This window comes from Rhinatrema bivittatum, chromosome 6 (assembly GCF_901001135.1).
Source record: "Rhinatrema bivittatum chromosome 6, aRhiBiv1.1, whole genome shotgun sequence".
Lineage (NCBI taxonomy): Eukaryota > Metazoa > Chordata > Amphibia > Gymnophiona > Rhinatrematidae > Rhinatrema > Rhinatrema bivittatum.
This window is the reverse complement of record NC_042620.1, coordinates 200,971,555-201,043,643: the sequence shown is the minus strand read 5'-3', so window position 1 is coordinate 201,043,643 and position 72,089 is coordinate 200,971,555. Positions and strand designations below refer to the sequence as shown.

At 42.2% G+C, this 72,089-nt stretch overlaps 1 protein-coding gene across 1 annotated transcript; it reads left to right on the top strand.

The window, feature by feature from the left end:
• Positions 1-45,856: 45,856 nt before the first annotated feature.
• GBX2 (gastrulation brain homeobox 2) lies at positions 45,857-49,067 on the top strand. The gene is made up of 2 exons (XM_029604927.1): positions 45,857-46,771; positions 47,983-49,067. Exons 1-2 carry the CDS (start codon positions 46,267-46,269, stop codon positions 48,501-48,503), a joined length of 1,026 nt encoding a protein of 341 aa, XP_029460787.1. The 5' UTR covers positions 45,857-46,266; the 3' UTR covers positions 48,504-49,067.
• The last annotated feature ends 23,022 nt before the right edge of the window (positions 49,068-72,089 follow it).

Sequence of the window (72,089 nt, the reverse complement as noted above, 5' to 3'; positions counted from 1 at the left end):
AGAGTGGATTTTTGGGGACTAGAAGATTGAGGATGGGTGTACAGGAACAGCAACAATTTGGAAGTCATTTCTGCCTGGGGTATTGAGTTAATGTGGATTGGGGTCAGCTGAGTTGTGGAACTGGGTGTGACTGGAGGGCATAAGTCTAAGAACTGTGATTATGAGTGAGAATATATGGGACAGAAAGCAGGTAGTGTGAGTAGGGGATATTATATACAGATAGTAGTATTAACAGTGGGGTGTGAGGTGGGTGTCTAAAGGTGAGAAATAGGCAAGAGATGGTGTGAAGTATATGGATTACTGAGGGGAGAGTGGCAGTGAAAAGTGACGTGATGAGGGAGAGTGAAAATGGGAGTTTGACGAGAGGTGAAAGAGAGGAGGAATGTGAAGCTGGGTAGGATGTAAAAGACAAAAGAATGGGACTAGATCCATGGAAAGGAGTTTGAGCCTGTGAGGGAATGAGGCACAGAAAAGTAGATGAGGACTAAGGAAGAGGTAGTACAGAGAGTGGAAATAAAGGATGAGGGTGAAAGACAGAGGGAGAAACATGAATCTGAGGAAAGAGCGAGAGCAAAAGTGGAATGGAAAAGGCTTAGAGATAGAGAAGATGGGCTGAATGTGGGAGATGGAGAACTGGTAGGTAGACAAGAAATGAAAACAGGGAGATTGTTGCTCCCAATCCACAATGGGGGTACGAGAGATAGAGATGCCCCTAAAATAAGATGGGGAGAAGTGAGGAAAGGTGGAAAACAAAAGATGTGGAAAGATAGCAAGGAGGGAGAGGTAAAGAGATGGGAAATAGGAGAGTTTGAAGGTGAATGGTTGGGACAAGTGAGAGCAAATGATTGGAGAAAGTGATTGAGCTTTGGGATGGTGGGAAATGAGAGAAACAGAAAGAAGGTAGCAGCATGGTAAGGAAAAGGGAGTCAGACAGTTGGAGATCAGTGAGGGGGAGATGGAACATGAACTTTAGAGTTTAGAAAGTGAATAGCAGGGACAGGGAGAACTGGAGAGAGCGAAGGAGGGGTGAAATCTAGATAAGAGCGAATAGAAGGCAGAGAAATTAAATGAAAGGAAAGACCAATGTCAGAGATAGATGTAAGAAATGAAGAGAAGCAAACAGGAGAACAGAAGAAACTGAAAATGAAAGGAAACCCTGGAAAAGGAGTTTAGAGAATATGGATAAGAGCAATCTGGCTTGTTCTGTTTTCCCAAAAGGAAGTGTATTGGTGTTTAGAGCCTGGTGTAATATTTGTAAATGCTGTCTTGTCATAAATTGGGTTGTTGATGTTTGAGCCCTGGGAGTCAGTGCTGTTTTGAATGGCAGGTTTGCTATTCATAGGTTTAGAATATGTTTCTTGCAGGGATTTGTGTTGTTGTTACTGAGGTGGCACCAAAATTTGTATATTATGTACATTGTACTTCACATGTGAAGGGATAATTGTGTATTTCTTCTGTGGTATAATTTTATAAATCAATAAAAAAAAGTTGGTGTCGGTATTAGGGATGTGAATCGTTTTTGAACGATTAAAATTATCGTCAGATAATTTTAAAATCGTCCTAAATCGTTAGAGTGCACGATACAATACATATGCCCCCGATTTATCGTCAGGGGCATTTGTATTGTATCGTTAAATAGGGCACGGGAATTATTTGGGGGAGGGCGGGAAAACCGGCACACCAAAACAACCCCTAAACCCACCCCGACCCTTTAAAACCAATTCCTTACCCTCCCCCACCCTACCAAACCCCCCCAAAATGTTAAATTACCTGGTGGTCCAGTGGGGGGGGGTCCCGGCGTGATCTCCCGCTCTCGGGCCATCGGCGCCATTTTGGCTGCCACTAATTAAAATGGCGCCGATGGCCCGATAAAATAAAAAACCCACCCGACCCTTTAAATCAACTTAGCCTCCCCCACCCTACTATAGGGCTAATGAGTAAAGATGGCCGGTGCCATCTTTAAAGATGGCGCCGGCCATCCAGTGCTCCTACCATGTGACAGGGGCCGGCCAATGGCACGGATACCCTGTCACATGGTAAGGGCAAAGGGGCATCGGCGCCATTTTTTTTTTAGAACAGGTGATGCCTGGGAATGGGAAATCTGTCCCCGAGGCCCCCCTGGATCTCTCCTCTCCCCGAGGCCCCCCGAGGTCCCCCTGGACCACCAGGTAAATTTTAAAAGGTTTTGGTGGGGTCGATTTAAAGGATCGGGTGGGTTTTTTTTTTAGCGATGTGAAATTGGCGATGTGAATTGGAATCGGAAACTATTCCAATTCACATATCTTAACGATCAGATCCCCCCCCCCCCCCCCCCAGCCGAATCTGATGGTTAAGACGATCTGGCACACGATTCACATCTCTAGTCGGTATATAAAAAAAATATAATAATATTTTAATATAATAAATTAATAAATAAATACGTTAAAAACTTCATAGGTGGGTGGTGTTAATGTATTTCCGGTAGGTAAGTTTGTGAAATAATAAAGTTATAGATCAGACAGTGGTATCTTTCTTTTTAACTTAGGGTGGGGATAAGTGAACAGTTGTCTATGCCCTTGAGTAATTTGTCTGCCCCTCTCCAGGGTGAAGACTGTGTGTGTGGAGGACACCTGTGCAGAGTGGCCTGTGGATTCACCTTCTCCCACACTTGCTCAGATGCCACCATCATGCATATGATAAATAAAACTGATAAACTAGAGGCTTGCATGGTAGTGGCACAGAACAAGTGTAGGAGAAGGTATATATATATATAGAGAGAGAGAGAGAGAGAGAGAGAGAGCGAGCCTACAAGGTAAGGGTGCACTTTTCCACTTGGCTATAGGTACCAAATTGCCTGGCTATGGCTCTGCTTTGCAGAGCTATAGCTAGCTTATGGTCAATGTGGCCTGAGCCATAGATGCCACTCCCAGAAGAGCACCCTGCTTCTGCAACCCAGAGAGGAAAAACAGAAGGTAGAGGTTGGATTAGGGAGCAGAGTCGCTCTTCTTTGGTCTGTTCTGCTCTGTCCACTCCAAAGTCTCCTTCTATTCCCTTGGAGCGAACTAGATTAGGGAGTAAAGTAGCTCTTTTCTCCTCTGCTCTGTTTGCTGTAGCTTCTGCTTCCTGCTCCAGACCCTTCCTTACCTAGTCTGCCTGGCAATGTAGCAGCTGGATCAGGAAACAGAGGGGCCAGTGCTAGAGCCAGCCCTGGATCCAGGGAATAGGGAAAATGTTGTGGTAGGGCTTGGGGATAGCTGGGGTCATCCCTGAATATATATGGAGGGAATGGGGAATGGAAGAGAAAAAGCTGATGTATGCATCCTCCCTAGTCCACTCTGAAACCACAAAGATGTTCCCAGGTTATGGATTTTGCAGAGAGGTAACTAAATGGGGAAATGGATTGAAGGGAAGATTTTCTGTTTCAGATCACATACAAACACTGGAACTGGAAATATAAGCAGGCCTGGCAGTGTCCTCCAAAGGGGGTAAGTGCTGATCCCATACATTGAAAGGAAAAACAAAAGAGATAAGGTTAGAAAACAAACCTGATGTGAAGGAGAAACCTACCTCTGACAAGATATGATGGATTTGTGACAGAGAAATCTAGTGAGAAACTAAGCAGTAAAAAGTGTTTAGAAAGAGGGTCAGCCAGGTATGTGGGGAGAGGAGCCTGTTGTGCAAAGTAGGGATGTGAATCATTTTTTGACAATTTAAAAAAATCGTCAGATATATTTTAAATCGTCAAAAATCGTTAGAGTCGCAATACAATAGAAATTCCCCCGATTTATCGTGAAAAATCGTAAATTGGGGGAGGGGGAGGGCGGGAAAACTGGCACACCAAAACAACCCCTAAACCCACCCCGACCCTTTAAAACGAATTCCTTACCCTCCCCCACCCTCCCGAACCTCCCCAAAATGTTTTAAATTACCTGATGGTCCAGTGGGGGGGGTCCCGTCGCGATCTCCCACTCTCGGGCCATCGGCACCATTTTGGCTGCCACTAATTAAAATGGCGCCAATGGCCCGATAAAAAAAAAAAACACCCGACCCTTTAAACTGACCCCTTTAGCCTCCCCCACCCTCCTGACCCCCCCGCCCCCAAAACCTTTTAAAATTACCTGGTCGTCCAGTGGGGGCGCGGGGAGCGATCTCCCACTCTCGGGCCATCGGCTGCCACTAATAAAAATGGCGCCGATGGCCCTTTGCCCTTACCATGTGACAGGGTATCCGTGCCATTGGCCGGCTCCTGTCACATGGTAGGAGCACTGGATGGCCGGCGCCATGTTTAAAGATGGCGCCAGCCATCCAGAGCTCCTACCATGTGACAGAGGCCGGCCAATGGCACGGATACCCTGTCACATGGTAAGGGCAAAGGGCCATCGGCGCCAGCCAATGGCCCGAGAGCGGGAGATCACTCTCCGCGCCCCCACTGGACCACCAGGTAATTTAAAAACCTTTTTTGGGGGTTCGGGAGGGTGGGGGAGAGATTTTTGATTATCGGATCGGGCGCAGCTGATAATCAAAAATTCAATCGGGCCTGGCGATAAAAATTTTAAGATTTGGATCGGAACCAGAACCGATCTGATTCCGGTTCCGATTCACATCTCTAGTGCAAAGAGCTTTAGCTAACAGGAGCTACAGGCTCACCAGTAAGGTTGGTGCTCTGTGAGACCTGGGTGTTACTGCTGTTATGGTATAGCAGATTTTCTATAAAGGTTCTGAGTTTTTTTAGCAGGGTTTTGTGGTGCATCACATTGTGCCTGGTAGTAGAGGGAGTGTAATTTGCTGTTAATGAGATCTAGAACCTCATTAGTTTAATGTAATCAAAAATTATATAATTCTTTTATAATGCAGCTGGAGAACGATACAGGTTTGGGAGGCCTGGCAGATGCCACTATAACATTGATTTATAAAGAGGTTAGGTATCAGGAGGACTAACCTAGTGGTTAGAGTAGTGGGCTATGAACCAGGAGACCAGCATTCAAGTCCCACTGTTGCTGCTTGTGACTTTGAGCAAGTCACCTTACCTTACTCTCCATTGCCTCAGGTACAAACTTAGGGGGTTATTTTCCAAGTCATGCTATGGGCTTTTCGCTAGGTTGAGAGAACATTGTACAAATCTCATCTTTGTGTGAGTTTTCTTACTCCGAAGGTCATCAAATCTTCACAAGAGTGTACTGTTCTGTTTGTACGTCTCACTCTGAATGTCAAAGTCGCCCCTAACCCCTACACTAATACCTTAATCTCACCTCGAGTTACTAGGGGGGCCTCATACAGAGGTATAAATACCTAACTACTATAAAGGCCTTATAGCTAGGCGCTCTCTCTCTCATTGTGGTAAGAATTGTGCTACTTACCACAAAGTTATTGTACTCTGTGGTAATATCTATGCGAAGCGCTACAATAGCACACTTTGATGAATCCTGGCCTTAAAATGTAAGCCCTCTAAGGATAGGGAAATGCCTATAGTATGTCAATGTGATCCACTTTAAAGTGCAAAAAGCAGCATCTAAATAAATGACTCCAATTTAAAATTCTTAGCTAAAGTCTTACAGCTATGACTGGAAACGATTATCCCTTCCTTGTTCATAGAGATCAAAGAAGATTATTTAATATTTTGCATATGGCCAAAAGACAGAGTACTACAGGCTTGGTTGTCTTTTTGGACACAGAAAAGGCCTTTGATAGGCTATCATGGCCTTTTTTGTTCGTAGTTCTACAGCATGCTGGTTTGCTGGCCCGATTTGAGGCATGGTTTCAAGCTATGTATGTAAAGCCCGCATATTAGTTAATGGTTCGCTTTCTTCTTTCATTAACATAGCACTGGTACCCAGCAGGGCTGCCTGCAGTCCCCGCTTCTATTTGATTTGGCCATTGAACTACTGGCTGTGTCTATTAGGTCAAATCTGCGGATTGTGGGAAAGAAAGTGAGGAAAGTTGAACACTAAATTTCTCTTTTACGCAGATGATGTTCTTATATACTTAACCTCTCTGGCCCAGTCCTGATAGACCTCTTGCAGAAGTATGGCACCTTAGGGTGATACAAAATTAACTGGGACAAGTCAGAGATATTTCCTTTAGGGCTTTAGGTAATAAACCCTGACTGCTTGAGTAACTTTAGGTTAGCATTATCTGGTTTAAATATTTGGGGATATATATTATTAAAGACTTTAGTAATCTAATAGCAAGAGTTTTATGGGACTTATAAGCACTATTAAACAAAATTTGCAGGACTAGGCAAACTTGCCCATATCTTGGGCTGACCGGATAAACTTGCTGAAAATGAATGTGCTCCCTAAACCATTATATCTGTTTCAGCATGTGCTTTGTTCTGTACCATTAAGGGTGTTTGATGAGTTACATAGCCATATGTCTAAATTTATTTGGAGGTACAAAAAGACACAAAAAGGTCTCCAGCAGTTATGAATGCCCAAAAAGCAAGGGGAAATGGTGATACCCAATCTTAAAATCCATTATTGGGCAGCAAGATTGGTGTGCTTAAAGACATGGGCTGTTCATGTGATACACTTTGGGTGTCTTTGGAGAGATTACAGACAGAGGTGGCAAACTTGGATGATATGTTGCCATTTCTCCTGGTTGGATCTCTGATAAGAAGTAGTGTCTACAGAGGAAGCCATATTTTAGCACACACCCTGATATTTAAAAAGGGCTCCGGGGTGATCCAGGAAACTATAGACCAGTAAGGCTGATGTCAGTGCTGGCAAAAAATCATGGAAACTGTTATATCCAACAATGATTTATCCAAGGGAAGTCTTCCCTCACACATCTCCATATCTGCTGTTATCTAGAATGACAGGAATTGAGTTGTGAAAAACATTCTGAGAAACAAGTGGTAAAGATTTAGAGTCCTGGGCCTTACTCGCACTCATCGCACACGAAGAAGTGCACAAAGGAGCTCCTTTGTTCTGCTCCTTCATCCGTACGATGAGGCGCACAGCGTCTCCGGCATCCTGCGCAGGATCTTCACCCCCGCTGTTCAGGTGATGTCACCAGGGGGGTGTGGCTTACAGCCCGACATGATGGCAAAGGGGCTGTTGAAGGGGGGAACATGAAGGCGCCGTCCAGCACTCCTCTCTCAAAGGAGCCAAAGAGTGGCGAAAGGCCAGTTAGTCGGGAGAGAGGAGGCAAGGCTGAGATGGTGGTAGCAACAGAACTCCCTCCAGCATCCCTGCTGCTACCACCATCTCAGCCTTGCCTTCTCTCCCCGGACTAACGGGCCTTTCTCCACTCTTTGGCACCTTTGGGAGAGGAGTGCTGGACGGCGCCTTCATGTTCCCCCCTTCAACAGCCCCTTTGCCATCATGCCCCATGGGCATGGTCAGCTGCCACAGTGTCCAAGGGTCCACCCAGACCTCACTAATTATAACACTAGATGTCATAATGGATAATACATTGAAATCGTCAGCACAGTGTGCTGTGGCAATCAAACAAGCAAACAGAATGTTAGGAATTAAGAAAGGAATGGCAATTGAAATGATCTGTGTCATAATGCTCTGTATCCATGGTGAGACCACATCTTGAATACTGTGTGCAATTCTGGTCACTGTATCTCAAAAGAGATAATGTTGCATTGGAGAAAGTGCAGAGAAAGGCAACCAAAATGATTAGGGGTATGGAACGCCTGCCCTATGAGGAAAGGCTAAAGACGTTAGGGCTGTTCAGTTTGGAGAAGAGATGACTGAGGGATGATATAGGTCTAAAAAATCATGAAAGGACTTGAACCAGTTAAATGTTAAATTGGTAATTTATTTTCTCAGATAATAGAAAGTTAGCAAGTTAGCAAGTAGCTCATTTAAAACAAACTGAAGAAAATTATTTTTTACTTAATGCATTGTTAAGCTCTGGAATTCATTGCCAGAGGATGAGGTTACAGCAGTTAGTGTATCTGGGTTTAAAAAAGGTTTGGATAACTTCTTAGAGAGAAAAATCCATAAACTGCTATTAATAAGCAATAGTAGCTTGAGATTTATTTAATGTTTGGGTATTTGCCAGGTACTTGTAACTTGGATTGGCCACTGTTAGAAACAGGATACTGGGCTTGATGGACCCTTGGTTTGACTCAGTATGGCATGTCTTATGTTCTTATGTGTGTATTCAACTGCAATGATATATGGGTACACAGGAGGAGGTTGTGTCACCTATTTCTCTAAATACGGGAATGCCCAAATCTCAGGGTCCACCTTCTCAAGAGAATTTAAGCAATGGAGGCAATGAGGCCTTTTTAACATTGCCCAACTTTGGGATGATACTGGCTTCCAATCTTTTAGTGATCTTAAAGAGGAGTTTGATTTTCTGGCCCAAATGAATACAAAATATTTGCAGTTGTGAGAGGAGCTGGCAGGCCACTTCAATATTTCGATGCCCCTATGGCCCCTAAATAGAATGGAAGCTTATCTGAGGGATCTGGATGCTTCCATTAAGAGTATTACAGCAATATATTGGGGCATCTAATTTGTAAATTTTGGGCAGTAACTCCACCAACCCTGATTGAGCAGTGGAATGTAGATCTGGATGCTACTTATGACCATAAGGTGTGGAAATCTATCTGGGAGGGAGCTCATCATAGTTCTATGTGCATTAAGATGTACTGAGTTAATGGTTCGATTGTTACACAGGACCTATTGCACACCTGTATTTTAATATAATATTCACTTAACCCCAGATACAATGTGTTGGGGGGGGGGGGGGGGTTGGAGAAATAGGCATGCATTTCCATATGTGATGGCAATGTCAGGGTGTTAGACATTTCTGGACAATGGTCACACAAAAAATTGCTGGCATTTTAGGCTTTTTGGTGTATATTAAGCCATTTACAAGCCTGTTGGGGAGATGGGCTGGGTCATCAGTCCCAGAAAATATAGATCACTAGTTGGTCAGTTCTTGTTGGTGGCCAGATTTACGATTGCCACCTTTTGGAAGTACAGTCCCTGGATAGACCATTGGCGTGCTCAGATGAGGGAGGTGACAATATGCATTGAAAAATAAGTTTTGAATATGAGAAGATATTGGGTATTTATCATCAATATTATAACACTAGATGTGATATGTAGATGTAGAATGATGCTTGTTTTTCGGGGGTTAGGGATTATGTCTTATGGTTGGGATTGCTACACATTTGTTTTTGTTTAGTTTGTTTTGAAATATTATGTGACTGTATCCAGAAGGCATTGCTATTGTAAGTATTATCTTTTTGTATGCCATAAAAAGTTATAAATAAAGAGTTTAAAAAAATGTATCTAATTCATTAGAAGCAAAAATAGCATGACATCTTCATGTCTTAAAGATACACACACTTCTACCCAATCAATTGGGTAGAAGTTGACAGTCACATCCATAGAGACTTAAGAATCACACTAGTGTCTTCCTATACATGTGACTCAATAAAATGTGGAACTATCCCTTAATGGGTAGTGTAGATAGTTGGGAGCTTAGATTATGATGTATGGTGGGTGCCCGCCCCCAAAAGGGATGGGATTAAGATAACATATAACAGTACTTCCCATGAGGCACAAGGAGGAGTTATGGGTGCTGTATGAAGGAGCCAAGGAGTCCAAGCTGGAATTCTTGAAGAGAGAGTTGAAAGGATCTGGAGAGGACTTAGAGAAGTTACTTCAATATCAACTGTGGCCAACTGGGGGGATAAGGATCCCTTGGGAACACCTATATGGCTGGGAAAGCCCCAATTTATGACTAAGCTGAAAGGAAGAAGACTGCTCTCCATTAGCAATTTTCAACTTGGGGAGCCTAAGGGAAGAGAAAGGCCATAGTGAGAGATTGTAGACAGGACAGAAGACTTGAATTTAGAGTAATGGATGGAAAATGCAGGCTATGGTAATATGCCATAGTCGGCACTAACTTAACGTGGATTGCATGAATATGATTTCCCTCTCTACCGTGAAATCATGAATAGGCATTATTTATGCACAGTAATAATGCCATTTGTCATGCATGGTAAATTGAGTTATTACCATGCTTTAGTGAATAGATCCCTTCATGCAAGTATGAGGTCTTACAGGTTCAATCAATCTGATTGGTCAGTAAGCTCAGTTTCTGTCTGTTTATATAAAACCAAAGAGATTTGTTTAAGCTTTTATCTACTGTAGTTGGATCATTGTGCCTTTGAATGTAGCATTCTGTAACATCTCTGTATTGAGTAACCAGACACCCCATCAGTTGCTGCTGCTTCAAGCTATCAAATTATATCTTCCTTTATATTAATCTATGTATTTTTCTCAAGGGTTGTACAGTACATATTTTTTACAAATGTGTATAGAATTTTTGTGGCAGTCTGGTCATATTTCACACACATGTCACATCAACTGGTTACACACATTTCCTCATTCATCATAAACAGCTAAATGTTTTTGATTTATAATCATACAGAACTTCTGAAGTAAAACTGTGTGAAAATATATCTATGGCATACTCTGATTAAATATTTTGCCTCTGCTATATGAGTGGGGCTTATGCGCAGTGCTTAATGTCATAGAAAACAGGTTCTGATTTTACAGAAGAATAGGTGACTATGTCCTGTTAGCACAGAAGAGATTAGATGTTCATATTTTGAGGACATGAAAAGAATAGGTGCATACATCCAGGTATCATAGAAAGATAAGTTCATATGTTCGGAAGAACAAAGCATGCATGTACATGCCCTGATGACATGGAAAGGTAGGTTTGTGTCTTGCTAACATCTAAGAGACTAGTATAAGTGAAAAAGATAGACATTTTTAAATAAATGCAGTACATTTGATTACAAACATTACAAAATTAATGTATTTTTAAGACTACATATTGAACATATTCAGGGTAATTTTCAAAGAAAAATGTAAATGTAACATACTATTGTAGAAATTTTCAAAAACCCATTTAGCTGTGTTAATTGCACGTAACCTGGGTTAAACATATTGACAATTCAATTTCAAATACCTGCTCATAGTGGCATATATGCCGGTATGTGGCCGCATGCAATTTTACCATAATATTTTATAGCCTGTGCATATCACATACACACATATTATTCAATTATTCATCTTTACCCCACAACATGTGTACACGTATGTTGGCCAATTCATGAATACATGCAATGAATTAAAACCACATATTTCAATTCATTGAACATGCATACTTTACCCATCTATTAGAAAATATATGTGCGCATATTTTTCCTGTGAAAATATAGTAGGATTTATTTGTATAAGTTGGGAATTATACAAGTAAATCAGTGTATTTTAAAGCATACATGCATGAATGAAATTACCAGTTTAACCAATTAGTCCATCAATTTGACCAGTCCTTCTTCAGGTCATTTAGGCCTTCCTGGTTCTTCAGCCTGAATTTCCCCCAGTTCACCCAGACTTCTTATCCAGTCACTACTATACAATAAGGGGCGGATTTTAAGAGCCCTGCTCGCCTAAATCCGCCCAAATCCGGGCGGATTTAGGCGAGCAGGGCCCTGCGCGCCGGTGAGCCTATTTTACATAGGCCTACCGGCGCGCGCAGAGCCCCAGGACTAGCGCAAGTCCCGGGGTTTTCGGAGGGGGGCATGTCGGGGGCGGGACCGAGCGCAGCGGCGTTTTCGGGGTGTGTCGGGAGCGTTCCGGGGGCGGGCCCGGGGGCGTGGCTACGGCCGGGGTGGTCCGGGGGCATGGCCGCGCCCTCCGGACCCGCCCCCAGGTCGCGTCCCGGCGCACTAGCGGCCCGCTGGCGCGCGGGGATTTACTTCTCCCTCCTGGAGGCGTAAATCCCCCGACAAAGGTAAGTGAGGGGTTTAAACAGGGCCGGGCGGGTGGGTTAGGTAGGGGAAGGGAGGGGAAGGTGAGGGGAGGGCAAAGGAAAGTTCCCTTCGAGGCCGCTCCAATTTCGGAGCGGCCTCAGAGGGAACGGAGGTAGGCTGCGCGGCTCGGCGCGCACCGGCTATACGGAATCGATAGCCTTGCGCGCGCCGATCCCGGATTTTAGCGGATACGCGCGGCTACGCGCGTATCTACTAAAATCCAGCATACTTTTGTTTGCACCTGGAGCGCCAACAAAAGTACGCCTATTCGCGGTATTTGAAAATCTACCCCTAAACATGTATTAATATCACTTACCCAGATAATGAGCAGGAGTAAAAATACATAAGTAAATTGGCAAATGTGTGGAAAACTTGGTCCCACCCAGAAATGCCCCTAGACACCTTTTCCTTGTGCATGCATATGTGAAAATACACATATATTTTGGACTTTTATAAAATACAGAATACATATGTAGAGGCTACTTATGCGCATATATGCTAATTTTTACATGCATAATATTTTGAATATCCACCTTATATAATGAAGCAATTTTCAAAAGCCCTTGTAAATTGCTACAATATATGCCATTGAATTGTCAATAGGTTTTATTTGCTGGGACTGCACCGTGCAGTTACATGCACTAGTGCATGCTGGGATCCCACAACCATGTAACTTGCTTCTGCTATGGGCTGCATGTAAGTGGATACATTTAAAAAAAAATGGTAGTTAGTGAGGTTTTAAGGGTCAGAGTTGGTAGGGTAAGAGGGAGGCTAGTTAGGTAGGGAGTTTAGGAGGTCCTCTCTTTTACTGGAGTGAACTGGGAGGGAACTGAGAAATAAGCTTAATGCATCGCCGTACGCATCTACTAAAATCCCTCCCACTTATGTACTTGAGACGGTATTCGCGAGTTCAAGCACATGTTGATATAAAATCGTGTGTGCATGTACACACATAAACGCACGCATGTTATAAAATCGGTGCGTCCATGTATGTGCGCTGGCAAACGCACACATGTGCATCACTTTGAAAGTTACCACTTGAGGGTAAAATAGAGACAAGCTTGTTAGGCATTTTTTGTCTTGGAATATGGTCATGGAGCACAAACATGAGGTGTTAATTTAACACATTCCTCCAGAAGTAATTGTCTCCATTTTACAGGCTGCCAACTGCAGTTTATGGAATTTTTATTTTATAGTAAAATTCTTGACATGCTCTGTAAAGATGATTTCAGATTGTGTTCAGAAGGAATGTATTTTATTTAGATGATATTATTTATGTGATATGCAAGGCACCATAGAATAAATTACACCCAGGATTAGTGAATCCCTTATTCTAAAGATCTCAAAATCACTGGCCTTAAAGTACTCAAATTCTTTTGGCTTCTGGAGGGCAAATAGTGGAAAAACTCAAGTAGAAACCATCATAAAAGGAGATAGTTGCGAGATAACTGGCAAAAAAAAAATATTTCTCATGACCTGAGAAAAAGATATTTGGAGGGTATGAAAGCTCTGTTAATGACCTCCATGCTGCCCACAGACCTGCCTACCTATATACCAATTCACTCAAATGCATACAGGCCTTTTATTTGCTTCTGAAAGCCCTTAGACTTGAATATATTTACTCTTGCTCCAAGCTGGTGTAAGACCAAGTCAGAGTGCAATCATAGTTGCACAGCTCCCATTACTTCCTAAGGGGCCGATGCAATACGGTGCACTGAGCTGAGAGCACTGTTAACCTGCAGTCGGACGCGGGTAGAATAGGCACTAAATCCCCTAATGCAATAAGGGGATTAGCGCATATTCAACGTGCGTCCAACGTGGAGTGAATGTAATAGCGCTCTTCACACGCAAATGCATGTGAATGAGGCTATTAGGCATTCATTCCTGATGCAAAAAAAAAAATGTGCATCTCAGACGCAGATTTAACTGTCATCTATTATCGCCTGCCAGGAGCGCATTAAGAGACAGGCGCTGACTGTTCAGTGCCCGCTTTCTATGCGACTTTATTGCATCAGCCCCTATGGGAGCAATTTTGATACCTTTAAAATATTTTTACAGTTTGGAAAATATAGGCTAGCTAGTTACAAGTGTTCTTCTTTTACTCTGTCATATAACAGCTCAAAAATAATTTAGCTAATTTCCCCTTTTTTTTTAAATGCTGGCTAATGTTTCCAATAAAAAAAAAATGCTGCTTCTAAAGGTCCAGTGACATTGTTCACACAGGAATTGCAATCCTTGCCTTTATGCACCATCCGAATGCCTATAGAACATTTGCAAAGAACATGATTTCACCCTAATATACATTACGAATGAATATAGAAATACTTTGCTTAACTGGACCACATAGAGCAAGACACTGAGACTGCACCATATGAGCGGTGTCCTGTGTCTTATATGCTGAACAGGTGCCTACATTGTTTATAATCATGGGCCCAAAGCAGAGTCCAATCTGATATGAGTCGCAAATATATTTTTTTGAAATATTTTATATTGCAATTAAAATACTTATAAATGCAAAGTAGTAAAAGAACTTATCTTGAGGCTCCAAAAAGGAAATGAGCTTGATGATTATCCTCTAAAGTGCACCAGTAACTTAGTCGAGCGCTGCCTCTTGGATTATATTCTTAACCTAACATAAACCAGACGCTGTGGCGTTTCAAATTTAAATCTTCTTCAGGGGTCAAGGATAGCACCCAGTGAATAGGCAAAAAGCCAAAATGTTCAAAAAAATACTTCTTAAGAAATCAGAACATAATTTAAATCAGAAGCTGGTCAACACTCACTCCCACAGCGTTCTGTTCTAATTTATTTAAACATTTTATATATGGCCGTTCCAATTCAAGATCACAATGGTTTACAAAATAACATTCATAATATTAGAAAACAAATTTGACAAATGTAGGTGGAGTATTCTATTACAATCAAGACCACTTATTAAAATATGATGTACATGTTACAGAGACTATATCTAACAGCTAATTCTCACAGCTAATACATCTTTATTGGTACATTAAACTAATCCATTAAAATCAATACATTATAAATCGCCATGTTCCATTCTATTTTAACCTCCATGCTTCCAGTCCAAGGAACTCTTAGTCTTGTAATTCCCTCACACTCTCATTACAGTTAATTCCTCATGGTTCAAATTATAGTTTCTTATCATTCTTAATACTGGGGTTCTCTTACTCTCTTGTTTTTAAGTGAAATTATAAGCATTTTTAAACAGCCATGTTTTTAGTTCACTTTTGAATCTCTTTCTATCTGGTATTGGACGTAGCATCTCAGGTAGTGAATTCCAGAACTTAGGACCAGCTGAGGAAAACACAAGATCTCTTATTTGGGTTAAGTGTGCACTTCTTATTGTAGGAACAGTCAGCAGCCCTTTATTTTGTGATCATAATGTACACAGAGGTGTATGTAAATGTAAAGTCACACCAATCAGCCCAGTGTCACGTGAATGAATAATTTTGAATATTAATGACAGAACTTTGTAATAAATTCTAGGTTGGACTGGTAACCAGTGCAGTGACATCAGTGCAGTGAAATCAGTGCAATCATAGCCCATGTGCCTATAAGTAAAGAAAATATTCCAAATCATCTCTGTATATAAAATAAAAAACATACCTTATGAAGTAAGATGAGAGAGTTAGATTGTATAGCACTGAATGAAACAGTAGATATAATTGACATCTTAGAGCCCTGATGGAAGGAGGATAACCAATGGGACAGTGTTTTACCAGAGTACAAATGATATTGTGGCCAAATCACTAAAGATTGTCACATCTTAAAGAGCTTATCTAGTTTTGGAAGCCATGCAGCAACCTTGCTCAATATATGCAGAGAAAAAGGACAGCAGCAGCTGCAGGGTTGAATTTGCAAAGAGACTTGTTTCTGTTTCCTGGGTTCCTCAGTTGGGCTGTCATGAGACTGGCTAGCAGGGCGCCTGACATGTACAGCTAATAAGGAGCCAGAATACATGAGAGAGAAACAACGGGAGCCCCAAACAATGAGAGGAGAAATAGTATCGCACAAACTGATCCAGTTTGTTTTTTCTAGGGCAAAAGATTACAGCCCTTGTAAAGAGATCAGCTGGAGAGGAAGATGCAAGGCTGCTTACAAGGGAGCCAAGGCTGATATCCCAACCTTGAAAAAAACGGAGAGAAACAAAAGCGGGACCTCCAGAAGACAGCAGCAGACTGTGTGATATGTTGCCAGTAACCCTAAAGCTCAGATTTCAAGTTGTTCTTTCTGCAAAAGGATTTAAGATAAGTGCTCCATTATCTCCCTAAGAAGACACAACTAGGGGGAACGCCATGGGAAGGCTTTGTGTACCATTATAAAGTGAAGATAACTCCTTGCCAGGGGTCTACAAGGGGAACTGTGATTGCTGCTGGCCTCTATTAGAAAGCCTCCAGAGGACTGGTGTTTCTCCCAGAAACTTTGCCTCCCTGCCCCCTCTATTAACTTCATATAGCCTTCATCCTCAGGTGTCCACAAAAAGAGAAGGGGCCCCGACATGAGAATCCTTCTCCCCATATTTTCTGGGCATGCACCCCATAACATAACTATATAAGATTTGGGATTCTAGAACCCACTTTTTTTCCATTTCAGTGCACTATTCAGTGGGGATTTAGTTATTTAATTGGTTCGAGTTAAGCTGTTCTCTAATCTCTATACAACTATATTGTTTGAGAAAATAACCTGTAATATTTTACTGCAATTATTATCATCTGATAGTTTAAATCCCTGCTTCATTACTGGGTATATGGAATATACACTACAGCACTGAGACTCTGCTCCTCTCTCTAACAGATAACATTCTAAGAGGCTTTGATAGTGGTAAACACTACATTCTACTAATGCTTGACCTATCTGCAGCCTTTGACACAGTAAACCATAAAATACTACTAAATAGACTGGAAGAAATTGGATTACATGGCCTAACTTTAAAATGGTTCAGATCATATCTAACAAACAGGTTTTTCCAAGTTCAGATCAACAACACATTATCAGAAAAAAATTAATCTCAAAACAGGAGTTCCACAGGGATCAGCCCTATCTGCAACCTTTTTTAACATATACATGCTGCCATTATGCCACTTACTTGCAGGACTAGGAATTATCCACTACATTTACGCCGACGACATTCAACTAATTCTACCCATAGAGGACACTCTAGAGAAAACATTAAACCTAGCCAACATGTACCTAAGCATTATAAAACAACTACTGACACAAATGGAACTTGTAATTAATATTGATAAAACAGAATTTCTTCACTTAGAATGAAAAAATTCTGAAATCAGTCAAACATCAATAATACTCAAAGACAACCAGAAAATTGAACTAGCAGAAAAAGTACATAACCTGGGAATAATAATAGACCCTGAAATCAATCTGAAACAACACATATCACTAAAAGTAAGGGAAGGTTATGCAAAACTCATAGTACTCAGAAAACTTAAACCACTGCTAACTCAAAATGACTTCCGAACAATACTGCAGGCACTAATCTTCTCCAGCACAGATTACTGCAATGCCCTTATGCTAGGACTACCTAATACAATATTAAGACCACTGCAAATACTTCAGAACACAGCAGCTAGAATACTAACTGGAAAAAGAAGGAGGGACCATATAACTGAAACCCAGCAGAGTTACATTGGCTACCAATTGAACACAGAATTAAATACAAAACCCTATGTATCATTCACAAACTAATTTATGATGAGAAATCAGACTGGTTGAACACAGCATTACGGGTACACACTCCACACAGGAACCTCCGCTCAGCAAATAAAGCACTCCTAACCATTCCATCAGTTAAAACAGCAAGACTGACACAAATGAGAGAAAGAGCCCTATCACTAGCAGGACCCATAATCTGGAACACAATGCCTCCAGAGATCAGGCTACAAAATGATCTCAAGACATTCAAGAAAAACCTAAAAACATGGCTTTTTAAACAAGCATTTTACAAAGAGACAGGAGAATAGAGAGAAATATTTCAGGAAAAGACAGAAAGGCACCGACATACAGTCCTTAGGACTATACAGTAGATTAGTCTATGAACTCCACACCACAATAAACCATAACTATAATACTATGTGTAATAAAACTACCGGTGTAAGTACCTTGGTACAATTGGTCATGAACGCTAAATGACTATGTCTAATGATATATTGTAACCGAACCTTTGACGGCACCTGTTAGAATGTACTATTGTACACTTTTACCTACATTAAATATGTGCCTACATGTAAACCGTTGCGACGTTATTTAACTTAGCAACGGTATAGAAAAGTTTTTAAATAAATAAATAAGTAAATAAATAAATAAATAAATTCTGTGGGTTATCTACCTTGCTTCCTCCATTGGCTCAATGTTCTTATTTTATCACCAGTATTTAGTAAATAGAGAAGTCCAAATTCAAGACACAGGCTGACTTGCAAAGTTAGCTGGATAAAAACTTATCCTTCCAACTTTGGAGATATATTCTGTAATGAAACTGCACCATTGAATATAGCTGGCTAACTTTAGGACAGCTCTTTGACCCGACCAGACTTAGCTGACTAAGGGCCTCATTTTCGAAAGTATCGCAGGCCTGCAATACTTTAGAAGATGAGGGGCAGGGGGCCGAAACGGGGGGCAGGCCTGAGCTAGCCGGCAGCGATCGCACCGTCGCAGTGCGATCACTGCCGGTTTCGCACCCAATAGCGCCACCATAGGAGGTATAGCTATTGGGAGTGAAATAGGCAGCGAAAAGGCACTTACCTTTTTGCTGTCCGTGGCATCAGTGCAGAGTCAGCCCCGGTGATGCCCTGACTCCTCCTCTTCCGGGGCCGACTCCGCCCCGACTCCACCCCCATCCTGGTATCGCACGCGATAAGGGACTTTTCGTGTGCGAAAGGTCCCTTATCGCGTGCGAGCGGCTTGGAAAGTGAGGCCCTAAGTTATCCAACTAACTCTGAATACTGGAGTTAGCCGGTTAACTTAGTCAGCTAACTCTACTCATCCCAGTTATGCCCCCAGAATGCCCCTAACTTAGCCTCTTAAATTCTAGCCACCTAACTTAGGCACCTAGAATTTAGCCAGATATATGCCCAAAAATTCATTTACCTGGCTAACTTCTGAGTTAGCTGGCTAAATACTTTTGAATATGGACCTCAGAGTTACCCTGTTCCTTTTCAGTGTAGTGATTCTCTATGGTATATGGTGTTGCAAATAAAGCATTATTAAAACAAAGACATCAGGGGTGCCCCCACTGTCTAAGAAACACAGACACCTCAGTGAGGGGTACCTCAATATTGCAATGTTTTTGTGAATCAACTTTGTGAGGGGGTTGCACTTTATGTTAGAAATGGCATAGAGACAATAAGATAAAGATCCTGCAGGAGACTAAATGCACAATAGAATCTTTATGGCTGGAAATTCCATGTGTGATGGGGAAAGAGTATAGCAGTGGGGATATAATACCATCCTCCTGGCCAAAATGAACAGACAGATGATGAAATGCTAACATAAATTAAGGAAGCTAACAAATTTGGCAGCACAGTAATAATGGGAGATTTCAAATACCCCACTATTTACTGGGTAAAGGTTACATCAGGACATGCTGAGGAAGTAAAGTTTCTACATGAAATAAATGATTGCTTCATTAAGCAGCTAGCCTGGGAACCAATGAGAGGGGGGAGGGGGGGAAATCCATTTTAGACCTTATTCTTAGTGGAACACAGGACTTAGTGCAAGAGGTAATGGTAGTTAGGGCCACTTGGCAACAATGATCATAGTGCAATCAAATTTGACTTAATGACTAGAGGGAAGACAAGTAAATCTACTGCTCTAGCATTTCATTTTCAAAAGGGAGACTTTGATTAAATGAGGAAAATAGTTAAAAGAAAACTTTGCAGCTGCAACTTTTAGTTTAAGAGTTTACATCATACATAGACATTGTTTAAAAATACCATCTTGGAGGCCTAGATCAGATATATTACATGCTTTAGAAAAGATGGAAGGCCAAACGACTGCTAGCAGGGTTAAAAAAAAAAAAGAGGTGAAAGAGGCTATTTTAGCCAAAAGAACTTCTCTCAAAAATTGAAAAAAGGATCCATCAGACGAAAATAGGAAAAATCATAAGCATTGAGACAGGTAAAAAGAGAATTTGAAATGAAGCTGGCTGTAGAGGCAAAAACTCATAATAACATTTTTTTTTAAATATATTCAAAGCAAGAAGCCTGTGAGTGAGTCAGTTGGACCATCAGACAATCAAGGGGCTAAGGGGACATTTAGGAAAGACAAGGTCATAGCAGAAAGATTAAATGATTTCTTTGCTATGGTGTTTACTGAAGAGAATGTTGAGGAGAAACCCATGCCAGAAATAGTATGGCAAAGGTGATGATTTAGTAGAACTGAAACAAATCAGGTGAACCAGTATGATGTAATAGGGAAGATCGACAAACTCAAGAGTAGCAAATTGCCTGGACCAGATTTGTATCCCAGAGTACTGAAAGAACTCAAAACTGAAATTGCAGATCTATTACTAGTAATTTGCAACCTATTATTAAAATCATCTATTGTATCTAAAGATTGATCTTTGAAAAGGGCTCCAGGGGTGATCCATGAAACTATAGACCATTGAGTCTGACTTCAATGCTAGGAAAAATTGTAGAAAATATTCTAAAGAACAACATCATAGAACATATAGAAAGACATGGTTTAATTGGATACAGCCAGCATGGATTTACACAAGGGAAATATTTCCTTACCAATCTACTACATTTTTTTTTTGAAAGAGTCAATAAATGTGTATTAAGGTGAGCTGGTGAATATAGTATATTTTGATTTTCAGAATTTATTTAACAAAGTCTCCCATGAAATAGGAGGCAATGTACTGCTGTGCTTTGCAAATTGTTTAAAAGATAGGAAACCGTAGAATTAAATGGGTTGTTATGGTCATGGACCCTTGGGCCGGCTGAGACGGTAGATGTTATACTGTGGGAACCCACAGGAAGCATCACAGCCGGGAGGCAGCGCTGAAGAGACTCTGGAGAAGACTTCACCACTGGAAGCCCGAGGTCCCCCCAGGAGGAGCCCGTAGGGACCCGGACCTCTTGGACTTAGGCGGGACCCTATGCGACCAAGGATCCGGGCAGCAGCCGAAGAGGCGGACGATGAGGACGATTGGGCCCAGGAGACTGGAAGAGTCTTCACCCTCGGAAGCCCGCAGCTCCCTTGGGAGGAGCCCGTGAGAGCCCGAGCCGCTGGGACTTAGGAGAATCCGCTGGGCCCGCCAGTACCGGATATCTGAGGTGGTGGAAGAAGCCGAAGTCGAGTCCAGGAGCGAGGCCAGGTCAGAAGCCAGAAGTCAGAGATCCAAATCCAAGCCAGGGGCGGAAGCTGAAGACAGAGTCATGGGACGTAGCCAGGTCAGAAGCCAGAAGTCAGCAGAGATGATGCAGAATCAAACGCAGCAACAAGTAACTCAGGGGAACTGAGCAAACCTCATTGCAAGGCCCTGTCCTAGTGAAGCTGCAGGGTTTAAATACCCTGCAGCGTCTGACGTCATCCAGGACATCCTCCTTGGTTTTCCTGCGCTGGCCCCTTTAAAACTTCAGTCCCTGGGCGCACGCGCGCACCTAGGGGGCGGGGCCAAGTGCATCGGGTCGGCGGCGTCTCCCTCGCACAGGGAGAGCCGCGGCATGCTGCAGATCGGGCCTTCGCAGCCAAAGAGAAGTCCGTGCAGGCCGGGCCGGCCCCGAGGTAGGAGGAAGGACCGGGGCACGGCCAGGTCCCCTAACATGGGTAGTTTTCTCAGTGGAGAAAGGTAAAAGGTGGAGTGCCTGCATGTTCGGTACTGGGACCAGTACTGGGACGTGTGCTTTTTAATATATTTATAAATGATCTGGAAAAGGGTACAGTGAATGAGGTGATCAAATTTGCAGATGACACGAAATTATTCCGAGTTGTTAAATCACAAATGAATTTTGTGAAATTGCAGGAGGACCTTGCAAGACTTGAAGACTGGGCATCCAACTGCAGATGAAATTCAATGTGGACAAGTACAAAGTGATGCACATGGGAAAAATAGCCCATACTATAGTTACATGATGTTAGATTTCATATTAGGATTTGGGCATCTTCATGGGCAATACTTAGAAATCCTCAACTCGTATGTGGTGGCAGTCAAAAACGCAAACAGAATATTAGGAATTATTAGGAAAAAAATGGAGAATAAAACAGAGAATGTCATAATACCTCTTTATCACTCCATGTTGAGACCACACCTAGAGTATTATGTTCATTTTTGGTCACCATAACTCAAAACAGATATAGCTAAACTGGAAAAGTACAGAGAAGGGCGACTAAAATGATAAAGGAAATAGAAAAGCCCCCTATGAGGCAAAGCTAAATGGTTTGGAGAAAAGATGGCTCAGGGGGATATGATAGAGGACATAAAATCATGCATGGAATAGAACAGGTAAACATGAATTGGATATTTACTCTTGCAAAAAATTCAAAAACTATGAGACACTCTATGAAGTTAGTAAGTAGCACATTTAAAACAAATCAGAAAAAAAAAATATCTCTCACTCAATGGACAATTAAGCTCTGGAATCTATTGCCAGAAGATGTGGTAAAGGCAATTAGCATAGCTTGGATTAAAAAAGATTGGACAAGTTCTTAGAGAAGAAGTCCATAAACTATTAACCAGATAGGGTTGGGGAAGGCCACTACTTATCCCTGGAAGCTAGCAACAAGGAATCTATCTGCCAGGTATTTGTGACATGGATTGGCCACTGTTAGAAACAGGATACTGGACTTCATGGACACTCGGTCTGACCCAATGACACTTTTTATGTTCTAATATATTACAATAGTATTATTCCTATCTTGAATGACCTACACTGGTTACTAGCTGGTTACTAGCTTTTGAATTCAATTTAAAATCCTAATGCTAGCCTTTAAAGCATTACATGGTTTAAGACCTCTTCTTAAAACCATTAAACCTCATGTGTACCTGTTCAACCTTTACAATCAGCTAACAAATCTTTTCTAGTAGTACCAACCTTATCTGAGATGAAAGTAGTTTGGACTTCCCATGCAGAGCTCGTCTCCTTTGGAATTGCATTCCAAAGGAAGCTCACCAAATAATTATCTAAATTTTAAGAAATAGGTAAAAACATGGCTCTTTCAACAGGTATTTTAATGACAATTTTATTATATGCCCTGGATTTTATGTTTCTATTCTTTTATATTACTTTTGGTTATCTTATTTTGTGCTCTGCATTTTATTTATATTCACTGTCTATTTTTTATATTATCTGTTTTTATGTTTTTTATTTTTACCTTCAGTCCTCAAGAGTCAATAGTTTTATAGTTTGTAGATGTCCTTTTCTGAAAAAAAAAAAAAAGCCTGTCTAGGTTCTGACTGTCCATCCATCCTTCCATCTGTGACCTTGTAACGAGCAGCGCCTGGGCTTGGAGCGGTATGATGGAATATGAGGGCAAGTTAGTGCATGTCTGGATAGGAGGGTTGGAGTTATATGGTCTCAAGGGCTTTAAGAGGTTCAAATACCTCCAATCAGCATGCCCTAGTCCCAGCCGATTCTTGCTAGATAGGTGCTGTGGGACTTGGGCACTGTAGGAGCAGGTATCCTTAAAGTCTAGCCTAGGTCTACCTGGGTATTTAGAGACCTCTCACTAACAAACAGGTCGATACTGTAACGTGCGGTTGAAGATTTCCTGTCTGTAACGTGCTGGGAGCGCACAATTCGGACGCGTAAGGCGATCCAGCGATACAGTCTCCAGTTTCACGCGTCCTTAGCGCTTTTTAAAACAGACGCATAACCCTTTCCGCACGCAGCATGTATATGATATGTAAATGAATGAATTAGCTGTATAATGAAGGAATTAGCTATTCCCCTCCGATACTGTGACGCGCGCTCAGATTATCTCCTTTGTAACCCGCTATTTTGCCGCATCCTTAACCTGTTAGTTTACCGCCTACCCTCTACTTGGTGTTAGTGTGGTGTTAGTGTGGTGTTCGAAAATTAAAACGGGAATAAAGTGTAAAAAATGGGGGTAAAACCGTAAAGTGTAAAAAACATTGCAGCATAAGTTGTTTATATATATGTATAAATACCTGTCACTTTCCGAATCCCCCAGGCGTGCGGTCATCGAGGCGGCGGCGGGAGCCGGTGGGCGGATGGGCGCCTGTTCATCCAGGCGAGCGGGTGGGCGCGCGTTGGATCCAGGTGGCGGTGGGAGCCGGCGGGCGGGTGGGCGCGTGTTCGATCCAGGCTGCGGCCGGGTGGGCGTGCATTCATCCAGGCAGAGGGAGCCGGCGGCAAAAGCGGCCTCCGGCTCCCTCTGCCTGGATAAATGCAAGGCCCCCCCCGGCAGTGAATGACTGCCCGTGCGATTTCGGCGCTCAAGGCAGTCACATGTCGTGACGTCACGCCATGTGACTGCCTTGAGCGCCGAAATCGCACGGGCATTCATTCACTGCCGGCGGGGGCCGTGCATTCATCCAGGCAGAGGGAGCCGGAGGCCGCTTTCGCCGCCGGCTCCCTCTGCCTGGATGAATGCACGCCCACCTGGCCGCCTTGAGCGCCGAAATCGCACGGGCATTCATTCTCTGCCGGGGGGGGCCATGCATTTATCCAGGCAGAGGGAGCCGGAGGCCGCTTTCGCCGCCGGCTCCCTCTGCCTGGATGAATGCACGCCCACCTGGCCGCCTTGAGCGCCGAAATCGGGAGGAGAGGAGAGGAGAAGGGAGAAGGGACTACCGTAGCAGGCCCGAGCCTTGCTACTTTTTCGGTTTTTTGGGGTTTTTTTGCTTCGGGAGCAGGGGACAGGACTGGGGCTGCACCGGAGACCGGACGGGGCCAGGGCAGGTAAGCGGGGGCTGGGGGAAAGTTTGCTGAGCATCGGGGAACATAACTGTCCACTTCCTGGTACCTGTCATTTCAAATGTCATTTCAAATGTCATTTGAAATGACATTTGAAATGACAGATACCAGCGTGGCCGTGAAGCGTTAGGCCCGCGAACCCAGGATTAGGGATGTGAATCGTTTTAGGACGATTAAAATTATCGTCCGATAATTTTAATATCGTCTTAAACCGTTATGGAACACAATACAATACAGATTCTAACGATTTATCGTTATAAATCGTTAGAATCGTGAGCCGGCACACTAAAACCCCCTAAAACCCACCCCCGACCCTTTAAATTAAATCCCCCACCCTCCCGAACCCCCCCCCAAATAACTTAAATAACCTGCGGGTCCAGCGGCGGTCCGGAACGGCAGCGGTCCGGAACGGGCTCCTGCTCTGAATCTTGTCGTCTTCAGCCGGTGCCATTTTCCAAAATGGCGCCGAAAAATGGCGGCGGCCATAGACGAAAAAGATTGGACGGCAGGAGGTCCTTCCGGACCCCCGCTGGACTTTTGGCAAGTCTCGTGGGGGTCAGGAGGCCCCCACAAGCTGGCCAAAAGTTCCTGGAGGTCCAGCGGGGGTCAGGGAGCGATTTCCCGCCGCGAATCGTTTTCGTACGGAAAATGGCGCCGGCAGGAGATCGACTGCAGGAGGTCGTTCAGCGAGGGTTCCGGCGCCTCGCTGAACGACCTCCTGCAGTCGATCTCCTGCCGGCGCCATTTTCCGTACGAAAACGATTCGCGGCGGGAAATCGCTCCCTGACCCCCGCTGGACCTCCAGGAACTTTTGGCCAGCTTGTGGGGGGCCTCCTGACCCCCACGAGACTTGCCAAAAGTCCAGCGGGGGTCCGGAAGGACCTCCTGCCGTCCAATCTTTTTCGTCTATGGCCGCCGCCATTTTTCGGCGCCATTTTGGAAAATGGCACCGGCTGAAGACGACAAGATTCAGAGCAGGAGCCCGTTCCGGACCGCTGCCGTTCCGGACCGCCGCTGGACCCGCAGGTTATTTAAGTTATTTGGGGGGGGGTTCGGGAGGGTGGGGGATTTAATTTAAAGGGTCGGGGGTGGGTTTTAGGGGGTTTTAATGTGCCGGTTTTTCGATTTTTCGATTTTTAACGATTTTTAACGATTTTTCACGATATTTTACCCCCCCAAACGGCAACAATACGATTCCCTCCCCCTCCCAGCCGAAATCGATTGTTAAGACGATCGAGGACACGATTCACATCCCTACCCAGGATACTGTTTAGGCGCTCTATACAGTAAAATGGGTTGCGCGGGCCTAACGCTTGCCTAAGGCTTCGCAGCCGCGGCATGCATTTGCATGCAATTTGAAGAGAGTATCGAGCGGTAGGTGAAGAGAACTGTGCATGCGGGGAACGAGGGTGCGCCTGACACTGCCGCACTCTTTCTACCGCGGCCTTAGAGTATCGATGTGAAAGGCAGGGTCCTGCCTGACCCGATACCAGAGAGGCTTTCCCCTGGGTCTGGACCTGATGACCTTCCTTGTTCCCTTCAGCCCCAATAAGTCTCATTGACTCACAAGTTAGAGGTTTAAATTCCTTTTTATTACTTCATTCTAGGCAGCTTTGAAGGGACTCCAAAATCACCAATTTCCCCCAAAACATAAATCATACAGGGCACTTTCCAGAAGACTCTGTCACATGACTCTTTCCCTTTAACCCCTCACTGTTGACAACACAGCCTTTAGGGCTAGCTCCTGTTCACTAGCAGTGTCCTATGTATATTGGACCACTCTGTTTCTATTTGCTAGAATGCACAACCTTAGCCCGATTAATCTCTACACTAGCCATTAGACTTATAATCAAAGCCCTTGCTTAGCTGCTAGGCTCTTGGTCTCAGTACAACTCCTACAACAAGAACATTTGAAATCTAGCATTCATAATCCTTGGGGATGGTTTTGCTACAGCTACTTAGCCCAGTTTTGGCTTACTTAAACACCCAGAGTTTAAGTCTTTAACTTTTCCAAAAACACAATTTCATTTCACACAGCAAAACTGAGCTTCATTTAACAAACAAAGTGGGTTTAATTCCATAGCACTACTGCCTTTTTGCCCAGCCAAACCCAGCTTCAGTTAGCAAGCACAGTAGGTTTAACTCCTGAGCACTGCTGCATTTTACCCAGCCACACTCAGCTCCAATTAACAAACACCCCACGTTCCATGCTTTCATTTTCACAGAACTACTCAAATATGGCCACAGCTTAATGACTTAAAAAAGTCAAACATAACTTAGCTCAAAGGTTCATCTGGTTCAGGCTCCTTATCCTCCAAGAGTTGCTCCATGGCAGCCAAGCTGAGCTGTCCTCCTCCATTCCTCCCTGCTGTCTGTTTGCTGCCCTTTTTATGGAAACTATCAGCCTATAGCCGCCAAGGTGGGGGGTGGCTCCTCCCTGATCAGATGTTCACTAGTGACATCATCCTATCGGTTGCCTCCTTGGAAACCTGGGAAATGTAGTTCCTTAGATGTGGGATTATCACAGCTTCAGATTAACCTGTACCTAAATAAATCCTGCCAGGAGCTTTAAATCCTCGATTGCACAGAGACACATAACAAAATCACTACAGACCTCCTCCTAGTTGTCATGCATGAGGCTTGTTATATTGCACATTCTAAACAGGTCTTGCAAAAGTAACAGCATACTAGTAGCAGGCTAGAAGCGATTAACACAGTTGGGAACAGGTAAACACAAATCCTTCTATCCTGTATCTGGAAAGAGTTGAGGTAAATTAGCAGGAGGGACAGGAAAGTCAATAGTACAAGGAGCTGCCACAGACTAATTGTGGGGACATGGAGAGGCTGCAGCCCACCAGAAAAGGACACTGGTGCATCTCCATGTAATCCCTTTTGGACTGGAACTTTTCCAATGTGTTCCTTTATATTGTATTTTAGGTTTTTTAGTTATGAATATCTTTTGGTTATGTTATCATTTTATGCTATACTTCACCTTGAGCTTTAAGAAAAGGTGGGTTATAAATTAAATGACTGATTATGAAACCTCTCAGCTACACTATCAATCATGACTCATTCATGTTGACTACGCATAGAACTTGGAATCACAAATAGATATACATGTACATTTTATCAGAGCCGGTGCAAGGGTATTAGGCACCCTAGGCAAACCTTACAGTCTGGCACCCCCTCCCCATACACAATTTTAAATTATGCATTTATAACATATTTTACATGAAAAATGACATTCTGAGGTAAAATTAATATACAAGCTGTGATAATTTCATGCACTGTTGTGATGCCAACAAGAAAACTTTGCATCTTGGAATTCATATGGCATCATACCTATTATGATATATTTCGGCATGGTCCTCCCGTATCAACACAGTACTATCTGCCAACACTCAAAGAATAACAACCCTACCTAAGAAAAAGAATACCAAAAATATTACACCAGAATCTAAAATATCAATACACCTCCTATCAGGAAAACAGAACAGGCCAAGCTACTACAGATCCCTACAGAAAACCACATGCTTAAAGAATGCTTCATCTCAGTCTTTGCATGCAGAACACAAACCCTCACCAGATACAGAATAAAACCACATAAAGTATAAATAGAAATATGCAGACAAAAACTGAACTGTAAAACGCATCACGCCAGACTCTTTACAGTGTAACAATGGAAAAACAAAAATTTCACCATTCCTCATGAAACAAATCAATAAAATAAAGATATGTAAATCATTAATCATAATTATAAAATCATACAAATAAAATAATTTCCAAACAGCTGATGAATAGAATATCCAATAATTAAAGACTCGTGCAAATTTTGAAAGCTTTACCAAACACCAATAAAATATTTCAAACAGCAGACACATCACATACTACCCAATAATTAAAATGGTAGTCAATCAAGAAAAATGAATTAAAAAAGCCACCTTTGCTTAACCTCTCCAGCAGTTCTCCTACTCCTTTTCCTTGCAGGCCATACCAGAAGCAGCAGTAGCTGCTGAAGCTGTCCTCACAGTCCTCTTCCTTAGGGACTTCAACCAGTCTCTTCTCTCTCACACACACACACACACCAATCACACCCTCAGGACCAGTTTCTGTCTCTCACATACCAATCATCTCTCCAACCAGTCTCTCTCTCTCTCTCTCACACGCACACAGCAGTCATCTCCCTGATCAGTCTCTCTCACACATACACACATCACCTCTCTGGACAGTCTCTCTCAATCACGCAATGCTCTCGCTCTCTCTTACTTACACACAGGCTTTCAATCACACACATGCTCTATTTCACTTACACACAAGCTCTCAGTCACATACATGTTCTATCTCATTTACAAACAGGCTCAATCACATACATGCCCTCTCTCACAGCCACAAGCCAGCCAAAAATATGCTCCATCTCTCTCGCACACACACATTGACGCACAGAAGCACCCTCCCTGTCTCACATATACACCACACACATACAGAAGCACCCTCCCTGACTCACATATACACCACACACACACACATACAGAAGCACCTTCCCTGTCTCACATATACAAAGCACCCTCCCTGTCTCACATTGACATTACACTCTCTCAGAAGCACCTTGCTTTCAGACTTGCAGCATTTTTCACTTTTACTAAAAGTGAAAGTGATGCTCCCAACCATTAAATAAGAAAACCACATTCCTATCAAAAGGCGAAATGACACCCTTCCTTCAGGTTCTGTCCTCCCAAGGACAGCCACCCACACCATACATCTTCTCTTATTTAAGCTTTCAGGCAATAAAGCAAGTTTCTTTCTTCAAACTATCAGTCGTATGATTATTCATGTGGGAGATATGAAAAATAAAGACATCCTTAGTCGGCTGTCCTTTTAAATGGGAAGATTCCAGTCTTAGTCATTTAAAAATATACATTTTCTAAAGGCTTAAAAAAAACTGTTTCAGAATCTATTCTAGTCTTCATGCTTAAATTATGCTTAAAAAAAAACAAAAACCCACCTGGCATCAATATTTTAAATTTGTGATTTTGCTGAGATGAACATTTTAAATACTTTAATTTTTTTTGCTTTAGTATTTGTCTCTACCCACTTTAAGTTAAATTTTATTTTCCAGAAGAGGGATGCTTAAAATTCAGTAATTTCATCTTTCATCCAACTTTTCAAAAGTTCATATATATATATTATCATATTACATTTTTTTAAACTGGCAGATTCCTTTCTCATATACACACACACTCACAGAAAGAAGATCGGCGCCGAGACTTAGGGGGCACCGCGGCAGGCAGCCAGCTCCCGACTCGCCCTGCCTCCCCCCGAGTGCAACCCTCCCGACACCCCCCTTGTGGTCCAGCGGAGGTCCCGGGAGCGATCTGCTGCTCCCGGGGCCTCAGCTGCCACTAAGCAAAATGGCGCCGGTGGCCTTCAGCCCCTACCATGTGACAGGGGTCAACTAGTTTTTTTTATCATCGGTCTTGGTTTATCATCGGGCACATGATCACTCCTTCAGCGTTTTGGTCACTCAATACAAAAGATAAGTGGCATTCACAATATAAAATTTAAAAAAAACACAACCAAGACCGATGGTTAAAAAAAATAGAAGAACCACAGTGTATATAAAATGTGGTAATTCCTCAGTGAGAGTAATTGCATGAGTTTTTTAAAAACTCTCCTACACAAAATATGAGGTCGGGTTGTATATAACAAATAAATTTAGTCCCAATTTAGTTGGAAAAGTGTTGTTGGTTACATGTAATGAGATACACTGTCCGGGCAGTTTTTGAGTTAAAATATAGGGAAAAATAATCCATGCTATAGTTACACAATGTTAGGTTCCATATTAGGTGCTACAACCCAAGAAAGAGATCTAGGTGTCATAGTGGATAACACATTGAAATCGTCGGTTCAGTGTGCTGTGGCAGTCAAAAAAGCAAACAGAATGATGGGAAGTATTAGAAAGGGAATGGTGAATAAAACGGAAAATGTCATAATGCCTCTGTATCGCTCCTTGGTGAGACCGCACCTTGAATACTGTGTACAATTCTGGTCGCCGCATCTCAAAAAAGATATAATTGCGATGGAGAAGGTACAGAGAAGGGCTACCAAAATGATAAGGGGAATGGAACAACTCCCCTATGAGGAAAGACTAAAGAGGTTAGGACTTTTCAGCTTGGAGAAGAGATGGCTGAGGGGGGATATGATAGAGGTCTTTAAAATCATGAGAGGTCTAGAACGGGTAGATGTGAATCAGTTATTTACTCTTTCGGATAATAGAAAGACTAGGGGGCACTCCATGAAGTTAGCATGTGGCACATTTAAAACTAATCGGAGAAAGTTCCTTTTTACTCAACGCACAATTAAACTCTGGAATTTGTTGCCAGAGGATGTGGTTAGTGCAGTTAGTATAGCTGTGTTTAAAAAGGATTGGATAAGTTCTTGGAGGAGAAGTCCATTACCTGCTATTAATTAAGTTGACTTAGAAAATAGCCACTGCTATTACTAGCAACTGGTAACATGGAATCAACTTAGTTTTTGGGTACTTGCCAGGTTCTTATGGCCTGGATTGGCCACTGTTGGAAACAGGATGCTGGGCTTGATGGACCCTTGGTCTGACCCAGTATGGCATGTTCTTATGTTCCATATATACAAAGTATGCAGGGTAAAGAACACAATGCCCCCCCAGCTCTACCACACCAAATAGCTTATTGGTGTGAAACAAACAAAACAGCCATCTTCAGCTTGCAGCTTTTTTTGTTTTAATCTCTGCAAGCTGATGATGGCTGTTTTGTTTGTCTCATGGCAGTGAGCTATTTGGTGTTGCAGTATCTGTCTCAATGCAATGGACTTTGGATTTTCTCTAGTTGTGGAGATGCTGATAGGAGAAATTGATATATATCCAATTCCAAAACTGATTTATCCCTGGACAACATAATTGACACCCCTGATGAAGCCCTTATGGGTGAAACATGTTGGGTTTACCTTGAAGAGTAAATTCTTTGTTACTGCCAGTATTGTCTCTTGATGATAGCCATAGGCCACCTGGAGGACTGATGGAGTGTCAAGTTGTATTATTCAGCTTAAATTATCTAAGTATCCTGTTTCTTTTTTAAATCTTCTTTTGAAAAAAAGCTTTCTTCTTCCCCATTTTTTTCTTTTTTCCCTTTTTAATTTTTAATGTTTTTTCCCTTTTTCCCTTTTTCTTTTTTTATATTTTTGATATTTTTGTACATTTTTTTATTAGTAATGTTTGTTGTCCTGTGTGTTTATGCATTATTTTGTTCTTGTTTGTATTTATCTATAGTTGTCTTTTTTCAGTCCTCATTCAGCTAGTATAGATGTATATTTTTCATGTGTTTGATTGTGAACCTATAAATGTTTTTTGTGGTTTAATACATATGATTGAGTTTGGATTTTTGTATCTAGTTATCTTTATTATTCACTTTTGTTATGTTTTGACATTTGAATAAAAACTTTTTTTGATATTTTTGTATAATGAGTTCGTGCATAGCTTTATTTATAAAACTGTTTTACACCTGTCTATTCCATATCCTCAGACATGTACATTTAACTATTCTGTGCTACTATATACAATATTTATGCTATGTCACATCTAATTGAGCCATAAAGGAGGTCTGGCCTCCAGACAGAATCCATTAACACCCACGATTCCATCTCCAGTCAATATTTTTGGAGTGATTTTGCCAAATTCCCTGCCAGTATTTGCATTACTAGTGACAACCTCCAAAGCAAATCTCTTTTCTACTGCCTCAGGTAACTTTATCCACTGCGGGATAGCTCCATTCATTGTAACTGCTGGCTTGTCCCCTTGATTTTTTCTGTTTCCTTTCTTTTGGGGCCCTCCTCCTGTTTATCTTCCTCTCCCCTTGTTGTGTCCGTTGCTGTCCGACGTCTCCACTCCACCCACCTTACCTCGTTGGCGACTCCCTTTGGGGTTGATAGAAGGCTTGCTGCTGCGGCGTCTCCTGGCCGACCTCCTCCGGCGTTCCTGGACTGGCTCGACAGTGCAAGCCGCCATGTTGACCATATGCCTAAGTGCGTGCGCACGGCCCAATTGATGTACCAGTGTTGGCGCAAACCTCAGGGGCATCCCCCTGAGATGACGTCACCAGCTCCAGATATTTAAGGTCTCAGTTTTCGCTAACAAGATGAGTTAGCAAGGGATTGGTTACCTAGCTTGCTCCTGGTCGCTGCGGATGGGATTCGTTCTCCGCAACCCTAGCTACTCTGCCTCCTCGGACTTCACTAGAGGTACCCGCTCCTCGGGGGACCTCGCTTTCTCTTTTTCTTTGCAGGTCGCAATCCGGAACCGGTACTCGCTCCTCGAGGGCCCACGTCCCGGACTTGCTCCTGAATACCACTTCTGCTAAGAAGTCATCGCTTCTTACAACATTGTGAGTTTCCATCTATCTCTCGGAGCTTTCCCTGGGTACAAGTACTCGCTCCTCGAGGGCCTAATGTATACCATTTCCTGGGCTGCCTCAAGAGACTATTGTGTGAGTGTTACCATTAAGGACTTGTTCCGATACTCTGCATATACTGCCTACTCACTGTCTTAATTTCTCTACAGCTCAGCCACTCTGGGATCGCTGTTCCAATACCTGAGGGAATACAGCCCAGCCGGGCGCTTCTAGCTCACTACTGCCACCTTTGGTGGTTTAATATATTGCTTCTAGGAAGTCTTTGTTGCTTAACATCAGTGAGTCTGTGTCTATCTCTCAGAGCATTCCCTGGAATGCTCCTCGAGGGTCTGAGTCTTTCCAGCTTCTGAGCCTCCTTGGGATTCTATGTGAGATTGTCATCTGCTACTGGCTATGTATACAGCATACCCTGTCTATTCACTATCTATATTCTCTCTACAGCTCAGCAACCCTGGGATCGCAGTTCCAGTATCTGAGGGACTTCAGCCCTGCCGGTCATACCAGCTCACTACTGCCACCTCTGGTGGTTTACCATATTGTCTAATAAAAGAACTAGTGTGTGTCTGTCTCCTATACTAAGCCTAACCAGTGGTCCCTCTTGGGATTTCAACCCGAGGGCGTGGTCACCTGGCCACTGGTCCAGGATCCACCCACAACTATTCTAAATAACTACAGATTGCTAATACCATCTTTAACAACAGAGCTTTCTGACAGATTGCTAACTCCCAGCTTTCTCTACAGAGCTTTGACAACAGATTGCTAACTCCGCACGGAGAACACATCAGCTTGCTATCTCCTCACGGAGATCACAGCAGATTCACATCACCCCTAAATGACTGCCATTCAAATACCCCTACCATAACTCATGTAGAATTCTTCTCTTTCCTTTAAAATCAAAAGTGTCTACCCAACCTTGTCCACCTCTTTTCTCAATAGTTCTAAGGAATTCTACTTTTCCTTCCTTTCTTTACACTTCCCCTCCTTCCCTTCATCCTGCTTATGCTTCTTCTTCTTTGGCTTCTCTCTTATGTTGTGGTCTTCTCAAACACTGCCCTCCTCAACATTATATAGTCCCCTATATGTTACTCGGTATTCTCCCACCATCTCTTCCTATCCTTATCACCCATTCCTTTCCACTCCTATCTCAAACTCTTTACTGTTTCCCCTTCTAATATGTCTTCTCCCTCCTCCATTAATCTTCTTTTTCTGCTCTCTACACTGATCCTTTCCTGTCCCTTTCCTTTAAGAACACCATACTTTCTTGCATTGTTACCTAAGTATGCCATTTCCCCAGTGCCCTACATTGCAGACTCTTTTCCCCCAGCCTAGCAGACTACCACTATCCTCTCCCCTTCTCCCCAGTGGATCACCTTTCCTGCTCCCCTTCTTCTTCCCCAATAAACCATCATTCTCTCTCCACTACTTTCTCCCTCTCTTCCTGAAAGGAACTATCGCAGTCACAGACCACAGGATATACGAACCAGCACGCACTCACAAAGTTGTTCAGTGGCCCTACCTCTTCCTCTTGCACAAGCTTCCCATTCAGTAAGGAAACCCATATAGGAGACAGGGGTCCACCGCAGAGTCTGTGAGTGTGCATAGGCTCACACGACCTGTGCTACATGGCAACCATTGCAGCTGACCACCATTGTGTTCACTATTGAAATCCCATCCCTGTTCTGCCAGTTCTGGTGAGTGGAAAGGTGGGTGAGCTGAGTTTCATGGGGAGAGAGGGTGGGTATTGGGGGGAGAATAAGTTGTGGTAATCTAAGGAGGGAGAGAAATCTTGATGGTTGGGGAGATGAGAAAAGGTCATGGTGGTGGTCGGCCATGGTTGTATGGACAGAGGGAGAGGGATTATTGACAAAGTAGCTAGTACTGATGCTGCACACATGCATTTACCTTCCTGTCACTCGGGGTCTTTAGGTTGCTGGATTGAGGAGTCCGTGCCCTACCGGCAGGAGAGAGGAGGAGGAAACGAAACTGCCTTTGGGTATGCTGTAAAGATCCTAAGTGAAGTGCATGTTAGACAAAGTGTTACATCTGTGTTATGCTGGAAGAGTAGAGGTGTTACTATTGTGAATGAGTGCGTGCGAGAGGGTACGTTTGGTCTACTATAAGGGAAGATTATGTCCTGAAAAAGAATGTAACTGCTGTAAGTCATGCCAGTAATGCAGAGGTGATAAGTTGTCTCATTTCAGCTACAGCTATGAACATCTATAAGGACTTCCATGCAAAAAGTAAGAAACAACAGAGAGTTTGCAATTTGACCTTGACAGATATATAAATGGTGATCACCGAGAGTTCAGGCTTGCCAAACTGCCTAGACATATTCTATCAGGAGTAGAAATAATGTTTGTGGCATGCACAGAGATCTAGTTTAGATAAGGCTCAAGTAAGCTGATCATGGAGATGGATGAACGAATATTTGACACTATAAAGATGTTTCCATATATTATTTGTTGTGAACTTGCATGTCAGAAAATCCTTTCAAAAAGCAGAAAAATGTCTGGATTTCCTTTAAGTTTAGTCAGTTGCTTCTGGTTTCTTGCCCTTTTTCTGTGTTAACATCACAGTTTCAGCATGCTCAGTATGATGCTTCCGCCCACTATTCCAGATGTATCTCATCCATAACAAAAAAAAAAAAGGGACACTAAGGGGAGGAACTATTTCAATGAGGACAAGTGTACTCAGCAGATCACATCTCAAAGACAGCATAAAAGCCACCAAGATTAAACCATGAAGAAGTGTAGCTCTCCTACAGTTACATATATTTGCATTCACTATAGCTGACAAAGATCTTGATCAATGTTTGTGTTTTGAACCGACAAATTGACCTAATTATTGGGGGTACGATACCTTCTGTGCTATTATACATTTGTATATACTGCTGCTTATGTCTAGTAAAGCTTTAGAAATGATAAATAGTACAAGTAGTAGTACTACATACTAATATTATTTGAAGTTGAAAAATACGCATATCCAAATCAAAGAATGTCATGCTGGTGGGAGTCAAAATAAGAATCCCAGTTTTTTAAAAAAAAGAACAATTGGGACATGAGATGTTTTCAGATAGGAAGATATAGATATTTATATACACAGACATAGATTATTGTAAAAATATAGAGTTTGGTCTAATGTTATAATTGGAGAACACTAATTAAGAACTGTTGACATCAAAGTGGTTTCCACAGTAACACATTGTGACATCATAAGCCGAAAATATTTAAAGTAGTAGCATCAACAAATTTCTCTCCTAGTATGTTTTATTAGTTTTGTCATGTTTTCTGAAAAGATGCACACATTTCTTTATGAACACTTTTCATTTTAAGCCACAAAATTTAAGTAAATACAAACTTGAATTTTCTTTTTTTAGTTTAAATTATTTGCACTGAGACATGACATTAAAACAATTTTTACAAAAAAAAAAGTAGGCATTTTGTAGTGTATCAGGATGTTGATAGTACAGATTTCTAGTAATGAACAGTACAGTAACATCTTGGCTTACTCGGATCTGCAACAGGAAAATTAGCACAATATAGAGAGAAATATTCAAGATCATCAGGCAGTTATTTTACCTCTAAGACGAGGAATGGAATCCAGACAAAAAAAAAGGCTTTCCATGTAGTTCTGTGTTTGTTCTACCTGCATACAAACTAAAGGAAAAAAAAAAAAAAGACAGTTATGCATTAGCCGGACGGTGGATTGGAGAATCACCGCTATTTAACAATAAAAATGTAAAGTTAACTCATATATTATTCATATCTCATTTAAAATATTTAAGCATAACTCATTTAAATTACAAAATGTTTGTTCATTTTTGTTTACAATAATAGTTTATATTTACAATAATTGCATACACGAAGAAAGAAAAATATAATGTGAGATCATGCACAACGCGAATCAAATCAGAAGTGAGGTATCGAAGCCCCTGATAAAGCTGATTGCACGATTCACTCTATATCCTCCCCAATGGCTGCTTTAAATGAAATCAGATCTCATCTGAAGATAAGGAAGGAGGGGGGGGGGGGGGGGGGTCCAGAGCTGAGACTCCTGCAAGTGCTTCAGTATTAGCAAAGATGCTCCTCTTGTATTGATGTCGAAAATGATGGATAATGTGAGAATGGCAGATATACTATTTGTCTAATGGCTCTGCAATTAAATTCCCCTGTAAATGACCCATGCCTCATTTCATCCTAATCTATGGAATTTTGATTGAATTCGTCAGCTCTAATTGAAAAATACTGCACTTTAATGTCTGCATTGCAGTTTCAGGATTGGAGTGGTTTTAATGAGACTGTGCCCCTCTGACCTAGGGGGGAGCTGAGACTTTTATTCGGGTTTTCAAGCAAGTCGACAATTCCTCAATGCGACTGCACATATCGTGCCCCTGTTATAGCGGTGACTTTTTTACCGCTGTAGGAAAAGGGGGGGAGACATGTCAAACTCCCCGGAGTTTGACAGCGTTTCTATATGATGTAGGTAGACAGTGCATCATCATGGCTGGCAGTACCAGTGTTGCCTGCATAACAAGTCTGCGTCTGGGGCTGCTTATGGATTTTCCTGCTGGTTCACAGGATTCAAATAAAGCTATTTCAAAACTATTTGGGAAATACTCCCGAGCCTAATTATTGGAAAAAATTACAAAACAATGTCTGCTCAGTTCATGTTCCGGCTTTCTTCTCTTTGGTTTTCTGAATGTGTTTCCTCTTCACCGAGCCAGACTAGAAGGATCCTCTGGGTGTGGAAGTTCGAATTATTGACAGCTGCGAGTAAATTGGGTTAAATAAAGATTCCCAACTAGGACAAATCCGAAACATCGAAAAGACTCAGGTTTTCATTCCACAGTATTTATAACAAAAAAGGGGGATTTCAGTACGTTTATATAGTAATAGCATCGACCCGTGGTACACGTTCTGTTCTGGAAAAAAAAAAATCCCATATCACTTTTCAATGAAAGCAGTGATAGTAAGGTGAAAGATAAATGAATTTACTTAAGCATTATTGATTGGGAGTGCCCTAATACTGGAGACATAATCTCGCCATTTAATAGCAAGGCTGCTGGGTTATTCTCCCGGGTGTAGATATTAAAAGGATCTTGTTATTCATCAGGATACGTTACATTTTCATGGTTACCGATCAGGGAACAATAATTGTGTTCATGCACTGAACTTTCTTTTGCAAAATGAATTAACCGTTTAGGGGTTTTAGGAAGGAAAAGTATGTTCATGTAAAATAAATCTTTTCTATTAAAAAAAAAAATACCATTAAGTTTTTGGCATGAACACTTTTTTGCAACGTTATCCTCAGGAATTGTGCAGTCTTGGCAAGATTTTGTTTGTACAAGCTTTTAAAGGAGCCCTGACAAACTCGAGCTGTCAAAAAGTCGATATATATTTATCACCCATCTTATCATGTATATTTTTCAATACCAGAAATACTATTTCCTTTAACGTAAAGCGCTACAGCCGTAAAAATGTGTGTCTTCTTATCCTTTATATTCCTGTTTTAATGGCCAGTGGCTAGAATAAGCGTCAAATCTTGCAAAACTGGATCTGGTGTTCACGCGAACAGATCCGACACCCTCGTATTCGCCTTTAAGCTGCACCCTTCATTCACTTTCACAGCTTCATTGGCGATTGGCTTGCAAAGTTGACACTGGAATATAAATATCATTCGAGAAGAGGCGAGCCTGTCTGCTCTCCGCCTTTCCACGGAAAGATAAAGAAGGAGAGGAAGAGCAGAAAAGCAGAAGGAACAAAAAAGTGCGATGCGTGGTAGAGTGTTCCTCCCGCAGTATATTTATATTGTGCTCCTCCATGGGTGGATGGACTGTCCTGGTCGAGCTTGGCACCGATCGTGCCTCACAAGGCCGTGGGGAAAGTTCCAAGAAGTGGTTGAAAAGAAAGGCCGTGCAGTCCCCCCTCCAGTCACCTTGCCTGACCTCCGACCTGGGAGCAACTGGGCCATAAACCGCACTGCTCCTGCAAAAGCCGTTTTTTTTTCGTGCCTTCCTGCATCCCAGAAAACAGTGGAGGTGGAGGAATTCCGATTGGCTTCGTTTAGGGAATAATTAGGGAAACCCCCCCCCTTGATGCTGGACGTGCTCTGCAGCACTGGAGAAACCCTGGGCCCTTGCTTTGGCGCACAATCGACCTGTGGCCAGAGGGTCCTGCTCTCTGCCAAATGCTTACTTGCTATTTTATTATTATCATTATTATTATTATTAGCAGAGCTAAAATACAACAGTGAGAATTTAATAGAAAAAGCAGAAAGAAGGAGGGATGCTAGGGAAAGGCCCGAGATGGTGGAGGGCTGGCGCTAAGGACCTACGTGTGCTGCTGTTTGGAGCCACGAGCAGTCACCCTTTCACCCTTTGCTGCCGCCTCAGCCCTCTGTTTACAGGTAACAGGGATTAGCATTTCTATCATTTTCTGAACAATGCACTAGGGAAGGCAAATAAAAGAGAGGCTACTGTTTTCAAAAGAAGAGGGGAAGTAGGGGGGAGGGGGGGGGTTGCTTTTGAAGTGAGCGCGAGATCCGAGCGCCCCGGAGGCCTCAGGTTAGCTGCAGATAAAAGACTTTTTATTGGGGGCTGAGAGATACCGATCAGCTGCTCACCTTCTAACCTCGCTGGGAGTCCCTCCGATTAGACCTGGGCATCCCAGGTCCTAACCAGACCTTCAGCCAGGCAGGGAAGCAAAACCACTTAGAGTCACCACATCTCAGCCACCCTCGATCTTTAACAAGCGCCTCTACAGGTCACTCGGTTAAAAAATAATAATTAAAAAAAAAAAAAAAAGTGCCCTCTTAGGTTGCTTGATTTTTGTGTCACTTCCCTTTCGCCTTTTCTGGCTTTAATGGTTTAAAAAAAAATAACCAAACTTTTTACTGCAATGGTTTAAAAAAAAAAAAAAAAAAGCAACACATTTTATTCTCAGTTATTCATCAGTAGAGAGATTATTAAAGTCAACCTGCGCTACTCCTGATCTACGTGGGCATCTTGTAATAATAATTATGTTGTAAGCGGGCAGAACTCAACTTTAGCTTTATTGGTCATTTCCCTTGTGCGGTAAATGAGAGGCTGCAAAAGTGCCCAAATGGTGCCCTGGGAGTCATTGAACAACCACGAACAAAAACAAAAAAAAACAAAACAAAAAAGATCAGTTTTACCCGCTTTCCCTGCAGATGTCTTTTCTTTATATACTCATGGGATCCCGGGCAAGGTTTGGAGGTTTTGTACAGCGCACACCTAGAACTCTCCTCACTCCATAGAGCATCTTGCTAGTTGTGCAATTTGCACCGCGAGATGACGCGCACTGAACCCTTCACCCAGGGGATCTGACTTGAGTTTTTACAGATGATTTCCCCCCCCCCCCCCCCCCCCCTGTTCCTCTTTTACATATCCTTTCGTTTTTACCGTGCAGGGCTGAGAGAGCTTTTGCTTTTTCTATAAAATCAGCTTTTCGTGCCTCTCCCTCCCAATTTCTCCTGCTTGACCTTCTCTTCAGTGGGTTTTGTTTTCCCGGGACCTTCTGTATAGCATCAGTTACGCTGCCACAGTGTTGTCACTGCGGCTCTTTTCTCTTTTCACCCGGCTAAGTGGAAGCACCGCCGCCGTGGATTATTCCTCACGGAATAGGCAAGCAGTGGGCAGAGGAAAAGCAGTGTGAAGGGCAAATGCTGAGCCACTTGTTGTGACTTGGTCAAAGAGAGAAAACATAAGCACAAGAGCAGCCAAAACTCCTGGCTTGAAGAGCACAACAGAAGGCGAGAAAGCGGAAGCATTACCTTTCAGCGTTTTGCAAAACTAATTGTGCTTCCAAAAGTGTTTGTGAGTGTTGGAGGGGAAAGCTTCTTGGAAAGCTCTCTCACCGAACAATTTCAAATTTAGGAAGGAGAGGAAGAGGATATCTTATGGTCTAACGTGGTGCAAACTGCAGAGCAAGTGTATTCTTGACGCCCAATGGCTACTGCTTAATCTATGACTGCAAACTCCACCCCAGCCATTAGTGAAATACCAGAAACACTGGTTCAAATGTGGCTCCTTAAGTGATAGAAACAAACGGTAATTTCCCATGAAGAGGCCACCTTATTATTGCCCAAATTACAAGCAAAACAGACGGCTTTGGAAACTGAAAGTCAGAAGAAAAAAAAAGTTACTTTTTCCCATGAAATTCTTAATGCAATAGTCCCAGTAACTTAAGTAAACAAAGTAAAATCATAAAAAAACAAAAAAAAACAAAAAAAAACAACATTATCTTTTTATACATAAACCCGAAGAGGCTCTAATGACATATAAATCTAAAGTTAGAAGAGACAAGAGGTAGCATGAGTAAGTCATGTAATCCAGGAGCTAAGCAGACACTTTCAAACCAAAACAGGTAAAAAATGTTTCAACGTTTTATCAAAACAAACAATCCACACGACATATTGGGAGTGTAAGATTATTTTCGAAAGAAATTAAAAAAAAAAAATTAACACGATGTCCAAAAATTATATCGGCTTTCTAAAAAAAAAAAAGATTTTTACTTGACTTGAGACCACATTTTCCGAGACTTTCTGCTATTCTGCGTCCAAGAGTAAAATTATTTGGTCAAGGGATCCAGAGACTTTTACTTTTGCTAAACCACATGATCTTTGCTTGGGAAACTCTATTAATTGAATGGGTTTGCCTTTTTTTTTTCCATCCTTTTCTCATTTATTTATGGGCTTTAAATTGTTTAAGGCTCCCTTGACGTTCAATTTACAAGTTTGGGGACTTTTTTTTTGTTCGGCCCTTTGTCCTAAAGAAAGACATCGTGTTGGAAGTGCTTTGAAAAGCCAAACATGAGAGGCTGCCCGTGAAAAGGGAGCGGGCCGGATCCCTTTTAATTCCGCTGCGTTGGTGAATAGCTCTTTTGCATAATTGTAGGAGAGGCTTTCAAAGCCAAGTCAGGGGGCTGACTTCACTTAGAACCACATGGAGTCTATTTTGGTCTTTCAGATAAAAAAAAAAAGAAAAAGAAAGAAAGAAAGAAAGCATGAATAAAATAGTCTAAAAGATGAAGCTTCAGTGCCTTTTGCGCCTTGCAAATTGGTGTGTCTGATGGGGGCTTTTACACAAGAAACCCTTTGTCAGCCCTTGCAGGGCACTGGAGGCACTGTTCTAACTTTGGCGAGTTTGAATAGCCATGGCCCTACCCCCTAAATACAAACCAGCCCAGGCCATTTCACAAATTATTGGCAGTAAGGCTGGGGCGTGATCGCGAAATGTGCAGCCCATAAACCTCGCGGCTCCCCCAAACAATATTTCATGCCAGCCTTGCAGGCGCATGGCGGGAAGCGCCAGTTGTTTTCTGTCCCATGTGATTTACAAATTGCTGAAGGGCTTCCAGCGTTTCGGCGCCCCGTAAATGCACAGCAAAAGTCCTTAAAAGCAACCCCCCCCCCCCCTGCAACATTCACTCGCAAGAGCCCTCGGCATTTAAAGATCAGAAAGCGGCCCCGGGGAATGAAGTAAACGTCGAGATGGGGGAGCTAGGATCTAAAGAGAGCGCAATCTTTTCGCGGTCCTCGTCCACCTGTTGCGCAGAGGGCTTTTCCTGTACTCCTAGGCATGAGCCTGGAAAGGGGGTAAACCAATGTTAATAATTCTTTATGAAAAGGCCTTAAACTGACACGGAACGGGGCGCGGTTATAGGTAAGAATTTCTCATTAAAAAAAATAAAGCCCTTCGCCTTCAGAGAACACGGTCCCAATTCAGAAGCAAAAATAACACACTAGAGCGAGTTTCTAGCCCATATTTGAATTTATTTTTTTTTTTTTAATTTAAATGGACATTGCAGAAACAGATTATATCAGCCGCTCATGAACAGGCGAGAAGTTTTCTTCAGCAAATTAAAGGATGTTGTGGTTCTGTAACTGAATTAAAGGCCCCCCCCCCCCGGCACCTAAATATAAAATCCCCCCACCCCCTGTAAGTGATTTCTAGTTTTACAGTAACCAGCAGTGACTGAAGGATGCCTGCTGCTGGATACTCCGAGCAGGTAGAGATCGTCTTTTTCTCCAGCGTGAAAACTTCATTCAGAAACTGCAGAAAGCAAGGCGTGGGCTTTCACTCGTTTGGTGTGAGTGATGCAAAGCCGAGGAGGGCCCAGCTTTCCAGCCTGACCCCCGGCTCACACCGCGACAGGTGCGCGCCCGAATCCTGCTCCCTCCGGGAAAAAAAAAAAAAAAAAAAACCACTTTCAAATCCATCTGGAGACGGCTTGAGGAGAGCTGGAGGCTCCGCAGTTATGGTTTTAGGTTCTATGAAATCGATCTTTTATTTACTTTTTTTTTTTTTGATCCCTCCAAAACATAAGCAATGCCTTTCTGACACGTGCAGGTTTGTTCTGCGCCGCGAGGCGCTAGAGAAGTGAATTTTACTGTCGCAGTTCAAGAGGTGGGGGGGCGGCAACCCGAGAGGAGGAAAGCAGGCAGATCCTCGGCAGCCCAGCCTGCAGCCCACCACAGCGGCTGCGTTCATTCCCCATCCGTATTTGCCTAACAAAAGTCACCCGATGATTACAATTAAAAGGTCATTTATTTTACCTGCACGTCGAGCAAGGCCATCACAATATAGCCAGGAAATATTGCAACTTCAGAGATCGGAGCATTATATCTTCATACAAATGATAACTTTCAAAAAAAAAAAATCTGGCTAGGAAAAGCTAAGTAAGAAAGTGAATGTGTAAACTATGTTTGGGAATCGACCGGCGCTCTTATAGAAATTAGAAGATCATCGTTGAACTAATGAGGTGGAAAGTGATCGGGATCTTGTAGAATATGTATACAGTGAATTTTGTTATAATACATTGCAAAGTTGATTTCTTTACTGCTACACGTACGTTTTTCCACTCGGATGGACAGCAAACGCTTTTAAACTCTCTAAAATTTTCAGAATATTCCATGAGATACATTCAGCGTCTTAGGTTCTCTTGTGCAGCGGGTTCTGTCCATTTTGTGGCGGGCCCTCAAGCTTCTAGCAAGAGCAGTCTGAGGCCCACAAAATTTTAGTAAATAAAAAATAATTCTTCAATAAGCAGGTGATCAGGAGATTCTGAAGAAAGGAGACAGAAGTAGTGATACTAGCGTTTACAGAATATCAGGCAGAGAGTAGAGGACTACAGTATATGTATATATGATGTATACACACACACACACAGGCACAAATCACACTGTATCTATCCGTTTATCTATATGTATCAAACAGCCTTCTATCCTTTTCTGCCTGACACCCTGTTAGCGCCATTAAAATGATGGCTTGCCTTTACAATCAACTTCCACACTTTCGATTTGATTGCGGCTATAAAAGGAACAATAAGAACTAGGAAATTGTAAGCGACCTGATCTGTTTTGATTGTTCGGTAGCACGTTTGATTTTTCTCCTATAGGTCCACATGAAATCAATCACCAGGAGGAAAAAGTGTGTGTGTGTCTGTGTGTGTGGTGTGCTTTTTTTTTTTTTTTTGGGGGGGGGGGGAGTGGATAGGTGAATCACCAAAACACAGAAAGAAAAGTAAGTATGTAGAAAAGAATAAAGCTTTAAGGAATAGTGCGAGAATATATTCAATGTATTCTAGGAAAATCGGTCTTACTGTTCAGAAAAAAAGTAGCAGTTAACGTGTTCTTTATCATATTTAGGGAAAGGAAGCTGTTAGCAACGGTCGATATAATTATAGGTAATTGGATACTTATTTCACCCCTTATAAATAAATACATGAGAAGACAGCCTGACTTCCGTAAGCAGTGCAATCTTGGGAACTGGGCATAGACTATATAAACTATGTCAAGATATTTCTTAACCTTTAATAAACTGTTTTCCAAGAAAGCGATTGAAGGGATTAGAGGATTTGAACTATTTAAGGGAAGATGTTGCATAAAGCCCATGAGAACATAAAATAATTCACACTATGTAAATGTTGTTACTGTGAAACACAGTCACTGGAGATCTTATTGTACCATTTTCTTTTCAGTGTGCCAATAAAAAAAGAAACAGTTATTTTCTACTACCAAACATCTACTCAAGTTAATTAGTACTGAAGGTTTACGGTTTGTTTGGGGGTTTTTTTAATATACGGTACCAGTTGAATGCTTTTTCTATGTAGAATATACACGTTCAAAACTGATCATGCTATGATTGGTTAATGCAACTTTCTTGCTATAGTTGCAGTTTGACCAATAATTAATTTTCTAACAGTTAAAGGCCAATACTAGTTTTTTTGTTGTCAGGTATTTTAAATCCGGACAAAAACATCAATCCATCAACGAATATAAAACGCATCTCTCTCTCATGGGTGTGTGAGTAAATCTAACTGTACAATTGTCAATAGATGTTGAATACTGGTTATCAGAGAATCTAAACATGAGAAAGAGAGCGATTGTGATGGATTTTCTAACATGGCATATAATTGAATGATAGTATGCATCCCTTAGATCACTGTATGTTGTATGTTGCAGATAAAGCCATTATTGCATTGTTTAGGACTCTATAAGAGTTAATGGGTTTCTAGCCCCAAACATTGACATTCTATTACTTCTTTGCTATCATTTCTCGGGAGGGTTTGCAGAGAGAGAGAGGGGGGGGACGGGGACAGGGCAGCCTCCTTGCCCACTCCCCCTGGCCAATGGGAGGAGGGAGAGAGACGCACGTGATGCGAGGAAGGTTGTAAAAACTGGTAAAGTGTGAATGGGCGAGAAGAGCGCGCTGCGAGGCTGCCGGCGCCCGGGGAAGGAGCAGCACTCACGAGGGCACTGGGACGCGCCGGGCAGCGGACGGGAGGGAGCAGCGGAAGGCACCGCGCGGCTTGGAGCGCACACCCGGAGAAGCAGAGCGCGAGCGCACACCCGGAGAAGCAGCGGGAGCTGCCGCTAACTCGCGCCTCCGCCACACCAGCCCCCTCTCCTCACCTCCCCCCACCCCCCCCCCCCCCCCCCCAAACAAAAAAAAATGGACTGAAGGGTTTGTTTTCTCTTTTCGCTGGAGAAGGGGGGGAGCTTGGTCTTTTATTTGGGCTCCTCTTGGAAAGGGGAGGAGGTGTTACTGAGAGGAGACCCCCCTCCAATTTTGGGATCACTTCTTTTCTTTGTTTTCTGTTCTAGTTCCCTCATTCATATGAGTGCAGCCTTCCAGCCTCCCCTAATGATGATGCAGCGCCCTTTGGGAAGCAGCACTGCCTTCAGCATAGACTCTCTGATCGGCAGCCCTCCCCAGCCCAGCCCGGGCCACTTTGTCTACACCGGCTACCCCATGTTCATGCCTTACCGGCCGGTGGTGCTGCCGCCCCCGCCCCCGCCCACTCTCCCCCAGGCCTCCTTGCAGCCGGCGCTGCCCCCGGCCCATCCTCACCACCAGATCCCCAGCCTGCCCACGGGCTTCTGCTCCAGCCTGGCGCAAGGGATGGCTCTCACGTCCACGCTCATGGCCACGCTGCCCAGCAGCTTCTCCGCTTCCCCCCAGCACCAAGAAGCGGCTCGAAAGTTTGGAGCCCAGGCGCTGCCAGGGACGTTTGACAAGACCGAAGGGATTCAAGCGGACCCGGACGACGGGAAGTGTTTCCTGAGCAAAGACAGCCCCCTGCTCTCCTATGCGGCTTCCGAAGCGGTGCAGGCTTCGCTGGGTGAGTCTTGATCCGGGGCCTGCGGTGAAACTTTTCATATTAATCCGAATTCATTCATTTAGAATACCGAGCAGCGCACAGTCTGTGGTTTGGTTTGGTTTTGGTTTTCCCAAGGGGGTGGACAGTGGGGGGAAAGTCGGGATAAATTCGCAAAGCGATATCAGTGGGGCACGACTGTCATGTTTTACAGAAGTGCAAAGTTTTCTAGGGCATTTTGGTGCTAACAGATTCGCATTTTGACAGCTGTTGAGATTAGAAAGTAATCTCCCTCTTCAAATAAAAAAATAACATGGGATCTGCGTTCACACAGTCAGTGCATTATGGCATAAAACAAAGGGGGTTTTGGAGGGCTGAATGCGGATGAGTAACTTAAAGAGACTAAACTTTACTGAATTTAAAACGTTATACTTTGTAACCCACACCCCTTGCAAATGGTTCTTTGCGTGAATTTTCTAGTGCATTTGCTGAATTTGTTTCATTTCTATTTGAACTAGTGTTTTAGGGTTAACATCGAGCTCCCAGCTGAAAGTGATCTTTTTCATGACTAAACTAATTTTTATTCGTGATCAGTAAATATTAGAGTAGAAAATAATTGAATAGCTTTTTCTCAGGCTCATCTAAATTTATTTTAACTATAACCATGGTAAAGGCCTATTTTCCGATCTAGAGAACACTGGGTTGTTTTTTTTTATTTTGTCAATAACAACATAATACACTTTTTCAAAATGACATGCAAATAGCAAAGAAATACTGAATTACCAGTCTAAGCTACTGACTTTGAAACCAAAACATTGGCCTCAAAATTAATAGTTCTCTTGAATGAAGAGGCATAAGAATATTCTCAGTTCTGTTAGAAATCTAGGACAAGTTCATTCAATAAAACAAAGTTCATGGAGCAAATGGTATTTACCTTCAGTTGAGACCATTTTTTGCCAACTCAATAGATAACCTATGTTTTTCACTTGTTTAAATATAATTTTGCCTTAACTTGGTTTAGATACAGACACATATAGAGGAAAAGGAAGCGATCAATCATGTACTAATTTCACTCGATTAAAAAAAAATATATATATAGATATATATATATAGCTACGAGAAGCTGTATTAGCGAGGAAGAAATGATAAACCCTTGGCAGATGTCAACCAAGAAAAAAAATAAGTTGCACTACCTTCAAATGTTAAAAAAAACGCTTTTGGTTTTTGTCTACCAGGAGCTGTAAGAGGACAAGGAAAGGAAGATTCCAAAGCAGAGGATGAATCGAAAAGCAAAGACGAGAGTTTTTCGATGGACAGTGACCTTGATTATAGCTCTGATGATAATATTTCTTGCCAGGCCAGCCATAAGGAAGAGGACTCTGGCGCTGCGCTGGAGGAAAGCAACCACAGCAGTAGTAACCCGAACAGCACCACGTCCACGGGGAAGAACAGGAGGAGGAGGACAGCTTTCACCAGCGAGCAGTTGCTGGAGCTGGAGAAGGAGTTTCACTGCAAAAAGTACCTGTCCCTAACCGAGAGATCTCAGATCGCCCATGCGCTCAAACTGAGCGAAGTGCAGGTTAAAATCTGGTTCCAGAACAGAAGAGCCAAGTGGAAAAGGGTTAAAGCTGGCAATGCCAACTCCAAAACAGGTGAACCATCCAGGAACCCTAAGATTGTGGTGCCTATTCCTGTCCACGTTAGCAGATTTGCCATCCGGAGTCAACACCAGCAACTGGAACAGGCCAGACCGTGAGCCCTCCCTCATCTCCTCTTAAAATAATAAACAAACGTTGAGATCACCTTACCCATTCCGGGTGCATCAAACTTAAGAAAGACGCTTGCAACTTTGACTATATCCAAGCAACCAGTTTATAAACCAATCGGTACAAAAGTGACTTTAAACTGTTTTAGGAAAAAAATATAAAACCTGAGAAGAGATGATAAATATTTATTACACTATTATTAGACTTTGTATATAAATGTATAGAAAAAATGTTCACTTCAGTGTTTGGACATATGGGACCAAATAATCTATAATCATGAAACAAACGTCTTACATTCCAGCAGACAGAGACTGAAATGACTTGCATTAAAAGTGACCACTGGTTTTCCCAATTCTTTATTTCTTCTTACCTTTGCCGAAGGTAAAATGAAAAACGATTTTTTTTGTACTTTTGACTGTTCTCTTTTATGTTGGCTGCTGTGGCTGATTACCCACTAACCCGACGGGAAAAAAATATATATATACCTGGCTTTCTGGCCACTTTTTGGTTAGAATATCTAATAAGCCATGTTTAAAAAAAAAAAACAGCACGATTCTCTGTTGTGTTTAATTTATTTCAATGTAGCTTATTTCTTATAAGTTATAAAACTGAAACAAAACCCAGTCTTGTGAATAATATCAAGAATAAAAGACCAGCAATTCTGTACAGAAAACCTTTTTCTAAAATTTATTTTCTGATGCTACACGGGAAGGGTCTAAGAACTAATTTCCTATATCACTTTTGTTTTACAAAATATTTCTTAACTTAGACTCTAAGAATTGTATTGCAGGATTTAACTATTGCTTTGATGTTTACATTTCTAAATTCGGAAGAAAGTGTTCTAGAGACTAATATATGTATATATTGTTTGAAAATGCATTGGAAACATTTACTTTTCAATTACAAATGGTAGTTATATAAAGAGAAATTAATCTGACAAATGAAAAAATAATCTTCTGTGCAGCTATTTATGCAGAAGGTGAAAAAGGATGAATCCAGTCATTAAAAAAATTTGGACACTCCAAATATTGCACTGGACAAGTAGAACTCAAGAAAAGTCTGATAATTTAAAAAATGGGCAGACCATCCAAAAAAAAAATCCTATTTATTGCTTTAATTAGCAATTAATCAATTGAAAATAAAAAAAGCATGCCAGATCAGACTATAAAGAAACCCTTCTGTTTTATTAGTTTATTCTTTTTCTTATTGACATTAAAAGGAGGATTGGCGAGTAAATAAGTGCAGGGTACCTGTGACACAGGTACCCGAATGATAACAAAGTAATAAAATAGTACAACTTGGGGGAAAAGCTATATCTGAGTCATAAATGTATATGTATATAGATGTTTGTACATCCATCCATACACAGGTATCTAAATAACGCATCCATTCCTATACTGAATTTATTAATTGACTGACAATAAGATATATCTAAAAAAAAAAAAAAAGACTGCGAACTGTGCTGGTTGCACTGCACTGAATGTTTTGCACGATATAAGCACTAACCTGGCCCTTCGCTGCGGTACAATACTAATGGTGATGAAATTATGGTTGCCATCTGCACCCGTTTTGATGTTCACTTTCATAAAATGCCGATTCCAGACAAATATACATATATGCACACAGACATCTGGTAACCTGAACTAGGCGGTGAAAAATGGAGATTGGACTGTGGAGAGCAGGCCCTATAATAATCTCGATCCCATAAGCGACTCTTGTATCTGCTGAGACTTGTCCCCAAACCTGTCATGCACAGTACTCTGTTTTGGGTAGGCACTGGTTCGACGAGATGTCTTATTGCATCCCCTAAAACCGTTTGTTTACCAACCATAGTGTAAAATTAGGAGTAAGGTTCAAAGCAATCTGCCAAACTGGATTTGGGAGCAAAAGGTAACCAGTGCACGGCAGTTAGAAAAAAATGTCCAAGGTCTTCTGAGAGCTTGCTGAGCAAACTTTAGCCGCCATGTACCTGAACAGGACAACAATCCGCTTATCTAACTGAATCTCTAGGGGACACGGAGGGACGACATCCACCAGCAGTGGATTTGGAAAAAAAAAAAAAAAAATTAGGCAGAACAATGTTAGCCTCGCACAGCGGTGCTGGTTAATGATGGTGTATCAAGTTTAAACAGTAGAGACTAAATCAAGTGTTACAGGAGATCAATACCATTATTGACATAATTTATATCACTTACACTTCATCATTATCATTTATTTGTTGGGGGTTGGATTGCTCTGGAAGTTAGTGGAAAGGGCGATAGACGCACTCAGGCTGCAGCTCCCTCCGAACTCTCTCCATAAGGTTCAAAGTGACCCTCCCCCCCCCCTAGACACAGAGATCTGAAAGCAAAGAGAAGAGTACAATATTTTATTTTAGGAATATTTTCAATAACAATGTATTTCTAAGTACTTTTTAGCGCTGTTGGTGGAATAAGTGCAGGAGGTGTTTGGATTATTTATTTTGTACATATGTGAGACACGTGAAAGAATAAAGCATTATTTGACTCCTATATCTGCTCGCTCTTTCCAGAGAAGAAAACACTGTCGACGCTTATGCCTTAGTGCAGTCCGACTCAGAGGAGAAAAGTGCAAGTACGCGAATGTAATTTTTTCCTGATGTAAAACACACACACACACACACACACACACGTCAACATTGCAACATTAAAATCAACATCATACTCTAAACCAGATTCTAATAAATCTGCTTAATAAATGTTCTCACACTGTGAAAGGCCTGGTCATGCAGTTACAAACATGGAGAGGAATATTGTAAAGCAAGCCAATCAATAATACTCTTTTTGCAGTACCTTAAGAAAAAATAAGAGACACTCAGGCGCTAAACATATCTGTACTTCTTTAAAAGGCGTGGGCAGCTCTGGTCATATATTTCTGGTGCTCAGGTAAGCGGAGATGCGCATATTTCCCAGAGGGCTACAAGCCTATGAACTGGGGGTGGTGCGTGTGAGAGAGACTTACCACAAAAAAAAAAAAAAACCGGATGAGATCCTGACAGGGGTGAATCCTGGCATCCGGGGGGGGGGGGGAAGTTTCTAAGAGAACGACAGTGAATCTCAACTGCAGGGGGGAAAAAAAATTATGCGGAGACATATATATCAGGGAAGAGGTCGGGGGCAGGTACCCCCAGCCGCCCCTGGACCTTGGATCCTCACTCTCAGAGATAAACCAGACAAAATCTCCAGCTGCTAAATGCTTATTACCAGTTATTCGCCCATCGAGCCTTATCCCCCGGTTATACACAAACAGAAGAACAATCAAAACAAGAATGTGGTACTGGGGGGGGGGGCTTGAATTGTCCTGAAGTGGAAGCCACTGAGCCAGGGCGAGGGAAGTGGGGAGGGAGGGAGAAGACAAACAAGCCGGAGGGTTTGATGGCTGTCATCATCACCATCATCAGGGCTTTCATTTGGCTGCTTAATGACTCAGATCGCAGGCAGAGAGAAAAATTGTCAATCGCCTAGGCTCTAATGAATTTTTTTGCAAATTGTAATCAAGCCAGGCCGTCTCAGCTGGCTGATTAATGAGACCCAGGAGGCTTGGCCAGCACCTCGGCTTTTTATTCCATCCCGTCCTCCCTGCACTAAATTAACAGCAACTTGTCTGAGCTTCAAATTAACTCCCAATGATTAATTCTGATGGGGGGGTACTGAAGAATAGTTCGCCCTAATAGGCACTGGCCTGTGATACCGTTTGAAATTAATACACTTCCCCTTTGGCTGCCTGCTTCAATCCAAGGTTGGGGCTTTGACATCACTATATTTGTTGTTACAATAAATTCCACTTACATCTGCAAATCAAATAATTATCAGACTCTCTAACAATATCGCGGCGCATGGGGGAGGGCGCGATCAGCCGGTTAGGATTGTCCAAGTTTGATTCCAGTCTGCCCTGCTTTTGCTGTTTAAAAGTGATTTGGATTTTTTCCATTTATCTGAAATTATTAAAAGCTACAAGAAGACTAAAGGTGAATTATTTGCCTCTCTTAAAGACTAGAAGTGCGGAGGGGTTTTCTCCCCCCGATTTGTATCTATGTGAAAAATATTTGTTATACCTGGCCCTGAATATACGTTAATATAAGAATATGATTTGATTTCTCTAGTCACTATCTAAATTCCATGCAAACTGCTCGTTGCAGAGAAATATAGTGCAGAAATATAGTAAGAACTCTTTTGAATAAATGGCTAGGAGGGGGGGGAGGAGAATTCGTATTAGTGTTGCTCCGAACATATAAATGTACGTCTCTAGCCGGACTGCTCGGATGCTTTCTAAGGCACATTTTCATGCTAAATTCCCCTCTCCTACCTACACACATGCAGTATTTGTCGCCTTTAGTTTTGACCCAGAGGGGGGGGAAAAAAGCTTTTAACTAAATCTACTTGATATAAAACATTTAACCAGTTATGTCACAGCACTGCAGTGCTTTCAAAAAATAGTGGGGTAAGCATCTATCAAAACAATCAGACAATAATAATAATAAGAAGAATGTGTTTGCAGCTGTCCAAATATTTCTCAAAAGGTTAACGGGACCGTTCCAATTTTGAGATCTAGTCATGGCTCTGTAATTATTCAGGGCGAGGACGGTAACGTGTTGTAACATAAACGTGTGTAATTAGGCAATCAGTGCCAAACAATTCTGTGCTATAATTAATTTGACTTGCATTAGGATTCTTTTTTTTTTTTTTTTTTTACCGTCTAATTTTGGTGGAGTCTTTTTATTCAGAGCCACTCAAGAGCTGATCTCCGCTTCCCAGTCTTACCTCGTTTCATTGTTGACCAACTCACCTTTTTAATGCCACATTGTAAACTCATCTGGATTACGGTTGTGTGTGTGTGTGTGTGTGTAGCCTGCCATTTAGCACTACACACATATGTCTCTGGGGTAAACACATCTGCTTCGGAGAACCGAAGGCTGCCTCTCCCTCCTCGGAGGGGGGTCAGATCTCTCTTCCATCTTGTTTCTGTTTGTATTGACTTAATTGGTTTAATTATTTCAGCTGTGATTGGCAATACTCAGCTATGTAGCCTTTTAACTGCCCCGGCTGCCCCAGGGGTCTGCCACTGATCTCTGCTAGGAGTATGCAGATTGCTTAGTGAGCCTGCAATTTACAAGAGTGCTTTTGTGCCGAGAAACTGAGATAAAAGCGGAAAGCCCGGCGGTTACCGCTAGGGGCTGCTGATGACGGGGGGGGGGGGGGGGGGGGGGGGGTGAAAAGGAGGGATTGTGTTTCTCCCAGAATTATAATCCCATTATTGCCTTTTCCGATAGCGCAGAATGACCTGCTTGGCCTTGTGTTGACAAAGCAGACTCCGGGTTTAACATGGCTCACAAAACGTTTTCCAATAAATCTGATGATAGCTATCATATAGCCAGGGGAGTTGAGGGGGGAGGAGGGACAAGAAGTAGCAGTGGAGCAAGCTTGGTGTTTCAATCTGCGGCTATTCCTCTGCCGAGGGAGAAGGATGGAGATTTACAGTTACTTGTACACAGAAAACAGGAAATCTGTTTCTGCATAGTGCAAAGCAATATTTCAACATCGCTTCTTGTTTTGTGTTCAGTCATTTCTCTTCAGATCAAATAAACAAGAGTATGGCTTTCAGCCTCTCTGAGTTATGAGCTGAGTCCGGTTCTTCCTTGACCTTTTTGCCGAAACTGAGATTTTGTATGTATTGGGGGAGCAGGGGAGGCGAAGGGGGGTTAACCAGGGGCATTGCAAGGCACAGACTATTTTTAAGTGCCCAGAATGCCAGCAGCACTTTTAGGGGTGCAGGTCCCTCGGATGGATGCTGCCACTCAGCTGACAGTTAAACTTAATTCAATCTGATGCCTTCTCCCACCGTTTTCTGCTAAGTTCTTTTTCTGACGTTTTGACAGGACGTGAATTTTTCAAACATGTTGATTCTGGAAATAATTCTGAGGGGATGTTATGCATTGTTTTGGTTATTGCTACACTTTTAACCTTCTGGTGCATTTAATTTTGGAGTTGCTCAAGTCTCCTTGTTTAATTTGGGAGAATGTTTCATACTACCACATCATGATATGTTAGGACCAGATAAAGAATTGCAGATGGGTTTATTATTCAATATGGTGAGGACCAGTGGGGAAATTGAAATTAGTGACATACAGCAGATCTAAGTGGGGATATAAAGGGGATATTAAGAAGAATGATATATTTTTCACAGATAATATGGAGCCTGTGGAATAGTCTGTTGGAAGCAGTGTGGATGTCAGTGCAGCCCTGTTTGTCTCACAGGAAATGTAGTACCAGTTCCACCCATTATATTTAGTGTCCATTTTGTGAGCTGAGCAAACATCAGCTTTGTCTTCCACTATATCTGTTATACAGCTTCTGCCTTCTTCCTCCACCATTTCCCTCTATGCTACTACTGCTACCTCCTGCTTCCTTCCCCTCTTAGACGATTTGATAATAGCTTTATGGTGCATAAAACTACATTATTTACACTTCCTTTTACAATATTTGATGAAAGGTAGAGTATAAATAATGTGCGCTATCACCATCCTGCCATGTACAACCCAACTTAAGTTTGGGATGCATATTGTGTATATAAGTTCTCTACTTTTCCTTCATGCCTATTGCGCTCCGCTGCCGTGCTTTCCTCCTTATGCACCTCCCAGTTCTTCTTTACCCTGTTTTTCGTAACTGCTCTTTTTTCCTACTTCATTATCCCCTGTTACATGTAAACCGGCATGATGTCTCTGATGAATGTCAGTTAAGAAAAAGCATTAAATAAACAAATAAAATAAATATTATGTTTCTTAGAAGTCTGCAACCTAGACTGAGTTACTCTGTTTATCACTCTTTTATTTGAGAATGCGTAGTTTGGCCAAAACATTATTAAGGGCATTGGACTGCCAGTGAGTTCTCTTTATGCTTTGTACAAAGGGTAATAGATTATGGCAGTGATTCATTCATTTTGAGGCCAGAAAGGAGGCTGAGGTGATTAGCTATTTAGGCACTGAGACTTTGTGGGAGGCCAGATACAGGCCAACAGAATAGATTTCTGATGAAGTACTTTGAACTCACTCTGTTCCAAGTTACCAAATACATTAACTGCCTCAGTTCCTTATACATGAACCTCACTATCCTTTATCGGATATGCAAAGTCACTCAGACTTCAGCCTCCAATAGAAAAAGGCAGGAAAACCACATTGTATATGTATGGGCTATGACGGCAATGCAATCTAAGGTCAAGAATCAAAAAATGCATGCCAACACGTCTATCTCCAAACTTCCTCACTTGCACACTTTTTGAAACACTTATTAATGCCAGATCCATAGAAATACATGGAGAAAACCCCAGGAATCAATCAATCACACTCACTCACACACACACACACACACACACCTTATTATGATCAGAAAATAAATCACAGATTCCTTAGAAGCAGCACGGCAGAAAGAACCGCTGGAATTCAAGGCCAGAATGTATCCAAATGTGATTTGAAAAAAAGTTCATAAGAACATAAGAAATGCCATATTGAGTCAGACCAAAGATCCATTAAGCTTGGCATCCTGTCTCTTGACAGTGGCCATTCCAGGTCACAAGTACCAGGTAGGATCCCCAGGAGTGCATGCAAGCATTTTGTAAATCCAAACCCTATCAGATACCTTTTGACCCTTGGACATGTATTGAAAATTTGGTGTGCATACGACACTAAGTACAAAAGTTAGTTGGGACACACAGAGAATGATCTCATAAGCTTATTTTTCTTCCTTATAAAAGTAAGCTGAAAACATTTATTCCCATTTACATAGAGGTCAATAGTCAGAGCCATTTAGATGAATATCTCACAAGTTATCCATCTAAATGACTAGTTATCTACCCAACTCATAAGTTAGCCATTTAAATGTTTAGTTTTGAATATTGACCTCATAATGTTTATGTTGCATCCTTCCCTTACAGCTGTTCTCTCCATGGAGAAAACATTGATAAAACACTAGCCATTTCCATTACACATGCTATAAAATCTTCAACTCCTGATTTGCTGTCACGACTTTACAAGCCTTTCCACACAGGCAACAAAATGAGGGACACTGGATCCTAATCTGTTACATGCAAGGGCTTTGTCATTGTCATTACATCATCTGCTCTGCCTCCCTAGCACTCATACCATGATAGAAGGGGCACTGTCTTCATCTATTCCATTCCTGCAAGTATACTGACACTTTCTACAACACAGCCATCATACATATTGGTTGTCATAATTCTTTGCAGGCTAGGATGCCCTGCACTTTCCTCCCTTGGAATTTGGGAAAATATTAAATACGTTTTATTTCATTTGCAAAGATATATATGTTCCTTTTTTTTTTTTGTTGACATTTGGTGTCCCTTTGTGGGTTTTCCTAGGTTTTAAGGTATGTGTGCATTAATGATGGATCTGAGTGCAGTAGTGTGTGTGTATATGTACAGGGTAGGTACTTAATTTCTGTTTGTAGTAATTACCTACATGTTCTTATATTGTGAATGTTTTACTATGTACCCCGCCCTGAACTATGGAAGGGTGGATAACAAATATTTGAAATCAAATAAATAAATAAATAGTTGGATGGACACATTGGTCCATGAGAGTGTCTTTCTGTCTCTCTTTGTTACATTAGTACTTTAACATGGAAACATTTGAAAGAAATATCACTGGAGCTCTTTTCAACACTAAGCCTTTATGGTGTAAACACTTGAAATATGAGCATCTTAACTAAACCTGAATGCAAATTGAAGTGTCAGAGTAATAAAGCACCTGAGACAGTGACACACAAAAGCAACACCATATGTATGAAGACAACCTGTATGAATTATGCATTGCATCATAAAAATTGATTGCTTCCTAACTGTTCGGAAACAGGAAAATCAGTAGTGACTTTCACCTTGATATTGTTTTAGTTTTTTAAGGTTGCAATAGTTGTTTTACCCCATACTTTTATAGAAACCAACACTGACCATGATCCACTGAGACAGAGCATTCTGTTAAACCCCACAGACTCACTGCAAACTTTTGGTAAAAATCTATTTTCTTGAAGGGTTTTTTTTTTTTTGTCACGTAGATTACCAAGAGAAACAGCAGGACAAGTAATGTATAACATATATGAGATTCCAATACCTGCAGCTTCCTGTAGGCAGTTCTGTGTAAAGGGTACATAGAAATAGTCCTGTCATAAAGCAGGCATAGACAACTCCAGATTTTTAAAGCCACAAGCAGGTCTGGTTTTCAGGATAGCCATATGATCAGTTATTAGAATAATTTACAAGTGATATAAAGCCAGCTTACTTTTCACCCTGAGCTGTTTGCGGTTCTTGAAGATCAGATTTGCTCAATTCTGTTATAAAATCCTTGCTCCTGGTTGCCTTCATTTACTTAGCTCACATAAAATTTCATTATAAGGGACATGGCTCTTTTCATGACAACACTGATACGTTAACTTCTGGCAGAAAGAAGCATTCACAAGCGAGAGAGGGACTTGCTTAGGATCAAAAGCACTGGATAGAGTAGAAAAGAAGGGGAAATAAAATTAACTAATAAAAAAGGTCAAATAATTTCATCAAACTGCTGCTGCAGTAATTTTGTTCTTATTTGTTATGGTTCTGGCCAGGGACAACCAGTAGCATGTGGGAGGCATATCTGTGAGAGCTAAATGGTAGCAGATCTGCCAGACTCACAACAGGAGCAGGAACTGGATCTGTTGAGCCAGGAGTAGAGCAAGAGCAGGAGTTTTACCCATGGAGCAGGGATTGGATTCATGGCGCCAGGCATATAAATGTAATACAGGAGAAGGAGCAGGGCCAGACAAGCAGTGGTTCTGGAGGATGTGTTCGAGGAGTTTATTGTATCAGCAAGGATTGGTCTCTACTATTCCCTTTATAGTCTGTGACCAATCAGGGCACATCATTTGCTGGACCAGTGGAGCATTTCTACTTCCTTGACAGCTGAAGGGTAAGTTTTCTCCATCATCTGTATGTTCTTACATTTAATTATTGTTTTAGAAAGTTTATTGTTTTTAAATGTTACATTACTTTATTTTTTCTATCTTTTAATTTTATTGTATTGACTTATTATTAAGAACATAAGAACATAAGAACATAAGAAAATGCCATACTGGGTCAGACCAAGGGTCCATCAAGCCCAGCATCCTGTTTCCAACAGTGGCCAATCCAGGCCATAAGAACCTGGCAAGTACCCAAAAACTAAGTCTATTCCATGTAACCATTGTTAATGGCAGTGGCTATTCTCTAAGTGAACTTAATAGCAGGTAATGGACTTCTCCTCCAAGAACTTATCCAATCCTTTTTTAAACACAGCTATACTAACTGCACAAACCAAATTCTCTGGCAACAAATTCCAGAGTTTAATTGTGCGTTGAGTAAAAAAGAACTTTCTCCGATTAGTTTTAAATGTGCCCCATGCTAACTTCATGGAGTGTCCCCTAGTCCTTCTACTATCCGAAAGAGTAAATAACCGATTCACATCTACCCGTTCTAGACCTCTCATGATTTTAAACACCTCTATCATATCCCCCCTCAGTCGTCTCTTCTCCAAGCTGAAAAGTCCTAACCTCTTTAGTCTTTCCTCATAGGGGAGTTGTTCCATTCCCCTTATCATTTTGGTAGCCCTTCTCTGTACCTTCTCCATCGCAATTATATCTTTTTTGAGATGCGGCGACCAGAATTGTACACAGTATTCAAGGTGCGGTCTCACCATGGAGCGATACAGAGGCATTATGACATTTTCCGTTTTATTCATCATTCCTTTTCTAATAATTCCCAACATTCTGTTTGCTTTTTTGACTGCCGCAGCACACTGAACCGACGATTTCAATGTGTTATCCACTATGACACCTAGATCTCTTTCTTGGGTTGTAGCACCTAATATGGAACCCAACATCGTGTAATTATAGCATGGGTTATTTTTCCCTATATGCATCACCTTGCACTTATCCACATTAAATTTCATCTGCCATTTGGATGCCCAATTTTCCAGTCTCACAAGGTCTTCCTGCAATTTATCACAATCTGCTTGTGATTTAACTACTCTGCACAATTTTGTGTCATCTGCAAATTTGATTATCTCACTCGTCGTATTTCTTTCCAGATCATTTATAAATATATTGAACAGTAAGGGTCCCAATACAGATCCCTGAGGCACTCCACTGTCCACTCCCTTCCACTGAGAAAATTGCCCATTTAATCCTACTCTCTGTTTCCTGTCTTTTAGCCAGTTTGCAATCCACGAAAGGACATCACCACCTATCCCATTACTTTTTACTTTTCCTAGAAGCCTCTCATGAGGAACTTTGTCAAACGCCTTCTGAAAATCCAAGTATACTATATCTACCGGTTCACCTTTATCCACATGTTTATTAACTCCTTCAAAAAAGTGAAGCAGATTTGTGAGGCAAGACTTGCCCTGGGTAAAGCCATGCTGACTTTGTTCCATTAAACCATGTCTTTCTATATGTTCTGTGATTTTGATGTTTAGAACACTTTCCACTATTTTTCCTGGCACTGAAGTCAGGCTAACCGGTCTGTAGTTTCCCGGATCGCCCCTGGAGCCCTTTTTAAATATTGGGGTTACATTTGCTATCCTCCAGTCTTCAGGTACAATGGATGATTTTAATGATAAGTTACAAATTTTTACTAATAGGTCTGAAATTTCATTTTTTAGTTCCTTCAGAACTCTGGGGTATATACCATCCGGTCCAGGTGATTTACTACTCTTCAGTTTGTCAATCAGGCCTACCACATCTTCTAGGTTCACCGTGATTTGATTCAGTCCATCTGAATCATTACCCATGAAAACCTTCTCCATTACGGGTACCTCCCCAACATCCTCTTCAGTAAACACCGAAGCAAAGAAATCATTTAATCTTTCCGCGATGGCCTTATCTTCTCTAAGTGCCCCTTTAACCCCTCGATCATCTAACGGTCCAACTGACTCCCTCACAGGCTTTCTGCTTCGGATATATTTAAAAAAGTTTTTACTGTGAGTTTTTGCCTCTACAGCCAACTTCTTTTCAAATTCTCTCTTAGCCTGTCTTATCAATGTCTTACATTTAACTTGCCAATGTTTATGCTTTATCCTATTTTCTTCTTCTATTTTCTTCTTCTATTCTCAGAAATATATTGTTTACTTTTTATTGTTAACTGTTATGATAGTTTATAACTGAATGGCAGTCAATCAAGTCATTATTATTAGTAGTATTATTATTAATAATAATTTTCCATATTTCCTATGCTGCCACACTCTCCTCTAAACTCATAGGTTCAAACTTTGATGGGACTGACAATATACATACTTTCTGCCTTGAGCTCTTCCTGGGGCTTTTGGGCCCAATTTGTCTGGGAGCTCCCAGTGGAAGTGTTTGAGCAGCTTGACTGCATGTCCATTTCTGTCTAGATCCCAACTGCAATCCTTAGGATCATATCTTTTCCACTATATTAGATAATGAAGCTGCATGTGGGTGTATATAACTTCTAGGATATATTTGATTATGAACTCCAGGTGTCTGCTCATTATTATTGTCTATTGAGGAGGTACTTGTTCATCTGGAACCGGTGTTTTCTTAAGAAAGCTTCACCACATGCAACACCAGGTGAATGAAGAGGTATGCCGGTAATGGTACCCTAAAGTTCAGCAGGTTTATCCCTTTCTGGATGATGAACAACCCTATGAAGCTCTGTGCCAGCTTGGTGCTGCATTGGCTTCTTCTGGTATGTCTAATATCCATCCACAAATTCAAAACAATAGTACCACCGGTCAATAATTAATATGAAAGGTTTTTTGCCAAGTATATATATATGTAGGCCCCTCACTCTTAGGGTCTGTATAATGCCACAGACTCCAATACGGTATGGGGTCAACTTGCTTTAATTATAACATCATTTTTTAAAGTTTTGCTTATTATATTAAAACTTGCCAGTGTCGGTCAATATATCCAATAATCGCTTTTGTCAAACCATATTTAGAGATACGAGAGGAACAATCTTACTCATCTGCCCCAATCTTGGTTGATCTCCCTCTCCCGAAACGCACGTGTTTTGAACAGAAAGTTCTGCTTCAGGGGATTTCCTTCTGTATCTGTTTTTCAAACCATCTTCCCATCTTCGATGCTGCGATTTTTCATCTACGATACTGTGATTTACCTCCTCTTGGCTTCTTTAACACGTCTTGACTTCGCGGCAACTCCTTTGCGCCGCGTCTGCGCTTCAAATGGCATACCATCCAGGGTGATCCTTTTATAACCCGAACCGGAAACTACGTCAACATAGGCAGTCTCCCCTCATGTCCGGCTCATCTTCTTTGATACACAGAATCGCCGAGGCCCTATCGTTCGAACTAAATAACAAGAAGTTTCATCCTTTATTAGTGGGATTACACCTCATCTCGTATTTTTTATTAATATTCTCCATATCATCAGTGTCATCGCTTCTTTCTCACAAGCGGTCATTGTCAGGTCCTCTTCAAGTCCTCTATCACGTCCTCGTTGACGTCATCGGGTTGCTCAATCCGGGTCCTCCCCGTCATCTGCTGTTTTGTTAATACATGATCATTCTCAAGTCCTCTTAGTCCTTTATTGCGTACACGTAATCAGTAATCTCCCTCACATCGAACTCAAAATCTCAATCCCGTCCCCTTAAAATCCTCTATACCGACCTAATCGGCATCCTTCATCCGGGTATGGGAAACTTTCCTTCATCCGGGTACGGCGATCCTCCCTCATATCAAACTTCACCGTTCTGTATCACGTCCTCTTCAAATCCTCTATACTAGCCTCATCGGCGTCAGTGAATTCTTTCATCCGGGTGTAGGGCACTTCCCGTTCCATTGCACACACGTTCTCTCTCACATCTCGTCACTCTTCACTTCACCCTTCATCAAGCAAATATACAACCAGTACTTTATTGTTGCCTCACATGAATAATAATCACTGAGTAAGCACTTTTCACACCTTAGCGGTGAAACAGGTCCCTCGGGAAATATCTAAATAAGGGAATACCAGTTGATCTTCTCATTGAGACCTCCCGGATCCATTGTATTTAGCCAGTATATCCAAAATTGTTCCCGCATATTTAAGCGTGATTGAATGTCACCACCACGTGGGCCACATTGCACCTGTTCTAGGACTAACCATTTCAAATCTGTAAAGTTGTGCTGTAAAGTGATACAGTGCTGTACCATTGGAGCTGTAATTTTCTCAGTCTTAATACAGCTTCTGTGCTCGATAAGGCTTGTTCTGATCTTACGTTTGGTAAGCCCGATATATAGAAGATTGCACGGACACTGTATGGCATAAATGACTCTTTCAGATTCGCAATTTGTGAGTACTTTTAACTGTAGGACCTTGTCTGAATTAGGTACTTGCCACTGACTCCCTGTCACTGTCAGGGCACACATGTCACAGTGGCCACCCAGTGTCTGGGGAACTCTTGTAGATACAAACGTAGATTTCACATCTCTGATATTTTGGCCCCTGAAGAATGCAAACCTTGGTCCCATTTGAAATATGGAATGTAATGTCAATATATGCCAGTGTGTCTTAATAATATTAATCAATGTACCGGCCTGTTTACAATGTTGAAGAGTGCATGTGGTCTTTTGCGAAAACGGGCGTTGTTGATATTGTAGTAACAATGTCCTATTGGCATATAGGGCCCTTTTGTATGCTTTTTTCACAATTGCTTTAGGGTATCCTCGCTGGACGAATCTTGTTGTTAATTCTGACACTTGTACCCGAAACTCTTCTATAGATGAGCAAATTCGCCTCAATCGCAAGAATTGAGAAATGGGTAGGCCATTCTTTAAACCAAGAGGGTGATCACTAGAGTATCTTAAATAGTTGTTTCGGTCCGTTTTCTTCCTATATAAAGTTGTTTTTATCAGATCTCTATCGCGTTGGATAAGAATGTCTAAGAAAGCAATGGAGTACCGGTCAAAATGTGCTGTAAATTGTAAGTTCTTATCAACTGTATTTAGCCATGTTAGAAACAGCTGTAGATTGTCTTCAGATGACACCCAAATAAAAAATGTCATCTATATATCTCTTGTATAATGTTATGAATTGAAACCCGGTTCGGGTTATAAAAGGATCACCCTGGATGGTATGCCATTTGAAGCGCAGACGCGGCGCAAAGGAGTTGCCGCGAAGTCAAGACGTGTTAAAGAAGCCAAGAGGAGGTAAATCACAGTATCGTAGATGAAAAATTGCAGCATCGAAGATGGGAAGATGGTTTGAAAAACAGATACAGAAGGAAATCCCCTGAAGCAGAACTTTCTGTTCGAAACACGTGCGTGTCGGGAGAGGGAGATCAACCAAGATTGGGGCAGATGAGTAAGATTGTTCCTCTCGTATCTCTAAATATGGTGTGACAAAAGCGATTATTGGATATATTGACCGAGACTGGCAAGTTTTAATATAATAAGCAAAACTTAAAAAAATGATGTTATAATTAAAGCAAGTTGACCCCATACCATATTGGAGTCTGTGGCATTATACAGACCCTAAGAGTGAGGGGCCTACATATATATATACTTGGCAAAAAACCTTTCATATTAATTATTGACCGGTGGTACTATTGTTTTGAATTTGTGGGTATACATTTAAAGTACACTGGAATACAGTGGTGTGTAGGTATAAGGTTGTGATTAATATCCATCCACACCATACCTCTCTCTGAAAAGTAGTAGAGGGATATATTCCGGTGGCATCAGTCTGCACTCTACCAAGATTCATTTTGCTTGTGTATGTATCTCCTGTAGGTCCTTGGTCCATTCTGCAGTAGCTGGAACCCTGGATCTTTGTATCTCTGCCATGTAATACTGTGCATGAAAACCACAATTGTAAAGAAGGATGAACTTCTTGTTGATATTTGCTCTGTGTGAACTCTGCCATTAGGAGCAATGTAAACCAGTTATTCTGATGGTAATTACAAAAACAGCATGCACTGCTCCAGAATCTGATTAATTCATTCTGTCTGTCCATTTGACTATGGATAATAAGATAAGGATAAGTGAACCTGTATGTTCAGTAGCCTGGTTATTTCTCACCAATACCAGGCTGTGAACTGTGTCCCCCAGATAAATTCAGCATGTGACAGCAGACCATGAAGTTGTACTATTTCCTTTATAAAAACTTCTTGTATTTCTCATTCCAAAGGGAGCCCTTTGCTCCCACAAATCTAATACCATGAGGATCATGGTTTCCCCTACAGATGCAGGTAACTACGTAATGAAATCTAAGAATATCCATTACCATGGCCTAGATCAGTGATGGCGAACTCCAGTCCTTGAGTGCCACAAACAAGATAGGTTTTCAGGATATCTACAATGAATATGTATGAGAAATATTTGCATGCACTGCCTCAATAATATGCAAATCTATCTCATGCATATTCATTGTGGATATCCTGAAGACCTGGCCTGTTTGTGGCACTCGAGGACTGGAGTTTGCCATCAATGGCCTAGATGGTATTGGACTTGGTAGTGGCATCAGGAGTCCTTGGAATCTCTCTCTAGATGTTTTCTTTTGAGCACATACTTCACAACACATATTCGTTTACATCTCATTGCCACCCTAGTCACCAGAAGTCACATTTTACATATACCAGGGTATCCTACTGATCAATAGGGATGTGCATTCATTTAAAACAAAACTGCAAAACGTGACATTTGGGGAGCTCTGAATCGAATCAGGGGCCCCCCTGAATGTAACAAACCTTATTCATTCATTTTGTTTAAAAAAAAAATGCATCAGGCCTAGTTCTAGGCCGAAGCTGGAGCCACGCCTACGGCATAGGCCGAGGCCCAAAGCAGGGGCCATGGCCTATGCCCTAGGCAAGGCCCCAGCTTTGGACCTAGACCGAGGCACTGATGTTGCATTCAGGCATAGGCCAAAGCCCAAAGCAGGGACCATGGCCTAGGCCTGACGGTGGTGCTGAGTCTTGGCTGAGGCCCTGGAAAATTAAAAAATAAAAAACAAAAACTTACCTGATTTATTGGGTTCCATCAAAGGCTGGGTCCTGAGGCCTGAGCTTCATGCCATGACCCAACCTGGAGGCCGGGTTCCGGTGCTGGGGCCTCGGCCCAGACCCAGGCACGATGCCACGACCCGACCCAGAGGCCAGGTTCCAAGTCCTGTGCTTCGGTCCAGGTTCTGGCCCAGGCCTTGGTGTTCAAGCCTGGGAGCTCCCCATCCGACATCTTTCTTTAGCTCTTCACTGCCAAATGACAGCATCTGCTGGGATCGCGCTGGAGTGAATTAACTCCGGCATATTCACCACAGTGAACAGAACCATTTTGATGTATGGCATGTCGTACACAGTGGATGCTGTCATTTGGCAGAGAAGAGCCAAAGAAAGAAGATGTCAGATGGGGGAGCTCCCAGGCTTGGACATCGAGGCCTGGGCCTGACGTTGGGCCGAGGCCCAGGCAACGGGTCCCGGCCAAGGCCCCAGTGTTGGGACCTGGCCTACGGGCTGGGCAATGGCATTAGGCCTGCATTCAGGCTGAGGCCCCAGCATCTTGACCCAGCCTCTGGGTCAGGTCAAGGCATTGGGCCTGTGTCCGGGCTGAAGTTCTGGCATCAGGACCTGGTCTCCCAGCCAGATCATGGCATTGGGCCTGGGTTCAGGCCCCAGCCTAAGTCGAGGCCCAGTCATCGGGACCCAGCCTCCGAGTCAGGTCGAAGCCTCAGTTTTGAGTAGGCCGAGGTCACAGTGACCTACCGTGCCTTCGGCCTATACAAGACCAAGGGTTTGGCCTGGCCCTAGGTCAAAGCTGGCAGATCCTCACCAGACCAGGTAAGTGGGGTATGGGTGGGATCCTGGCCCTGGTATTTTTGATGTGGGAGGCCCTGTGATGCCTCGTTTTTGTTTTTTTGTCTTTTTTTTTTTTTTTTAATTGTTTGATTCGATTTTTTTCTCATGAATGAAAACAAATCAAACAATTCACAAACCAAAATTTGTGGAAAAAACCTCCCGAACATGAACTGAATAATAAAAACAAAAAATGTTCTCTGCACATCCCTAAGGACCTTGACATGTTAGTAGCATTTCCCGATATATGGTTCCTTCTGGTTCATTCAATTTTTCTGTGTTATAGAAGTAGACCCCTCTTTCTCATTCACGTGCTCCACTTCCTCTTCTGCTCTCTCCATTCCTGTATATCTCATGTCATGTGCAAATGGGTTTGTGATTAATCCTTACTTGATGTCCCCTTTCCTTATGCTGATTATGAAATGCTGGTCCAAAGGCTCGTCATCAGTTCTTCCTTTTTGGGTGTTTAGGAACATAAGAGTTGCTATACTGGGTTAGACCAAAGGTCCATCAAGCTTAGTATACTGTTTCCAAAAGTGGCCGATCCAGGTCATAAGTATTTGACAAGATCCCAAAGGTCAATATATTCCATGCTGCTTATCACAGGGATTAGCAGTGAATTTCCCCGAGTCTACCTTAATGGTTTATGGACTTTTCTTCCAAGAACTTGTCCAAGTCTTTTTCAGACCCAGCTACACTAACAGCTTTTACCACATCCTCTGGTAACAAATTCTTTATTATGCATTGAGTAAAAATGTTTTCTCCTATTTGTTTTATATATACTAGTTTGTAACTTTATTGTGTGCCCCTGGGTCTTTCTACTTTTTGAAAGAGTAAACAACTGATTCATGTTTACCCATTCCACTCTACTAATTATTTTATAGACCTCTTTCATATCTCCCCTCAGCATCTCTTTGCCGAGCTGACGAGCCCTAACCTCTTTAGCTTTTCCTCATACGGGGAATCTTTCAATCCCCTTTATCATTTTGGTAACCCTTCTCTGTACCTTTTCTAATTCTGTTATATCATTCTTGAGATGCAGTGACCAGAACTGCACACAATACTCAAGGTGCAGTCACACTATGGAACGAAAGAGAGGAATTATGATATTCTGTATTTTAATTATTCATTCCTTTCCTAATAATTTCTTGTAGTCTATTTGCTTTCTTGGCTGTCACCGCACACTGAACAGAGGATTTCAGCATATTATCCATATCCATGGTGATGCCTAGATCCTTTTCCTGGGTGGTGACTCCTAATGTGGAACCTTTCATTCTAGAGCTAAAATTTGGGTTGCTGTTCCCTACGTGCATCACCTGGCTCTTGTCCATATTCAATTTTGTCTGTGTTTAGATGCTCGGTCTCCTAGTCTTGCAAGGTTCTCTTGCAATTTATCACAATCCTCTTTATAAATATGTGAAAAAATAATGGTCTCAGTACAGATCCCTGGCACACTCTACTATTCACCTTCCCCATTGAGAAAATTAATCATTTAGCCCTATTCTGTTGTGTATCTTTTATGGTATGTATGGTATTTTATGGTATGTATGGTTCCCAGACCATAATAGAACATTGCCTCCTATCCCATGATTTTCTGAAAATCCAGATACACTATATCAACTCGCTCACCTTTATCCACATGTTTATTCATGCCTTCAAAATAATGTAGCAGATTAATGTGGGAAGACTACCTTTGGTTAAATCATTGTTGGCGTTGTCCCATTAACTTATTACTATCCATATGTTCAGTAACTTTGTTCTTTATAATAATTTCTACCATTTTGCCCAGGCTCATAGGTCTGTAGTTTCTTTGGATTATTCCTGGAACCCTTTTAAAAAATTGCATTATATTAGCCACCCTCCAATCTTCAGGTACTGTACCAGATTTTAATGATAGTTTGCAAATTACTAATAATAGGTCTGCAATTTCATTTTTCAGTTCTTTCAGCTCTCTGGGATGTATGCCATCTGGTCCAGGTGATTTGCTACTCTTTAGCTTGTCAATTTGCTGTATTACATCTTCCAGGTTTACTGAGATTTGTTTCGGTTCCTCTGAATCGTCATCTTTAAATAACATTTTAGCCATGTATATCTCCCTTATATCTTCCTCAATAAAGACCAAAGTAAAGAACTAATTTAATCTTTTTATCATGGCCTTGGCCTCCTTTAGTCCTCCTATTACCTCTCAATCATTTAATGATCCAACTGATTTCCTAACAGGCTTTTTGCTTTGAAAGTACCTGAGAAAAATTGTATTTTGAAAATTTTGCTTCCATGCCTCTTATTGCTCTTCCAAGAGCTACAGGAGGACATGCCTCAGAATTAAAGGTCACCAGCTTCTCTTCTAAGCAGCCTCCCCACTGAGGAATTATCCCCTTCTGAAGAGGCAAGCTCCCCTTGTCTGCTGGATTGGCTACCTCATCCTCCTCATATCCAGCCATTTCCCTAGGACTGAGCCAGCCAGTGGAGTGTTCTAGTACAACAAATCTTGCTAAGGATAATCTAAAGTTCTTCTATGCAGGGACATGGATAAGGGATGGGATCGAGGAGGAATTCAAAGGTGTTGCCCAAGCAAGATCATCCTAGGATTTTTTTTTTATTTTTTTATAACAGGCTACAGCAATCTACAGCTTTACAAACATAATTTGGCCTTAAAAGAGGAGTCCTGCAGGTTGCGCCAATCCTGCCTTGACCAAGAATCCACAGATGCAACAGGTTGCTGAGGCCATGGATCCAGTGGACTTGACTTCCTTGCAGGCCATTCAGAGTCTAGCCCATAAGCTGCACGATAAGCAAAGAACCCTGGAACTTCTAGCCACATCCATGGATCATCTATCCACTTGCCTGGAAACCTTGACCATTTCTGCGCTGCCATCTACACCTGCATCAGCACCACTACCGCCAGTGGCCTCCAGTCATCTCTTACCACAATTACCAGCTCCACCCTGGTACACCAGGCACCCCAAGCAATATCATGGATTTTTGAATCTGTGCCATGTGCACTTTCAATGGAAGTCAAGGATGCTGGAAGCAACATGCTCTACTAGGGATGTGCGGCAGGGACGGATTCGTCCCATTTGGTATTCGTATTTGTCAGGACCCAAATCCGTTGCATCTGTTCTCGGGGCACCCCGATCCATTCATTAGTTACATATGTATTCGTTTCCCAAACCTCCCCCCCCATCCCAACCTTTTAAATTTAATTTACTACAACCCCCACCCTCCTGATCCCCCCAAGACTTGCCAAAAGTCCCTGGTGGTCCAGCGGGAGTCCTGGAACGATCTCCTGCACGCGGGCTGTCAGCTGCTGGTATTCAAAATGGCACCAATAGCCTTTGCCCTTACTATGTCACGGGGCTACCGGTGCCATTGGTCGGCCCCTGTCACATGGTAGGAGCAATGGACGGCTGGCGCCATCTTGTGCTCCTACCATGTGACAGGGGCCGACCAATGGCACCGGTAGCCCCTGTGACACTTGTCGAAACACAGGAAATGATGCAATAAAGCTTGAGGCTAGGCACATAGAAGGAAGCTGGAGGTATAAATGCTGGGTACTCAACCACACAATTTCTCCCACTTTAAACTGAGGAGCTGACTTTTGTTGAGCATCTGCTGTTCTCTTGGCTTGAGCATTCAATTCCTGGTTGAGCCATTGGAGAAGGCACTTGCAGTGGAGGCAGAGGTTGTTTCCCATAGACCAGTTGAAAGGGTGAGGAGCCGATGGCGGCATTGATATGATTATTATGTGAGAATTCAGCACATGGTATGAGGGTAGCCCAATTATCCTGGCACTCATTAACATAGGAGCGGAGGAGGGTCTTAAGGATACCATTGGTACACTCTGTTTGTCTGTTTCCTTGTGGGTGGTACACTGTGGTGTAATCCAGCTTTATTATGAGCTTTCTATAGAGAGAACACTACAACCAATTGAACACCCACACACATAGCCAAAATCAATATGTGTGCAGTTTTTATTTGTTATTTTAGTTTAATCTTCATTTTTTTTCGTTCATCAATAAAGGTTAAAAGTACAATGATAAAGCTAATCTCGTATCCAAAACTGATACAATAAAAAATGGACATGATTTATCACACTTACCAATTAATATTGTTTACAAACTATGCTACTGAACCTTACTGGCACCTGTGTAATTTGATATATTTTAGCATCATTTTTATGTGCCTTATTGTAAACCATGGTGACGGTACCCATCTGAACGACGGTATAGAAAAAAGTCAAAATAAATAAATAAAATAAATAAACCTTGCAGGGAACTGAACTCATCTATCTAATAGTATGTGTTGAGGGAGGCCATGCAGGCGGAAGATGTGGAGCGTGAAGAGATGTTCTAACTCGGGAGCGGAAGGAAAACCTGGTATTGGGACAAAGTGTGCCATCTTCAGGAAACGATCAATAACCACCCAAATCATGGTGGCAACATTGGAGATAGGGAAGTCCATGATAATGTCTGTGAACAGATGGGTCCAGGGTTCCCTGGGGGCTGGCAACAGCTGTAACAGCTTTCAGGTTCATCCATGCAACACTTTTTGCTGTATGCAAGTGGGGCATGTACTATCTACTTTGTTTAAAACAAAGTAGATAGTACATAAGAACTTTAAAGAGGGTGAGATTACAATTGTTTTGGGACACATTTTATAATATACATTTCTCATCTCAAGCGGAGATAGATATTAGTTATTAGTGTCAACATAGACCCTGGCATCTTGCTTCATCTGCGGCCATCGGTTGTGTTTTTGAAGCAATTCAAGGGTTCGAGCCCGCCTAGTTGGGTAACCTGCGATACAGGAGTCATGGGTCCATTTCAACACTTTCTCATGTAATCTGAAGGGTACAACCATCTTCCCTGGAAGGACTGTTACCATAGTGGCCAGAAGTATCTTAGTGGGATCAATGATGTGTCTGAGAGGTTCAGGAACATCCTCAGTCTGGAAGGAGTGAGAAAGGGCATCTGCCCATTGATTCTTGATTGCTGGGCAATACTTCAATTCTGTTACCATTCAGCGATCAGCGAGGCTCAGGGCTCCTTCGAGTATTGCCGCTCAGCGGCATCTTCCGGCAGCAGCACAGCCCAACATGAACCGCGTTCAGGCTCCGCCTACCAAGACACGTCAGCAGCCCTGTCGGAAGTCCCCACATTTGCGCGGGAACCTTTTAGATTTAAAGCCCTGAGTCTAGCACAGCACTGCCTCAGCTACAGGCTTGCTTGTGCTGATGCTCCCGTTGGGTTATTCTTTCTTTGCTGTTTCTGACTCTGGACTGTGCTTTGGATTTGCCTTTTTGCCGCCTACCCATGACCCGGATTGAATTGAATTCTCCTTTGCCTGCTGTCTGCCCTGACTCTGGACTGTCCCTGGGATTGTTCTCCACTGTCTACTCAGCCGCCACCCTAGTGTGTCTACCATGGCCTAAGGTAAGACTGTTGTCTACTAAGGGATTCACTATCATATCCGTAACAGCCAAGGCAATGGATCCCGTAGATCTGACAGCTTTACAGGCCATTCCCAGACTGGCTACACTCATTCAGCAACAGCAAGGAGTACTAGACCAAGTTACAGGAGTTTTGGAGAGGCTGGCTGCTCGAATGGATGCCCTTTCAGTCGCTGCACCAGTAACCCCAGCTCTCTCTACACCATCCCCCATTCTACGACTGCCACCTCCACCTCGTTTCAATGGAGACCCTCAGCAGTGTTCAGGGTTTATAAATCAGTGTCGT

Bases quoted from the DNA above. Each gene is read 5' to 3' on its own strand.
- GBX2 (XM_029604927.1), top strand. From the start codon at position 46,267: ATGAGTGCAGCCTTCCAGCCTCCCCTAATGATGATGCAGCGCCCTTTG. The intron at 46,772-47,982 runs GTGAGTCTTGAT...TTTGTCTACCAG, and splicing joins AGCGGTGCAGGCTTCGCTGG to GAGCTGTAAGAGGACAAGGA.